At 37.5% G+C, this 64,220-nt stretch overlaps 1 long non-coding RNA gene across 3 annotated transcripts; it reads left to right on the top strand.

Moving 5' to 3' along the window:
- The first annotated feature begins 5,450 nt into the window (after positions 1 to 5,450).
- LOC140597428 (uncharacterized) lies at positions 5,451 to 54,474 on the top strand. 3 transcript variants are annotated; one of them, XR_011999247.1, is made up of 4 exons: positions 5,451 to 5,558; positions 33,128 to 33,339; positions 49,145 to 50,759; positions 51,287 to 54,474. It is a non-coding gene; the product is annotated as an uncharacterized lncRNA (long non-coding RNA). The 3 variants fall into 3 exon arrangements; XR_011999250.1 differs by having other exon boundaries at positions 50,598 to 50,759; positions 51,287 to 54,472; XR_011999249.1 differs by lacking the exon at positions 5,451 to 5,558 and adding an exon at positions 12,718 to 12,789.
- Positions 54,475 to 64,220: the final 9,746 nt, after the last annotated feature.

Raw genomic sequence — 64,220 nt, 5'->3', positions numbered from 1 at the left:
CAAATACAGCTAACATGAGTAAAGTATCCGCGGAGTGGAAAAAGTACTCCAAATGTGACTGAGCAATTAAGTTTGGTTTTCCAGTGTGGAAAAAAAAATGTACTCCCCAGGGGGCTCCATGTGTTGGCACCACCCAGCTGTTTGAAGAATTTGCTTGATGAAAGCAGAAATTGAAGGAGAACAAGGAAAAACAGGTGGTGTGTCAGGAGCACTGTTTCAGTGTGACATCTGCAGGTGGCTCTGCGGATCCGGGATCAGACCGACTCACTTCAAAAGGGTCCTCCTAGGGGTGCATCCAGAGTCTGCCAAAACTAAATGAGAGCTGAAAGTGTTAAAAGAATGCTAAAAATAGAGAAAGAGGGAAGGGAAGCATATGAAGTCATCCGAAGCCTCAGAAAAGATTTGATTCTCTTGAAATAAATGTATTATATATATTAATCTGTATGAAGATGTACATATTGTACATATTAATTAGTATGACATTAAAATTACAGAATATTATGCTTTGTTATGTTCACAGTTTTAAAAAAAGTCAAAAAAATCTTTGAGAGTTTCTATGGTCTGTTATCGTTGTCTCGTACCAAACCAGTAGGGTGTGCTCATGACTCAACATTCTGCTTGTGACAGCCCACCCTGACCCTGTGGTGTTTTCATTATAAGGTAAACAAAAATAGAATGCATTTAGCGGGGCAAAATGCCCTGTTCACACATTACTCTTGCAGTCACTTTCATGCCTCATTAAAATGACATGTTAAGATACACTTCACTTCACTTTGGTTCCTCTGCTGAAACGCTGATCAATCTCTTCTAGAATCCTCTTTTCACTTCTCCTGGGGAGTAATCCCTCAATACAGGTCCCGATGACCAAAGCTTTCTGCCTCTCTGAGCCTCTCTTTTAGGCAGCTGGCATGCTTTAGAATTGGATGCAGGAATCTTTCGGGTAAATAAACACTTTTGCAAAAAGGAGACAAACTAAATTATGTTGCTAACTCACGTCTACCCTTCATCCCACAGGATCTGGAAGGACAATGTAGAGTGTCTATTTCATTGCTTTCTTTCGACTTTTTTGGGAGACCTCACTTCTCTCGCTGCAAAGTAATAAAGCTCAGTTTGGCAAAATGGACTCAGAGCAGAACTGAGAGACAAACAGTTCTTTCCAGGATAAAAATAGACGTCAGAACATTGCATTAGCTTCCTTCTAGACTTTCTTTATAATCTGTGGAGGTAGATTGCACTCAGTGGCCCTCACTAGCTGTTCACGGGAAAACTTGGCACAAGGATCCTGACTAAATGGATAGCATGAGCTCCTCTGCCTCCCAAACCCAAGCCAGCCACTGTGTGGACTACTATTGTTGAGTTGTGGCTGGCGTGGCTGAAAATGACTAAACTCAAACATTCAAGGGATACCCAAATCTAGATTGACCATCAGTACATTTACCCTTACTGCTTGGTCAAATTTCCTTCTTCTACATTTAAGGCAAGGCATAGCTGGGAGTCCTAAGACATCCTAGGGGTCTCATCTATGTGTCTTTATTTGCAATATTAATATGACTTTTTAATACGGTAAAACCAAACCACATAAAACAGAGGTTACATCAAGTATGAGGTTTACAACTGCTAAGAACTCTATTGGTGTTTGCTTGTTTGTTTTGAGAGAGAGAGAGAGAGAGAGAGATAGAGAGAGAGAGAGCCCGAGCTAGCCGGGGGCCAGGGCAGAGGGGAAGAGAGAATCCCAAGCAGGCTCCATGCTCAGAGCAGAGCCAGAGGTGGGGTTTGGTCTCACGACCCTGAGATTTTGACACCTGGGCAGAAATCTCAAACTGGGCACTCAATCTATTGAGCCACCCAGGCACCCCATAAGACCTTTGTTTGAAAACTAATTTACTGAAGGAGGAAAGTGCAGGGATGACCTCCAGGTTTTCCACACATGCTCTTCCTTTTAAGACCTTTCCTGTAGTCAGTTGGGGACCATAGGACTGGTTGTGGCCAATGACTGTAGAGATGATGTGTGTTAGTTCTGGTCTTGGGCAGTTTAGAGCCAATGTATCTTTTCATACCTATCTCCCAATGCAGCCAACCTTGAAGGCCTCAAATTTCAGCTATTGTGGGTATTAGGTATACAGGGCCATCCAACATGTGTCAAACGTTAGGGAGTGAGAAATAAACCTCATGTGTGTGAAGCTTTATGATTTAGAATTTTTTTTTTGTATAGGAAAATAATCCTGATTCAAATATGAGGATACCAGTTATTTTTTATTTAGAAATTTAAAAATTTAATTCAATTTTTGCTTATTTATTTTGAATAATACATTCATAGAGTTTATAATTTAAAATTTCATTGGACTGGGGCACCTGTGTGGCTTAGTGGATGAGCATCTGCCTTTGACACAGGTCGTGATCCTGGGGTCCTGGGATAAAGTCCTGCATCCAGCTCCCTACAGGGAGCCTGCTTCTCCCTCTGCCTGTGTCTCTGGCTCTCCCTGTGTCTTTCATGAATAAATAAGTAAAATCTTTAAAAAAAAATAAAATTTCATTGGACTATAGAGTGAAAATCTTTCTCTTCTGAACCACGATCACTCATTTCCCCTTCCTGGGAACAACCAATAATTAGTAATTTTTCATATTTACAGAAATATTTCACTTACATATAACAAATTCATATATTAAAGTCTTTTTACATAAATGAAAGCGTACTATATGTTATTTTGCACTTCGCTTTTGATTTATAGGACATTTTATGTATTAGAGAAATTTATCTTTTGTCTAGAATATAAGTGCAAGTGCTTTTTCTCACTCTGTCATTTAACTTTTGAGAGATGCTTTCATAATTAAACAGTCATTTTGTTAAAGCAAAATTGAATTTAGATATAAAGTTTGGAAAGATGTCATTGAAATTATTTAATTTTTTTAAACAAATGTCTTCTCTAATTTTTATTATTTCATGTCTGTATATTTAAAACATTGATATACTTGAAGTAAGTTTTGAGGTATGGGTCCAACTTCAGTTTTTTCCAGATACCTTTCTGGTTGCCTCAATGTTATTAAACATTTTCCTCAATGATTTGAAGTGGGATCTTTATCATGTCTACTTTCCCAGATATTCTTGGGTCTATTTCTAGACTTGTTATTTTACCTCTTTGATCGCTCTCCCTAATTGTGTGCCAGTGTCATTTATTCTTCAGTTTCTCTTGTATGGATTCTCTATTCATTACTTCGGTAGCTTCCCCTTGTCCAGAGATGTTCATTCTCACTGATGCTTAACACAAGATGGAGGTCCTGGCCAAGTGTGGCAGGTGAAGAAAATAAGAGTAGGTCTGCAAAGGAAGGAGGCAGTAGCATAGAAAGGAAAGCCCTCTCAGAATCATTGAACTTTCTATGTACCATGGTCTGAATTAGTCATTTCTTTCTTCTTTTTTTATACGTTGGGCTGTGGATATGAGGTTATGAGTACAGGGCAGGTAGGCATATTGATGGGTGTCTACATCTTTTTACTTCTTTCCCTTCTTGGTATTCATCTTGAATAATCTGCTGAAAACTTCAGTTCTCTTCAGTTTGGAGTGGGAAGTGGCTGGTTACCCATTCTCTTCCTCCCTGGAATGACCCAATATAGTAATACAAAACAAAGCAACAAAATTTGATTGAGAAAGATTCCAGACAGACCATAGTGATTTTTTTTCTTTAACTTATCCAAAGCTTTTCTTGGAGACTGATCAGAGTAAAAATATAGGGTTTTTTTTTATTAATATGATTTACATCTTTCATTCATTCAATCTCTTTAGAAGGGCATGAAAAGGTCTTTGAGAGCAATGGATAATTCTGAATAAGGGAATGAATGAACAAAAAGTATTTCAAAATCTGGTCAAAATTTTAAAAAGGAAATTCTGGAGTACATCTTTGCTTTTTTATCATTTTCTGTTAGATTTAGAAGATTTTCGGAGAGGACAAACGTGTATGTTCTCATTCATTTGGGGAATATGAATAATAGTGAAAGGGAATATAAAGGAAGGGAAAAGAAATGTTGGGAAATATCAGGAAGGGAGACAGAACATAAAGACTCCTAACTCGGGGAAACGAACTAGGGGTGGTGGAAGGGGAGGAGGGCGGGTGTTGGAGGGGAATGGGTGACGGGCACTGAGGTGGACACTTGATGGGATGAGCACTGTGTGTTTTTCTGTATGTTGGTAAATTGAACACCAATAAAAATTAATTTAAAAAAAAGAAGATTTTTAGGAAATTGTAATGAAAAGTTTGACTATATTATTTGAAGTTTTTTAAAAATGGAGTAACTCTGAATCAGCTCTAAGTATTGATAGTAATCTTATTTTTCTTGTAAACAGGCTACTCATCTTCTGTTTTACTTTGGAATTAGTCCTTGTCTTTGTCTGTGTGTTTTAATTTCATTGAAATGCACCAGAGGATGCTACTAATGAATAAATTTTCACCCAATTTCTTCTTTCCTCAAACAATCAAAGTGAATAGTAGAATTGCCAACCCTATTTTGCTCCTGTTAAAGTGTATAATGATTACCTGCTGCCATGATAATGCTGTGTAACAAATCACCTCAAATCTCAGGAACTTAGTGTAATAATAGTTTATTTAACCCACCAATAAAGGATCAGAGATTTCATCTGGGCTTGGTGGGGCTATTTTTGATCTTGAGTGGGTTTATGTACAAGTCTGATGTAGACTGGCAACCAGTTAGGATAGCAGAAATCTCTTGACCAAGTATTTCTCACCCTCCAGCAGGCTAGCCCAGGCATAGTCCTATGGTGGTGTCAAAGAGAAAGAATGAGAGCAAATCCAGTTGGGCAAATGCTTTGGCAAGCCCTTGGGTCCCACTTTCCAAAATTTCAGTAGCCAAAACAAATCCCATGGCCACGACCTGTGTGCAGGTAGTGGGGGCTATAGAGTTTTGTGCCAAAGACCATAAATACAGAAAGGGTGAAGAACTGAGATCATTAGTGCAATCAATTGATCACAAGGGGAATAGTAATGTGTTAGAGGGAAAGAATCGAGTTGATAATTAATTATAATGAATGCCCAAATTATATAATTATAATTAATGACACAGTGGGAAGGAGGAGGAAAGAAACCTCAGGGACTGGGAATAGAGGAAGATTTCTTTTCCCTTTTGGATGGGGTGGGTGCAGGGTTAAGAAAGAAACCTATGAGAAAAGTGGACTGGGAACAAAAGGCACTTTAATGGGTGTTTCTAAAGAGTATTTATTTCAGTCACTTTCATGTCATCTAAGAGGTCAGAGAATGAAATTCCTCTTTGATCACTTTTGGCTCTTGAGCTGTGATTTGCTTGTGTCCCAGCCAGCTCTGTGACTGAACTGCATTGATCTCTACATTTTGTGTTTACTGCAGGCACTCTGGCTGGCTGGCTTTTTTTTTTTTTTTCTTTAAAGATTTTATTTATTTATTCATGTGAGACACACAGAGAGAGACGCAGAGATATAGGCAGAGGGAGAAGCTGGCTCCCTTCAGGACTCGATCCCAGGACCTGGAGATCATGACCTGAGCCAAAGGCAGAAGCTGAACCACTGAGCACCCAGGTACCCCTTCCCATTCACTTTTTCAATGCATATGTTAATTAGATCTCAAATGGCAGTGCCCTCTAGGAAATTAAGCACCTCCCTAAGAGTGCTGGTTGGTAAGCATTGTCTTGCAGCTCCAAACCCATCCCTGGATTCTATCTATTCTTTGCTCTGGGATTCCTGCGACTGGGATTCTGCTAAGCCTAGAGGTTAGAGTTTATCTTTCCTAGAGGACTCCGGGGGTAAGTTCTCCCAAGGGTGCACTAACCTGCAGTCTGGAGGAATCGAGGAGACTCCTTCCTGACTGCTCTCTCTCATAGTGGCCCTTCATCCCAGCATTTTTAAAAATAATTTTATTTATTTATTTATTCATGAAAGACCCACAGAGAGAGGCAGAGACATAGCAGAGGAGGAAATAAGCTCCCTGCGGGGAGCCTGATCTGGGACTCGATCCCAGGACCCCAGGATCACAACCTGAGCTGAAGGCAGATGCTCAACCACTGAGCCACTCCCGGGACCCTCAGCATTTGGTTTCAGTAATGGTTGCTACCAGTTTCCAGCCTTTTCTGCCCTCCAAGGATGAGTTCGATCCTGCTGGCTCAGGGGTGTCAGGGCCAGCTGACCGATGCTCCCTCCATAGAGGTTCGAGTCTCAGCTCTGCAGGATGTTATTCCTCCGAGGTCTTGAAATGCCAGGAGCAGTAGCAAACTTCTGGTCTCAGGGTTGCACTCATATCCAGCCTAAAGCGATTGAACCTCGAGGGGCCTTAGTCAAAGAGAGTCTAAGGTTATGGTCACTTGTAGTGTTGTTCTTATGTTTTCTTTTTCTGTGCAACACTCTCCCCTTCTGCACACACACACACACAACTTATTGAAAGAGGAGTTTCAAGTGTTTAACTTAAAAACCATTTCTTCAGTGCAAATTATTCTAAACACCTGATCTAATAGACTTCTAGATTCACCAAATTATCAGGTTGCTAATAAGAGAAACTCTTTGATAGAAGGTAAAGATTAGAAAGCAAGGTGACCAATCAAATTGGAATCAATTATTCCTTATTTGGAATAATAGAGCTCGCCTACTGAGACTGCACTGGAAATTTTAAGAAGACGCTTGTAAGGGAAGACACGTGTTGATGAACACGAAAGTAATTGGCTCCTTAACATTTCAAATGAGCCTTTTATTTTCTGATTCAGAAAGATTCTAAGAGTTTAATTGTAACTTTGTCAACTTTTTAGTGTAAACCCCTAGTTAACTGGGAATCTCCTCTGTCTTCTTTTTGTATGATCCTCTGACAGTATGTACTTGTAATCACAAGTATTTACAGTAATATATCCTGGTGATATATGACCCCGGTTTAAGTAGCTACTGTTGAATTTTAGTATTTAAATTAAAACAGAAATAGTGTTCCTAGTGCTTATTTTTACCCCCTTTCCCTAGTGATTAACATACACTTCTAGGGAATGAAAAAACATATGGAAATGGAATAGGCAAAATGCAGAATTGTTGGCCTTTCTAGAATGGCAGGGGATGGAAAAGGAATGTGACTTTGCTTTTCTTTTGACTTATTAATCATTATGTGCTTTCTATGTGCCTAGAGACTTTCATAGTAGACACATCTTTATAAATGAAATAGGATGCTTCATCCTGGCGATGCTATCATGCCTCCCATGAGTTCTCTGCTGTATTTTTATTAAAGACTTGCCATAGAAATTTCATTAAAAAACCAGGGATAGGATGGTACTAATTTTTGAACAACTGAAAAATATTTGAAATAAACACTATAGAATAACAATGTAAACAAAGTTTTGGGGACAAAAACCCCTTGTTTATTCTATTATTTCTATTTTCAGAAAAAAATGTTTTTTCAAAATTAGAGGTAGAGATTGAGGGAGGGGCAGGGAGAGAAATAATCTTAAGAGACTCCATGCTCAGCATGGAGCCCAAGGCAGGACTCAATCTTATAACCCTGGGATCATGACCTGAGTTGAAATAAAGAGTTGGAGGCTAAACTGGCTGAGCCACCTAGGCGCCCCTATTTTTCAAAATAAAAGATAAATTCTAAAGCACACCATTCCTTTATTCAGTGAGACTCAAAGATTAAAATGTGTTGGATTTTTAAACAATTCTATAAGGCAGAGCTCCTTCTCTATTCTTTCTGCTTGTGTTACCCACCCAACTTCCAAAAGAAGTAAAATTACATTTTTATTTATGAGAGAATTTTAAAATTGTATCATCTATCTATCTATCTATCTATCTATCTATCTATCTATCTATCTATGTTAGAACACTTAACATGAGATCTAGCCTCTTAACAAATTTTGAGGTTGACAATACGGTATTGTTAACTATAGGTACTATGTTATGCAGAAGAATAAGTGTTTATTCGTCTGTGTAACTGAAACTTTGTCCTGGTTGAAAAATAACTTCCCATGTCCCATTCTTCATCCCCTGACAGCCACCACTGTCCTCTGCATCTATGAGTTTGACAATTTTAAATATCTTATGTAAGTGGAATCATGCCGTATTTGTCCTTTTGTGACTAGCTTATTTCATTTAGCATAATGTCTTCTAGCTTCATCTGTGTCACAAATGGCAGGATTTTTTTTTGAAGGCTCAATACTATTTCATTGTATGTATGTGCCACATTTTCTTTATCCATTCATCCATGAGTAAGCATTTAGATTGTTTCCAAATCTTGGCTATATGAATAATATCCCATACTTTGTGTTTACCAGCATTCATTAGAAGAAATATTAAAGATATTTTTCTGACAGAAGGATGACTGCAGATGGAAGCCCACCTGAATCATGAGAAGAAATGAAAACAAAAGAAAGGATAAATATAAGGGAATAACCATAAGTGGATACTGTCCATTAAAAAATAAATACTAATGTCACGTGGGGCTTAATACTAGAATATATGACAAAGTAGCATAAATTTGAGAGGAAGGGTAATTGCAGTTAAAATATTATAGAGTCTGTTATAGACTCAGTGGTATCCCTTCTGAATTCATATGTTGAAGCCCTATACAGAAATGTGGCAGGATTTGGAAATAAAGCCTTTAATGAGATAATTAAAGTTGAATAAAATTATAAGGGTGGGGACCTGATCCAACAGGACAGGTGTCCTTATGAGAAGAGGAGGGACACTAGTACGTTCTTTCTTACTATGCACTCACAGAGCAAAGGCCATGAGAGGACACACAAAAGGCAACTCTTTGCAACTCAAGGAGAGAAGCATAGTCAGAAACCAACACTGCTGGCATCTTGACCCTTGACTTCTAGATCTAAAACTGTGGGAAAATACTTTTCTGTTGTTGAAGCCATCTAGTCTGTGATAGTCCATTATGGCAGCCTGAGCAGACTAATATAGCTAACATAGTTTGTGTATTGTCTGAGACTGGATAGAAGTACTAAATTAAAATAGACTTTAAAAAAATAGACTTCAATAGATTCATAATGCAAATTATAATATCCAAGCTAACAACTAAAATAAACAAACCAATACATATATACATACATAAATACACAAACACATAAATATATAAATATAATGATGTTAATGGAAGGAGAAATATTAAATAATACTAAAACTTGGTTGCTCTCATAGAGGGCAAAAAAGTGGAAAAATGGATCAAAGAATAGATGGAATGATTTGAAAGATACCGAGATGATATATTTCAACTCAAATATATCAATATTTATATTAAAAGTAAATAATTTGAATTCATCAATTAAAGACGATGCATATCAGATTGGATTAAAAGTAAGATGCATACCTTAGGCATAAGGACACAGAAAAACTAAAACTAAAGTGATAGAACAAGATATATCATGCAAACACTATCTAAAGCGGTGGTTAGGAAGCTTTTTGTAATGGCCCATATTGTAAATATTTTTAACTTTGTGAAACACGTATGGTCTCTGTTGCATATTATTCTTTTGTTGTTGTTGCTGCAGCTCTTTGCAAATATAAAACCATTTTTTTAGTCACAGGCTATACAAAACCAGGCTGTGTGCCAGATTTGACCTTCGGCTCTGCTTTGCTGGTTGTTGGTCTATAGGAAAATTAGTGTAACTACATTAATATAAAAATAATAAAAAATCCAATGATGCAACTATTGTAAAATATAAAGGGCAACATTTTATAATAATAGAAGGTTAATTTAATAGGAAGATATAGTAATATTAAGAATGCATATAACTATTAATGTTGCCTCAAAATATAAAATGGAAAACCTGACTGAGCTAAAAGAAACATAAAAAAAATCTACATCACAGGCAAATCGTCTTAATAACTGTTAGAACAAAAGACAAATAAAAGGTCAGTAGAGATCTAGGAGACAGAACCATTAACATACTTGATCTAAAAAACATTTATAAATATCGAATCCCAAAACTGTGTAATACACGTTGTATAAAAGTATGTTGAACATTGTCAATAATTGTAAAGGGTCTGAGATTTTACTTGACATTTTTTTCTTTCGGGAGTTTTTGGTTGCAATAATTGTAGAGTCACATGTAATTGGAAGAAATAACACAGAGATTCCTTTTACATTCTTCCCAATTTAATGATAATATTTTATAAAATTATAGGATAATGTTACAGCCAAGGTATTTAAATTAATACAATTCATTGATATTATTTGGATTTTCCCAGTTTTATTTGCACTCATGTGTATGTGTTTATGTATTTTGGTCTATGCTACTTTATGACAAATGTGGATACTGGGCAGTCCATCAGCCCAGGACTGCCTTCTGTTGTACTCTTTTTTGTTGTTGTTTTTTTTAAGATTATATTTATTCATTCATGAAAGACACACAGAGAGACGCAGAGATATATGCAGAGGGAGAAGCAGGCTCCCTGTGGGGAGCTGGATTCAGGACTCGATCCCAGGACCCTGGGATCACTACCTGAGCCAAAGGCAGATGCTCAACCACTGAACCATCCAGGTGCCTCCTGTTGTACTCTTATAACCACGTCCACCTTCTCTTCCCTTTGTCTCTAACCTTGACAACCACTCCTTGACAATCTCTCCTTTATTTCTAAAATTTTGTCATTTGAAAAACAATATATAAAAACAGCTTTGTATGGATGCCTGGGTAGCTCAGTAGTTGAGCGTCTGCCTTTGGCTCAAGGTGTGATCCGAGGTCTGGGGATCGAGTCTCACGTCGGGCTCCCTACGGGGAGCTTGCTTCTCCCTCTGCCTGTGTCTCTGTCTCTCTCTCTCTGTGTCTCTCATGAATAAATAAATAAAATCTTAAAAAAAATAACAGCATTGTACAGTATGCACCTTTTGGAATAGGATTTTTTTATTCAGAATACATTCCTAGAGATTCATCTGAATTGTTGTCTGTATCAATAACTTCTCTCATGATTAATTAATTAATTGATCATTGTTATAAAATTCACACAACATGAAATCTACCCTCTTAGCATTTTTTTTTTTTGCAATTTTTTAAGTGTATAGTACGATATTAACTATAGGGACATTGTTGTACAGCAGATCTCTAGAACTTTTTCATCTTGTGTAACTGGAACTTTATATGCACTGATCAGTAGCTCCCAATTTTTCCATCTCCCCAACCTCTGGCAAGCACCATTCTACTTTCTGCATCCATGCATTTGTCTGCTTTAGACACCTCATATGAGTGGAATCATGCAAAATTTATTCTTCTGTGACTGACTTAGAGTATTATGTTGTTGAGGCTCATCCATATGGTTGTTCATGACAGTATTTCCTTCTTTTTAAAGACTGAATAATATTTCATTATGTGTATATACACATTTTCATTATTTTTTTGTCCACTGATTGATATTTGTTTCTGAATCTATGGGTTTGGTGCGGCAATGAACATGGGAATGCAAGCATCTCTTTGAGATCTTGTATTCAATTCTTTTCAACAAATACCAAAAAGTAGGATTGCTGGATCATGAAGAATCAGTTTATTTGTAGTTTTTTTGAGGAACATCCATACCATTTTCCATGGGGACTTCAAAATATTACATTGCCACCAACAGTACCATCAATTGCTCTGACTCCTCATAAACATTTGTTCTTTTCTGTTGTTTCCTTTTTAATAATGGACATCCTTACAGGTGTGTGGTGACATCTCATTATGGCTTTGATTTATAATTCACTAATGGTTAGTGGTGTTGAGCATCTTATCACATGCCCCTTGGTTGTTTGTATGTTTTTGAAGAAAAGTCAATATAAATCTCTTGCTCATTTTTAAATTGTGTTGTATTTTTTGCTCTTCAGTTGTAGGTGTTCCTTATATATTTTGGAGATTAACCTCTTATCAGATACATGATTTGCAAATATTTTCTCCCATTCCACTGGTCACCTTTCCCTATGTTGTTTCCTCTGCTATACAAAAGATTCCTAGTGTAATAGAGTCCCATTTGTAAATTTTTGCTTCAGTTGCCTGTGCTTTTGGCGTCATATCAAAGAAATCATTGCCAAGACTAACATAAAGCATTTTTCCTATGTTTTCTTCTAGGAGTTTTAGAATTTCAGGCCTTACATTTTAATTCTTTAGTTTGTTTTGAATTAGTTTTCATGCATGATGTAAGGATCAAGTTTTATTCTTTTTCATATCACTATCCAGTTTTCCCAAACCATTTGTTGAAGAGATTATCCTTTCTTTATTTCGTAGTTTGATACCCTGTTGAAGATTACTTGATTATGTATGCATGCATTTATTTGGGGGCTCTCTGTTCTGTTCTATTGTTTGATAAGTCTGTTTTTATGCAAGTACCATACCGTTTTAACTAATGTAGCTATGGGGTATGTTGCAAAATCAGGAAGTACTTGATGGGGCTTCCAGCTTTGCTCGTATTTCAGAAGATTGTTTGGTTTTGAAGTTCCATGTAGTTTTTCTATTTCTGCAAAAAATGCATTAGGATTTTGATACAGATTACATTAATTTGAAGATCACTTTGAATATATGTAGACATTTTAACAATAAGTCTTCCAATCAGCAAACACAAGATAGCTTTCATTTAAGTGTGTCTTCTTTCATTTCTTTCTGCAATATTTTGTAGTTTTCAGTGTATAGATCTTTCTCTTTAATTTTAATTTTAAATATTTTATTCTTTTTGATGCTCTTGTAAATGTTATTTTTTCTTGATATTCTTTTTTAGGTTGGTTGCTCTTGGTGTACAGATAATAAAATAATAAGAGAACAGTATTTCAATACTTCACTTTCAATAGCAGACAGAAAATCCAGACAGATGATCTTTTCAGGTCTGTCAATGTTTGCTTCATATATTGATACTCTTATGTTGGGTGAATATATATTTATAAATGATACAGCTTCATGATCAACTGATACTTTTATAATTATATAATGTCTATTATATAAATTTTCTCTTGTAATATTTTGGCTCAAAATCTACTTCATCTGACATAATTACAGCCATTTATGCTCTTTTTTGGTTGTTACCATGTAGCATTTGCATGGAACATCTTTTTCCATCCTTTCACTTTCAGGCTGTGTTTCTCCCTCGATCTAAAGTGGATCTTTTGTAGACAACACATAGTTCTTTCCATCTTGTTTTAAAATGTATTCAGTCACTTTATGTCTTCTGATTGGGGTTTAATCAATTTACACTTAAAATAGTTTTTGATAGTGAAGGACTTATGTTTGCCTGAGGGAGAGGCTCCCTAATGGCACTGGCCTCTATCTGCTATACTGCAGGTCCTCTGGACCAAGGGCATGCCACTCAACTCTCCTGGGTTCTTACTTTTCCAAGCGTCCAGAGCTCAACACTTTGAGACAGGGAAGACACAAACCAGTGTACTGCACAGCTCCTGCCCACCAGAAAGTTGGAATGTTAGATCTATGTTTCTATCTTTTTTTCCTCTCCCTAGGGAGAATCTGGAAGCTGGGATTTTTTTTTTTTGTTTGTTTCCTCCCACAATGCCACACTGAGCTGGCGGGCAGGACTATGGTGAATGAATACTATGAATTTTCTTACCAGCTTTGATGTGACTGGTTTTGCACTTACCTGGGGTCTAGGAGCCTCTTAACTGGTTTCTGGATCTCCTACAAGGGAAATTGGTTCATGTAATAATTTTGAGTCAGTGTCTTCAAGGCGGGGGGGGGCGGGGCGGAGAGGAATTTCTAGGGCTTCTTGATCTGCCACCTTGCTGACTTCATCCCAATTTCACCTTATTTTTAATCTAAAATGTCAGTGTGCTATGATTTCATGGAGGCTGGCAGAAGAAATGAGGGTCCTGAATCAGAGACACGAGTTTTTATTACCCACCTTATAGTAAGCTGCACAAGCAACGACATATTTGGTGTTAGTTCTCCAAGCTGCAGTTCATACAGGATGACTTGAAGAAGGTCATGTAATATCTGTACATGCACTGAGTTGTGTTGCAGAAGAAGACAAATGAGCTTAGAAACTTTATCTCTCACACTGAATAGAAAGCAGGCCTGCTGGCTGGTCCAGAGGGACACAGTCTTCAAAGTCTGTAAGAAAACTTGCCTTTTGTTCTGGGGGAGACACTATCTCTGTCTTCCAAAGATGATTGTTATACAAACATCCTTCAAAATATAATTCAGGATAAGGGGAGTCAGGGCCTCTGCTCTAAAGATGTACAGAAACACAAGAGACCCATAGAAAATCATCTCCCAACGATATTAGCTAACTTAGACCATATGCTGTGCTATCAAGTAAATCATAACAAAATTCAAAAGTTTGAAAATATTCATAGGCTATTGTCTGGTCACAAAGGAATTAATCTAGAAATCAATAACAAGAGTAAAAATAGATAATCTTCCAAATGTTTGAAAATTAAAGTGTGCTCTTCTAAATTGTATGTAAGTCAAAGATGAATCATAACAGCAGTTAGAAAATGTTATTTTCATTTAGCTAAAAATATTAAAACTTGTGGAATACAACTAAACAAGAGCTGAGAGGAAAACCACAGCATAAATTAACTACAAAGAAATTCTAAGAAAATAATTATTTAGGCATCCCTCTCAAGGTCCAACAGAAGCCGTAGCAAATTAAAGCTAAAAATCCTAAGAGAAAAAATAAGTAATTAGGAACATAAATCAATAAAATCCTGAAATCAAACAAATAGAAACAAACAGCAAATTAAAATGTCATTATTTGAAAAGATTTATAGAATTGATGAACACTTTAGAAATACAAATTATGAAAAGGAGAGCAGAAAACAAACATCCTTTACTACTATAAAGAATATATAGATGATATTACTATAGATTCACAGATATGAAAAGATAAGCAAATGCCATTTAAGTTAAAATGGACAAATCTTGAAATACAAACTTAAAAACATTGACATAAGATGAAACATAAAATCTCAAAGCTCCTGTTTATTAAAGAAATTGAGTTCATAATTGAAGCTACTCATATAATGCAATGCTATACAAGAATGAAAGAGTGAAATGCTGTATATAACATGGATACATTTCTTTTATATTTTAAATATTTTATTTATTTGAGACGGAGAGAGCATGATTGGGGCACGGGAGGGTGAGGAGCAGAGGGAGAGGGAGAAGCAGGCTCCCTGCTGAACAGGAAGCCTGATGATCTGGCTCAATCCCAGGACCCTGGGATCATGATCTGAGCTGAATGCTTAACCCACCGAGCCCCCCCAGGTATCCCAACATGGGTAAATTTCATAATTACATAATGACAAGGAAAAAAAGATAAATGCCTAGCCATACGAAATGTATGACACCCTATAAAGTTAAAAACCTGACAAAACTAATCTATGGTGATAGAAGTAAATGTGGTGGTTACTTTTGTGTATGGAGGAAGATTAGATGGGGGGGGGCCATAAGGAAGGTTTCCGGGAGGTGGTAATGTTCTTTACCTTTATCTAGGTGGTTAATGTGTGTGATAACCTTATAAAATTTCATCACAGTACACATTTAAGATTTGTATTCTTGGGGCACCTGGGTGGTTCAGTCAGTTAAGTATCTGACTCTTGTTCTTAGCTCAGGTCATGATCCCAGGGTCATGGGAGTGAGCCCCCTGCCCCACCACCATGCGACTCTGTACTCAGCGCAAAGTCTGCTTCAGATTCTCTCTCCCTCTGCCCCTCCCCCAGCTCATGCCTTCTTTCTCTTGTTCTCTCTCTCCCCAATAAATAAATAAGTAAATAAAATCTTAAAAAAATTTGCATTCTCTCCTGTATGTATTCTTATTTCAATAAGCATTAAAGGTAAACCAACAGCCACAAGAAATTGTGAAGAGAAAATGGCCTCATTTCTTGAAGGTAATGTCTGAGATTGCCAAAACATTGTCCTGCCCTTCTCTCTTTGTACTTTTTGCAGCAACATTGCATTAGTCTTTTGGGGAAGATTAAAAAATGGATAATCGTTATTAAACTCTACGTGCAGGATTGGATTATGTGGGTAAGGAATTAAAACACAAGTTTATTTTTAGTATTTAGGCCATCTAAATTCACTAGCTTACTTCAAGGAGGGAAAAAAAATTCTGGGTTTATGAGGAGTCTCAGTGGGGAGTGTTTATATTAGATACTTAGCACTGCAGGATGCTGTGAGTTGGAAAACATAGGCAGATCCAATTAGCAGATCCTGCACTGTGGAAACTAAACCATATTAGGCTTTTGGACAGCTTTATGTGTGAATGTGAGAACATACTCATAAGAAATGCTATGGTTTTATCCCATATAACTTCATGAGGATTTTTGTATAGGCTAGGGATTTGTGGTAAAAAATAGAGATATGTTGGCTTCTCATTGGAGGAATTCACTAATAAATTCCTTGGGAATCCTTATTTAAGGGAATAATACTGGTTTTGAAGGATGAATAACAGCATATCTGCCTGTATGAGACAAGGAAAGCGAACATATTCTTTCACTCCTACTCTCTACTCTAATGATTTGAACCCTCCGCACACTTGAAGGACTTGCATTTATATGTGTGTCAGATTAACAGAAATTGTTGCGCGTGATCAGCTGCTTTCCGATGAAACTTCTAGCCATCCATCTGACTTTTCTAAATAATGCATCGTTTTGAAAAGAGTCATTCATGATGGCAGACTATAGATTACTGCAGAAGTGTACATTTTCAAAAAGAAATATAATCTATTCATAAGCCCCAGGGCTAAAATTTAACCAATGATCTCTTTTGAGATTAGTGGAATTTGGATTGGGAACTTAGTTTCTAGAAACTTAAGCTGACGTTTCTGACCCTATTGACTACATGGAATGTTTAGGAACAATGATTCTTAAATTGGTATTTGTAGGTCTCTAGAGAATCTGAGCAAATTCCAAAAAGATTACAGAAACCAAAGCTATGGAAACTTCAAGAACTCTTTGGTGGCACTCAGATCCATTAGCAAAACCTCCTACCATTACATTTGCGCTTTTTTCCCCCCTTTTGGCTAACATGTAACCAACCTTATTGCTAATGCATATTTTCAGGCCAAAAACACATCATTTTCCAAAGGTTGTCAGTCAGGAAACCAAGCGGCTTGTGTGCATGTGTGTGCGTATGTGTGCGTGTACACATATGTGTTTATATTGCTTCTAAGTAGTGCTTTGTGTTTGGTTGAGGGCAAGAGGAGAATGCAAGCAGGAAATGGATTAGAGTAATTGGAAAAGTTGCTGATATAAATTTTGAAGAACCATTTTTCCAGAATAGTCATTCTTAGTAAATACAAGTTGTGAAAATTCCAAGTGTCAGAGCTTATGCAAATAAAACCTTTATTATTTCTGGATCAAACATCATATTCGGAGGGAAGCACTTCATTGGAAAATCATTGAGTGTTGAGGTAGCCATATTTTCATTTACTCTTCTGTAATTCCACAGAAAATATTTGTATTCATATTATAAATAAACAAAATAAAAATTATGAATGAGACATTTAATTAAAAACAGTTAAAAAGTGAAGTAATTTCTAGAAGGTATTCTTTGAAAGTAAATGTTAGGATTGGACTTCCAAAATATTTGCTTTGATAAGAGAAGCTAATGTTTCTAGTGGAAACTTGTCTGCGTTTTATTTCTCAGAATCATGAACCCTTTCAGTAGAAGGTATAGTAAGAAGTGAATGATTAAACAAAATAAAAAGAAGAAGAAGAAAAATACAGTAGATACATGCATTTTATTTTTCTAAAAAGATATTTTTACCAGCATTTCTCCACACTCAGCTGGAACAGATATCCATTTTCAAAATACCATCCTCTTAGACCCTTTGTGATTTTTTTGATTTCAGAATCCAAAGGAGTAAGTCCTATTACCTAAGGAATCCTCTTTCTCCCCACAGAAAACTTATTTTAAAAACTGTCAGTAAGTCTTCCTCAGGTTTGTTATTTATTCCAGAACTGGCCCATGAACCAATTAAAAGTTTAAAGAGCTATTGAATCTGCAATATCCAAAACACCTGAGATTCAACCTGCAGAAAGTAGTTTTCTTAGGGAGGAAATAATTGGAAAAATGTTCCATATGCTACCGCCTGGTTTTTATTGGTTTAACATGTAGATTTCCATAGACTTTTTGGAACACAGTGAGGGCACATTTTTTTTTTTTTTTGAAAGCAGGAGGGTTTTGTTTGCCAGGTGAATATTTCAGAGCTCTCACAGCGCTGATAGAAAACAGCTTTAGATTTGGATGGGAGCAGTCCGTGTGAGAGGTTATGATGAAATCACAGAGAGGGGCTTTCTGTGACAGCGCTGATTTATACAGAACTTTAGAGATGATTATATAATCTGTTGTCAACAATTGATTCTGCAATTGTCAACCTAGCAATTTTTAAGGAGGAAGGATGATGACATAGGGTGAAACTTCTGATTTTGAAAAATGCATACTGCCAAATAACACTGACAAAGGAATTTTTATTTTATTGCGTGCTGTTTACAAAGGAAAAAATAATAAAATTTTAACAATTATTAAACTCTGAGGAACTCAGTAAACCAAATCTTACCTTACAGGTTCACCACAACCACCCTATTATCGCTCTTAGCACTCAACTCTGAGTCATCCTTGCTCTTTTTACTTTTTTTTTCTTCTTCATTGTTTATCCCCCTTCTAAAACTCTATAGTAGTTAATTTATAATGTTCATTGTTTATTTCCCATCTCCCCCTACTCGATGGGGTAGTGATCTTTCTTGTGTTCACTGATGTAGCTCGTGCTTAGATTGATGTTTAGTACATAGCGATGCTCAATTAATACTGTTGAAATCAAAGTGATTTTTATATTTGTGTTGAGAGAGATAAATAGTATTTATTGAGTCATTCCTATGTGCCAGGTACTATACTGAGTCCTTGCTCTAGGTCTATTCTCTCATTTAACTCTCACAGATAACCTCATGTAGACATTGAGAGACCGCGATTGCCCTCCTTTTAGAGATGAGAAGACTGAGGTTCAATGAGTTGAAGTGAGGATTGAATGGCCAGTGAGAAGCAGAATCAGAATTAGAAGTTTGTCTAATGCCAGAGTTTCTCTTTTTCACCATGAAGTACCCTCCTTTAGGTAATATTTCATTCTCTCCGGTGCTTGAATTTAAACAGATAAATGACAATTCTAACTGGTCTTAGAGGACTTCCAAATTCTAATGAGCAATTTTAGCAATTTAACAAATTTCTCAGTGGAAAATGGGCATTCCATGACAATAGATTTATACTTTTGGCTTTTGTTTGCTAGGTCTGAGTATGGAATGTTGGAAATTCTACTTGGGGAACACCCACAGAGCTGGGAGGTTGTCATCAATTGTCTTGGCTTGGCCAGGATCTACTCTTTCAAAGACCAAGATCAAGAGAAATACAGGCTGGTGACTGGTACTAGAGTCACTCCAGAGTCCTTTTCTCAGAGTTCTGCTTGTGTGGACTGACATCAAATTCTCTCCAGTAATAGGCTAAGAATGATTCTTTTTTTTTTTTTTTTTAACTTTCACAGTTATGTTGAATGGTTAGTAAAGAGAGCCAAAAATGAAAGGCTCAGATTTATATGTGATCTAGGGAAGCGCTGAGTGCTAATCTTTGGTCAGTTTATGTTATGGGTAGCATAGCTTTTAGGGCAAGCAAAATTAGAGAAAATAATTCTTAATTTCAATTTTGATTTGTCCATCAAATGCAGTTACTCCTAGACTTTATCAATCTTTACCTGGACAAGTGAGGAGCAAATTTGTTAATAACTCATTAATTTGGTCATTATCAAGGTTATAAACCAAGAAACTGAAGCAGTGAAATTAATTATAAAACAGCAAATCCAAGTAGGATTGTGAATTGCCTGGTTTTAGACCTTGATTGTAACTTAGAGATCTTTACTTTCATTTCTAATGTGTACTTAGATTTTTATTGCAGCAATCCAATTTACTTAATGGAAGACAAAATGTCTATTCCACTGTCATACTAAAAAAAAACTGACTAATGCGTGATGGCAAAACTATTGGGATGATTCAGTACCATAAACTGTGAAATCATATGTGAACGTAGCATATTCTGATCTTTTTTTTTGTTGTTGTTCTGATCTTTCTAGAAGAAAAGATATCCATACATTTGTAATGTCAATAACAACATAACAACTCTTCTTCACAGAACTATTCTCGGATATACTATGAAGTCACGATGAATGACCAATAACTCTTATATCAGACCAAAGGGGATTTTTTTTCTTTTTCTTTTTCTTTTTTTATTTACATATTTTTTTAAATGGAGTTCAATTTGCCAACATATAGCATAACACCCAGTGCTCATCCCATCAAGTGTCCCCCTCAGTGCCCGTCACCCAGTCACCCCCACTGCCCGCCCACCTCACTTTCCACCACCCCTTGTTCATTTCCCAAGGGGGATTTTTAAAAATCCTTAATAACATGGAGAGTAATTAAGACATAATTGGCTTCTGCCTATGGAAAAAATGCATAATATCTACCTTGAAGAAAGGCAATACTTAGCATTAGAATACATTTTAATTATTTTATTACATAGCATCTAGTAACTTTTAAGAGGGAAGAATATTTACAAAGACTTTATTTGCTGTAGTGTGATCTCCCAGGACGTAATACTATCAGCTGAGTCATATTTTACCTTTCGCTTCTGGTTTTTCCTTTCTGTCCTTTCTACGCATGTGTGTGTGCTCTGAAACATACAAGCCTCTGATTGATTTTTAAATCATTTAAAACTATTTTTCAATCCATTTGAATTTTTGCTTATAATTATTAATAGGTAAAGATTTTCCATAACAATATCAACCTCATCTGTGTTTAGATTGGCTTTTTTGTTTTGTTTTGTTTTCTTAGTCAAAAAGATAAAAGTTTTCTAGCTAGGGCATAGGGGATGGCCTACATTCCTTAGAATGTCCAGGGAATTTGTCACTACTCATGAATGTTAAATAACGATCAGAAGCCATTGTCTAAACTATGCAAAGCCTTTGTGACTCTCTTCTAGGATTTCTTAGACCCAAAAAGCTCTCTGGCTCAAACACATCTAAGATTGTTCCAGAAATTTTGGGACATGCTCTGAATATACAATGAGATACTTCTCAAGTACAATCTACCCCACCTTAACAGAAGCAAATGCAGACTTTTAGTATACCTGTGATCGATTTAGGGTAGTAACATGGCAAAGGCTCGGGACTCAGTCCAAACTGGGTTTACATTTTAATTCAGCTACTTACGAGCAATGTGACTGTGAGCAAGTAACCCTCCTCACCAAGCCTTAGTTTCTTTATGTGTAAGAAGGAGGATTACAGCACTTACCGTTTTGTGTTGTAAAGAGTAAATGAATGATGCCTTCATTTATTCACGCAATATTATTTATTGAGAGCCCACCTTGTGTTGGTGGATGCCCTTCCTGGCTCATGGGTGTAGTGTTGGACCCTCTCTTCTCTGAGCTTCAAGCAGAGTGCATGAAATTACCTATCAGAGAAAATAGTATATCGTAAGTGTCTAGTAAATATTACCCATGGTAAGTACCTTAGGCCTTCACACACATAGATAACTGCATGCACATCTAACAGCACAATGTTGTCATATAATTGCTTCTCTGAGAATACAAACAAATGTAAAAGATAAAGGAAAATTTAATCTCAAAAGATACAAAGGAGAGCCCTAGCAGCTCAGGATTGGTAATACGATTAACCATCAGAAACGGGGGGAAATGATGAGTGAGAACTGTGGAGTAGTTCCATGTAAGCTTTTGATATATTTGAGTTAACCCTCCTCTGTTCCCTCTCTTCCTTCCCCATCCTCCTCAGGCTCCAGAGACAAGGAAATCTATTTGTTCTGGTTCACTTCATGGCTATTCTAATAACCTGCAATTAGTTAGGAAGATAATTTTGAAATAAATCCGATGAACAGATTTACTTATAGGGCCTATTACACTCAAATCATAACCAGATGGAATTTCAAAATCTGATCAACTTGATGCATTGGCAGCGGGAGTGGAGTCAATATATCTGAATCCTGGAGCTATCACAAAAGATTTAGAGTGTCACCCTCACTAAAAAAGAGAGATGCCAAATGATATGAAACTCCAAAGAGAAATCACACAGAAAGGGTGAGATGTGGAGGTTTTGGAAGAATAGGAACGCAGATGCTCACTTTGGCTATTTTCCATGACACGATATAAAAAGAGGCCGCAAAACTGAAGTGTGATTTGGAGGGAGACTTAGGTGTTGGAAGCCACCCCCAGGAGTTCAAGGACAAAAGACCACATATGACTTCTTGATACTTGGAAGAAAAAAAATACATATTCCTAAGACACGGGAAGAAAAGAAAGAATTTCAGGGCAAGCCAATGAATGAATAGAATATCGAATAAACTTTTTTTGGCTACTATTTCCTTAGCTATGCCATTTGAATTAATATAAATGGATATGGGCAGATACACAAATGAGGGAAGAAGCAAGGAGAGTAGATCTAAAATATGATTATTCTTTGTGGTTTTACTTTCTCTTATGTTTTACTATCCTTCTCCTCACGCATGCCTGTGTGTAACTATTGTGTAGGAAAATAAAGGAATTTTGATGCTGAGACATTTGAGACTCCAATGATCACCCGTTTCAAAGTTCTTAGTGATAGAGAAGGGATGGTCAAGGAAGTGAGTTGATTTGTCTAAGGTCACCCAGCAGACAGTGGCAGAGCTGGAGTGCGGGTGTGTGGACTCTTGTGTTCTGTCTGCAAAATTTTTACTTATCATTGTTTATTCTGAGGCTCAACTTCTGGGAAACTCAACCATTAGATAATCTAGGTTTTCTTAGAGAAGCATCCATTTCATTAAGAATTTCAAGTTAATTAGCATAGAAATGCACATATTTTCATCTTTTAAATATAATGAGCTCATTGTTAATTATCTCATTTTAAATTTGGAATATACTACTCATCATGTCTTATGATTTGATTGGCCCTAGGTTTTAAGTCTGTTTTTTATAATCAGCTCTAAAAATCTAGTTTAACATCCTTGCCATATTTCTTCCCTCTTCTGTCTTCATCATTTTGTCTACTTTAGTTTTTTCCCCCTTCTTTGAATGTTTATTTCATTTATTCTTATTCTTCTGTTAATATTAAGAAGCATTTAAGGGTATACGTTTGCCCCTGGTTACAACTTTGGTTACATTGCATATGTTTAAACATGTGTCAGACACTTGTATTTATATTATTATTATATTTATTTAAATATATGATGTTTTAAAAATAAGTTAAGATTACTAAAAAATAAAAATGAAAAATAAATAAAAGTAAGCTAAAATTACTTACAAAATTTGTACCTTTATTAATTTATCCTTTTAAAAAAAAGATTTTATTTATTTATTCATGAGAGACAAAGAGAGAGAGAGAGAGGCAGAGTCACAGGCAGAGGGAGAAGCAGGCTCTCTGCAGGGAGCCGATGTGGGACTTGATCCCAGGACCCCGGGATCAGGACATGAGCTGAAGGCAGACCCTCAACCACTGAGCCACCCAGGTGCCCCTAATTTATTCTTTTTTTTTTAAATTTACTTTCTATTTTGTAACAGTACATTTTTCTGTATTTACGGTTCATTAAATCATATTTCAAAAGAGAGTAACCTACTTTGATTTATTTACTGCATTTTACCTGCAGTTTCAGTAGGTCTCATAATAAGTTTGTTCCCTCTGTTTCCTTTTTAGTATTTGTATAGTAAATCATTGAGCACCATTTTATTTTTGACACTTAAGGGTCCTTTGGTTTTGCAATGCACAGTCATTTGCACAGCAGGACATCACTATGCTGCAATGCTTTGTTTGCTTTATCTTCTTTGATCAAGTATAAAATATTGCTAGTATACTTTTTCCTAAACACTGATACCCTATGTATTTCTAATTTTCCAATCCAATCTTTCTTTTAAACTTCTTTTATCCCCAGAAAGGCAAGACATTTCTATCCCCCAAACTTCCCACATATGATCCCTGGTCTTTTATTTATCTTTGTATTTCTAAAACTTTCCAATTTTTTTTTTTCAGTGTCTAGGTTAAAACTTGGTTAGCGATGGCTCAAATCTCAAACACATGTTTCGTTTGGCACTCTTCAGTGCTTTTTTTGATAGTTGGATTCCGGGTGTATTAAAAGAAATTGCAACGTTATGTATAGATTTCTGGCTTCTCTTGAAATTTGTTGATCTGGCTCATATTGCCTGATAATGAAGAGGAGCTTCTGCTGTTTTGGGATAGCGTGGTCCACACCACACCTATTCGCGAAGGTTGGACCTCTGTTTATCGGCCTTGGTCCCCAAGCCCTGTGGTCACTTAAAATTATGATCACTAATCTAGAGATTTCCACCTGGATTATTATTAAAATATTTATTTTACATAAGGTGTTTTTAAAAAAAGTTTAAATATTTCAAATTTACACATATGCCAGTAAACCATATTTAATATTCACTATCAGCATTTTTATGACCTATTTTAAAGTTATGTTTGGTTAATCTGCAGCTGTTAAAATACTGTTTTTTTTCAAGCTACATGCATGTTAGCGTTATGTCTTCTGAGTTCTTGCTTACTTGTAAATATCTTGTGATATCTATATTGTAAATATCTGCTTTCTTGCGGCTTGCACTTATAAAAGACAACTTTAGTGAAGAATGCCATTTGGGGATAATTTTTTTATTGTCTTAAAGCTCTAGAAATTGATCTGTTATTTTTCTGCCACTCATCTTTTTAAAGAAGGACTAAACTGATTTTTATGAAATTAAGAAATATTCAGATGCTTTTGTTATTTTTTCTTTACCATCCAAACTCCATTTTTTCTGGATATACCACAACATGAGTCTATAGGATTTTTTCTGGGTTCAAAGGTTACTGAGACTTTCTGATCTTTATGTCGGTCATTTATTTAGCATAGGAAATTGTATTTCATTAAATCTTTCATTATTGCTTCTGCTTTAGACATTGTGCATTCATTCACAGTAACTTTATTAATTTCTGGTTGCATTGTCATTTTTCTGTCTTTCATAATTATGAATTTTTACTTATTGCTTACTTTCCTTGTGTTATTTTTCCTTTGGCTTATTGAGAAGTGTATCTAGCTTGCTCTACATGTTAGGGTTTTATTTATATTTTTTGTCAATTTTGTTTTTTTGTTACCTTCAATATGTACTTTATTACTACCTTTATAATCTTATTTTACTTTCTTTAATAGATTGCAGATCTTTTAAAATGTCAGATTTTTAAAATTTTTTAAAAAATATTTTATGTATTTATTTATGAGAGACAGAGAGAGAGAGAAAGAGGCAGAGACACAGGCAGAGGGAGAAGCAGGCTCACTGCGAGGAGGCCCATGTGGGAATTGATCCCGAGATCCCATGATCACAACCTGAGCCAAAGACAGACACTCTACCACTGAGCCACCCATGCACCCTAAAATGTCATATTTTTAAAAACAGCATTTTGAGGTTTTTTTGCCCCTGTTTTCCATGGGCCTCATCTTCATGTTTTTGTGTTTTTTGAGAATGCCTTATTTTCTGTTTCCCTGGTTGCTCAGCTAGTTACTCTTTAGAAAGAGGTACTTTTTTTCTTGTTCTTGCAATATTTTCCAAGACCCATATGGTTTTCTTTTTCTCACTGTTACCTGAATGAGTGGAGATCTCTCCAGAACTAGTGTTTTCCACAGACAGGCTGTATTGACTGCTCCTGTTCTTCACGTATGTCCTAGGCATTTATTCCAACACCATCATTGCGTTATTGTGCACAGTCCCCAGCCCTCTCTTCAGACTCTTAATATCTTATCTGGCTATAACCATTACATTGAAAAGCAATGGAGGGATCCCTGGGTGGCTCAGCGGTTTGGCGCCTGCCTTTGGCCCAGGGCGTCGGGCTCCCGGTGCATGGAGCCTGCTTCTCCCTCTGCTTGTGTCTCTGCGCCTCTCTCTGTGTGTGACTATCATAAATAAAAAATTTTAAAAAATCAATGGAATATATTATAATCACTATGTTTTTGGATTTATTAATGCTTTTCCTGCCCTCTACAATATTTTACTCAGGGGTTCCATTTTCCAAAATGGGATCAAGCACTCTCATCCCTACATGCCTCTCATTCCTTTAAGCTTTAATTTCTAAAAGGATGAAGAAAGTAGCGTGTGTGTGTGTGTGTGTGTGTGTGTGTTTGTGTGTGTGTGTGTACGCATGGGTTAGGTTATTGTGGTAAAAGGGTTGGATTGAGGCTGAGTGAGGATGGCACTCTAGAGTAATCAAAATGTGACATCTATTTAGTAGTGGGGCAAGTGCTGTTTCCTTGTCGATATGTATCTTGTGTAGCCTGATTCAGAGGGCAGAGTTACAAGGTAGCTAAATGTTCTTCCCACCTTCCTTGAAGTTTAATCCATCTGGTTCATGTTGTATAGAAACTATTCTGGATTGTGGATTGACTGTCCTAATTTTCATTTGGGGTTTTGCATTTTTCTAAGTCTTCATAGGCAGTGTTTTGGGAAGTTGGGAGAAGCTGCCTTCAGGGTGACCAGCCTGTATTTGTTTTTTATTTGAAACTCTTCTCAAATGACACTTTAAAACAGCTTGATGAGCTTGTTTATCATCCCATACAGGTAGAAGGGCTAAGTAGAAGCAAGTGGGGACTGTTGCCAGAAACAGACACGTGAAAGTTTTGACACTATGGCAAGATAATTATGAATAACAGTGGGAACACAAAAGTACATTGAAAAATATTTTTAGACTTCAATAAGGATTTTAAAATCAATCTGCCATTAAGAATATATTAAATTACATTAAAAATTGTTTCAAATTTGGTTATGTGATGTACATAATATTTTGGTTATAAAAAGGAAAACTTATTTAAAAAATTATTGATACTTGAAGAGACTCAATTTTATTGTCTATTCACTCGAGTAGAATAACCAGTTCCTCAATATTTTTCATTACATTAGATATTATCATGCATTTTCTGTGCATATACATGCATGTATACGTACTTGCCTTTGACTATTTGTTGTCACATTTTAGTTTTGGAGGAACTATGACTGGTAATTAAGATCTTATACATAGAGATAAAAACATAACACCACTGCCCAATAATGAAATGAGAGCACATATAATATGCTCTTTACTTAGTATTTTCCCCTATCACCTGAAGTTTTACTTTTTTTCTTTTTACGATTTCCAGACAGCCTGAAGTCTGCTCAGCCCCCCACCTCCCACCCCCCCAAACTAGTTCTTTTAAAGCTATGTGAAGATCTGGCAGTTGCTGTGGTTTCCAACCACCCACTTTTATGCCTCATTGTTTGAGGCTATCTAGCAGTGACTCTTTAAAAGTTATGATCTGCCTCATTTCAACTTGCTTTACAATAGCTGCCAGGGCTTCTTGCTTTCATCTATGTTATGCATATGGTCAAATATTTTATGGACAATCCAAGGCCAAGCACTGCCACAGCATTCTTTTACCTGGGCTCTTTGACAACTATGTGGAGAATGGATTATTAAAGAGCAACAATACTTTGGGAAGCTTCACACTGAGTTTTAGACCCATGCGACATCAAGGCCCAGGTCTCATTCAGTTGTGCAAGGGATTGTCTCAAGTCCCTTTGTGATGAAGACAATTTCCATTAAATACAATGGAAATCCATCTGTGTATGTGTGTGTACACATACATGGAGATTGAGAGACAAAAAAAAAAAAAAAGAGAGAGTGAGAAATGAATGAGAGTCTCTAGATGAATTGGGCATATTTCAACACTACCCGGGCATTTTAAAAAGATTAGTTTTTGAAATAACTAATGGACAATTTGTGATTTCATAGAATCTGCAGAGTACTGAGTTTTAGCATTCCATATTAATTCAAGTTATAAATATCATAATCTATTTATTGAAATGTTTTAACTCTATTATCTTACAATAAATTCTTACTACTTTTTATCGTGTAATGGCAGCGCATCATTTCCAGCCTTTCTCTGTAATGCTGCAGCTGTAAGCTGTAAACATAGCACCTCCATAGGTGTTCCATGCCAGATTTCATAGTCTTTTAGGAAAAAAAAAATTGGACAGGATTTTACCTAATGATCTATGCCTGCGAGCTATGATTCTTTGTCAAGAATTCATTATCTTTAATGACGGGATAGGTATCCAAATAAATAAATACAATCTAAATTATATCAGGTTCAAAGAGGCCTCGAGGATAGTTTTGTTAAGAGGTAATTCCAAGATTCTGTCTAATTTATAACAAAGTAAGTAAAGATGATCTTTCATCAGAGGTATCAAGGTTGAAGTTGAAGAATTATATTTTGAGAAGAAAAATCTATCCTCCACAGTTCCTTTCCTTTTTACTTGATTGCTTCAACAATAATATGATTCTCCATTTACTGAGGATGATTTTGTTTATAACAATGCTTCAGAATGGAACTGGAGACAAAGTCCTCAGTAAATTTGTTTGTGTGGATTACAGAGTAGATTAGAAGTACGTGTGTATCTTTGTACCTTGACCCCTGATTCACTCCTCAAATGTCTTTTAGAAAGGGATAAATGCCCATATATTTTCAAGGACCAGTACACCTGGGGAATTAGGTCATCCTGATCGCGAAATAAAAAGCAAATTAAGATAGGACATCCTCAAGGGGACCCTGGAAGGCTTCTTTAGTAAAATAATGCTTCCAACATCCTGATCACCCTACCAGCAATCCCACCAATTAGAAAATAGTTTTAGTATTAAGAATCTTTTAAGAATAAAAACACCTCTAGCGATGAATTCAATCCTCAGTGGCATGAAAAAGAATGGCCTTTCTTTTCCTTTTGTGAACCTCGCTCACTCGGAGGGTGGGCTATCAATCGGGACACCTCTTCCATGCCACAGAGTGGGGACTTGGTCTTTACCGATTCATCATAGGCCCATTCTACTGAACCTGGGGACTGTTTAGTCTGGTGAGATAATCCAAGCCGACTCAATCAAGGCCCCCTTTGAGGGGAAAGATATGCATGCTTTAAGAAAAAGGGTCCTTATCTTCCTGTGATTGTAGGTATGAAGTATATACAGTTATAGCTTTCCGGATCCATTTTTGCTCTTCATGGACAAAACCCACCTAAAAATAAATGATACATATGAAAAATAGGTGTGAGATTCCTAATGACGTCATTTGAAATCCTACATCCAGTTGTGTCTAAAGACTAGTTTATAACCACTTAGTTTTCTAAGTGAAAGCAGCCAATAAATTATCTTTTTGCTTAAACTAGTTGATCAGGGAATTCACTATTTGAAAAGAAAAGAGTTCTTACTACTATAGGTATTTAATCCCCAAAAGTTAGCTAAATGCTGGCTCAGATCCAAAGAGTTTCCATGATTGGAAAGACTGGAAGAGTTGGAGGGAGAGGTTAATTGGAGCATACATTATTGTCAGGGAGGGCGTTTCTGGAGAGGCCATTGCATTGGGAACCCTGAAGACATTAGGCTAGGATATGGAGACACTCCTTGGATTTGGGGTGCCAGGAGGAAGAGAAGACATGCAGCAACGAGGGGTGAGAGGTGTGAAAATCTAACTTTGCTATAACCAACATGTTGCTAGAAAGAGCTCCAGGGAAATTTTATGTTTTGCTATCACTGCATTTTAGATACTTTCAAGCCATAAATGAGCCTTCATAGCTTGTGCATTTAGAGTTCAATATTTCTCTGACTTGAAAATAGTAAAATCAGGAATGAAAAGAATGTCCACTGTGACGCTGTGCTCCAGAATTTTTTTTGTTGTTTTAACTTCCTCGAAACTTAAGCAATTTTGGCAAAGCAAGTGCATAAATTCTGTTGGCTTTCCCACTCAATAAAACGAAACCTTTGGTATTGCAATCAATACTGACAGATTTCTTACATCTGAAGACATATTTAGATGAGAAAGTCCTTCGGTGGAAGGTCTTGTGTCTCCACAGTTCTGAGATAACTTAATTTCAGTAATGAGATTTAGGTGTTTCTCTCATGTAAGTTGTTACCTTTATCTTATCAATATTCTGAAGCCAAACTCACATTGGTTTCTTTCCCCGTATATAAGCTGGTGAAAACCAGAAAGGTAATTTTTTTTCTTTAATTATAAGAAATTCCAAAAAGTATGTGTAGCCATTCAATATCTAGTTTTTGTTACTCTACACTACGTGTGGTGCCTCTAATTGGCTGGACAATAAGCACAGTACATCACTTCTTAGGGTGTCGATAAATGGGCAGATTGAAGCAGGGGCTGAGATTTCAAAGGGAGTATTAGCATTTGTGGGAAAACTGTGAGGGAGTGGAAGATAATTAAACCAGAGCTAATAGCAACAGACTTGAATTTCAGAGGGCCACCTGGATAGCTTGTTCTCAGTCACTTCTTCTCATGTTTCATTTTCCTCATTTGAACAAGTCAACCGTCATTAAAATTTTTCACAACATCTGAGGCAAATCATTGCATTAATTCATTTGTAAGGTGTTCAGAAACCACATATTTTGCTTTTAGCATTGAAAACATTTGGCTTCCACCATCCTTTTCTTTTCTTCTGTTTTCTTTTTCTTCCTTTTCTCCTTTTCTTTCTTTCTTCCTTTCTTTCTTCTTTTCTCTTTCTTTCTTTCTTTCTTTCTTTCTTTCTTTCTTTCTTTTTCTTTCTCTTTCTCCTTTTTTTTTTTTTTTTAAGTTGAAATAGTCTGGGAATCATTAAATGCCAAATGCTTTCATCAGGCCCATAAACAATACAAGATTCCATAGTAAATGCAGTTATTTCTTGGGAAGTTTCAACAAAACACATTTTCACTCATTCAAAGCTAGGGTGAATAAATCTTGAGGTCTTTTAAGAAAGGCGCACTTGAGACCCTAGGAGGCTGACACAGTACTGGATTTCACACAAAAAGATCACAAAAGCTATCCTGCAGACTCGGTAAATTCTGGAGGTTCTTGGAAGATTTGCCGTTGTGTGTGTCTCAGTATTGGGGCCCTTCCTCTCTAACTCACTGTGTATCTCTTGACCTAGTAACTTGGATATAATATGAAAGCAGAAAATAAGCTTTTGAGAAGCCACTTACTTTTAGTGAAACAGAGTAAGACTGAGATCAGGTTAACATCTAAGGGAAAAGCCAAATTGTTATATCATTTTTCCTCAATGTCTTATGATTTTAGTCATATTTTTTTCCTACCAAATATTATTTCTCTTCTGTATTTGTGGCTTATCCTATATTGTGATTACGTTGGACTTTACTATGCAAATTAGTGCTCTTGAAAAAATTTACCTGCTGGGATATGACTTAATTATGGGCATGATTAGATATCATAAAATCACAATAGCTATAGAATTTAGAAAGTAAATACCAGTAAACAAGTTATTGCCAGTATATATGCTGATGTGGCTCACAGCAGAGAAAGGTACCCTCAGAAATGAATTCTCCACAGTGTTCTTTTCTAGCGAGTGGAGACCAAAAGCTTTACTGAGTCTCTGCTGGTGGAGTCTCTGTTCATCTCCTTAATTCACAGAAATAATAAACTTGAGATAATAGAAACATGATGGCATGCAACACAGATGGAAGGCCAGTAGTTTTCACCACATTATAACCCAAAGACCACCTGTCTCAATAAAATATGGGGTACTTGTTAAAAATTTAGATTTCTTGTCATCATTTTGAACCATTTGATTTGATGCCTCTAGTGGTTGGTGCCAGGAATCTGTATTTAATAGGGTTTCCCCATGTGATTCTGATTGCTCTTAAGGTTTAAGAGCTACCGGTGTGTTTGGCGAATAAAGTTATCAAGTTTGGTTGGAATTACCACGTCTTTTTTTTAAAGTTTTTATTTAAATTCCAGTTAGTTAAAATACAGTGTACTATTAGTTTCAGGTGTACATTATAGTGATTCAACAGTTCCGTAAGCTTAGATTCACTTGCTTATGTACACTCACATACACTTACTCGGTGCTCATCACAAGTGCTCTCCTTCATCCCCATCACCTATTTCCCCCCACCTCTTCTAGAATTTCCACCTCTTTGAGATGAGGAAGGAGTCATTTAGAGTGCAGCTGGCCTAAAAGAGCCATGGTTCAGTCACTTGTTCAGACATGTTCTTGAATGGTATAGCTCTGGCTTTCTTCTGGGGTAGCAGGGCGAACCTATGAGGCACTAGCCCAAAAAGGACACCAGTGACTATGCCCATAGTCATTTCTCAGAAGTGCTTTAGAGCTTTTTTTCTCTCAGGGATAAATTGGTGGCAAGTATAGCACAGGCTGATCTACATAATTAGGAAGCCCCAGACAACATAGAAACAGAGTTTAAGATGATAGATGTTCAGGATTGTTCCCTAAATAGTCTACCAGAAGACACAAAAGTGCTATATCCAACTAAAGAATATATGATTGAGATTAACAGCCGGGGTTGCAGCCAAAAAGCAATCTCAGAGGTTAGCTGAGGACATAAAGAAATTCATTATTCAATGCTGTACCTCCAGACCAGACATATAAAACAAGAAGTCCTCATGGAAGTGTTAGTGCATTGAACTAATTTAATGCTTAAATTTAATTCAACTTATAACCATTTGTAGGGAATGTCTAGCCTGTTTCAGGCAAAGACTTGGTGTTAAGGAAAATATAACTGCAAGTTTATTAATTAAAAAACACATGTGAAGGAATTTTACCAAATATGTGTGGACATGTGGGAAGGGAAGGGGCATAAGAAAGATATCAAGAGAGCTTTGCGCTTGTGGCAGGAGTAGATGTTGAAAGAAAGTGTCCATAAATTGTAAGATACATTCTATTACAAGAATTTGCCAGAACTTGAAGCTATTTATTTATTTATTTATTTATTTATTTATTTATTTATAAAGATTTTTATTTATTTATTCATGAGAGACACACAGTGAGGCAGGGACACAGGCAGAGGGAGAAGGAGGCTCCCCGTGGGGAGCTGAAGGCAGACACTCAACCACTGAGCCACCCAAGCATCCCTCGAAGCTCTGCATTTTAAAAAAATCATGTTTGAAAATCCATTGCAGTTTATCTGCTTATTGCTTTACTTTATTATTATTATTTTTTAATAATATGTACATACTTTACTGGTTCTCGATTTCATTCTTGGCTATAAAATGTTTCCGTTCTGCTTTTTTAAGGTGTCAGCCTCAGGTAGGGTGCTGGCAAAGTATCTGATAATGAGTTATCGAGTCATTTATATTGAAGATTATTTCTGTCACACTCTAGGAAATAGACATTCAGTGGAATACAAATGACCATACTGTCCCAATGCCACCGGACTTGAATGGGAGAATTTACGGATGGAGCAGAAATCATATTAAAAAGTATTACTAAATGAAGATAATGTCCACCCAGGAGCTATATACGTTGCAGTATCCGTAAGAAGGTGCTTCTCTGCTAAATGGGAAATGTAACCGAACCTGCATCTCGAGTTTGTTGTAAGTTTTAAGAAAACAAATGCTCCCTCACTTTCTTCTTTCCTGTGTCTGAATTCTCTTGTTCATGACTCTGTTTTATGATTCTCAACGTGGTGATTGATATCAGGCACTAGACCAGGAATCAAGGGACCTGATAAAAATGACCTGCATGCCCTCTTCCTAGGCATCAGTGGGCCTTCCTTTTTATTGTTTAAAAGGTGTAGATTTGTGTAAGAGTAAAGTTTTATTACGGAAAAACAAAATGACCTGCATGATTGTGGTCCAGTCATTCAGGTGCTTTAGCTTTGAGTTGACTCCCCCCACAAAAGAAGGAAGATTCAAATGAATCTTTCCTACTAAGCTAAATAAGACCTTGCTGAGTAGCAGATCATCAAAATGGATAGGGGGAGCCCTTCCTTCAGGGAAACTGGAGGCTCTAAAAGAGGTAAGCATAAGAAATAAATGTAGCACGAGTGCCTCTTGAGGAATAGTGTATCTTTTGGAACTGAAATTTGGTAGAGTCAGTGCTTTCACTACATAACTCAAGGGAAATTGATTGCCTCTCATATTTCTGGAAATTTCTGGGAGATATATCAACATGGCCAGTTTTGGCTTCAGCTTTGGGGTCCGAGTTCCTATTCCTATTGAACACTTGATTTTTTTTTTTTTGAACACTTGATTTACCTTAATTTTAATCTACTGTGTCTGGGGTGGACATGGAACTCAAGCCTTTTCCTTGTAGAGACAGCAGAGCACAGAGGTTGTTCGGTAACAATCTTGAAGTCTGGCTATAATAGTTATTGCCTATGGAGATCAGCCAAGCACCTCAGACTCAGTTTTCCCATTTGTAAGATGAAGTAATGATTGTTTTAATTCATAGTGTTTTGTGAAAAGCACATGTGATCATTTAGGCAGATAATGATCATAGAGTGTGACGTCATAAATGCTCAATATATTGTTTGCTGTCGTCTTTAACAGTCACTTACACTAGCATTTGTGTGCATAGCACTTACTCTGGAAGCCAGAGTACATTAGGAGAGTTTATTACATTGCAGAAATAGAAATCCTTGTCCATTAGACAGCCTAGTTTGCTAAGAGCATATCTACTGAAAAATTTTTTTCACCACACTGCCAAAGTAAATTGTGATCCATGGCAATAAGTGCGATCTTATAAGATACAAAACCAGAGAGGAGGAAGTGATTAATTCTGTTTTGGGAAAGGAGAAGTGGAAGGATTCAGGTGATATGTGAATTGGGTTTTGATGGGCGAATGGGAGTTTCTTGGTCACCAAGTTTCAAGAAATCATTAAAAGTGGTGGTAAAGGAATGTACAAATGCTATAATTTTTCATTCCCTGAATAATTTCATAGGGTATTTATTTGGCATCTAGTACATGAAAGCAGCTGGGATTACAGGGAAAAAACAACAACCAGTATAAAGATAAACACTGAGAGGGCGCACTGTGTTCACAAGGACAGATATCAAGTTGCCTAAAAGTGCATAGCAGGACGTCCTAACCTGGCCTGACATCAGGTTTCCTTGAGGACGTCACATTTAACATGAGGCTCACATCCGGTTCCTCAGTCAATCTTGTCAGGCTGTACTTTCAAAATATCCCGAATCTTGCGATGTCTCACTACCAGCACTATCACCACCTGCTGCAGGTGTCCATCATCTCTTGCATGGATCATTGCAAGTCTCCTGACTGTCCTTGTTTGTCCCCTTCCACCCACTACCTGTTCCCAACACAGCTCCACAACTCCAATGTGGACTCAGTTTATGCCATTGCTTAGCTCAAAATCCTCTGATGACTCCTATCTCCTTGACCCCTTGCTCCAGCCATTCTGGTGTCTGTGCTACTCCTCAAACATACCCAACATCGTGTGTGTATTTCTTTCTTTCTTTCTTTCTTTCTTTCTTTCTTTCTTTCTTTCTTTCTTCTTCTTCTTCTTCTTCTTTTTCTTTCTTTCTTTCTTCTTTCTTTCTTTCTTCTCTTTCTTTCTTCTTTCTTTCTTTCTTTCTTTCTTCTTTCTTTCTTTCTTTCTTTCTTCTCTTTCTTTCTTTCCTTCTTTCTTTTTCTTTTTCTTTCTTTCTTTCTTTTTCTTTCTTTCTTTCTTTCTTTCTTTCTTTCTTTTTCTTTCTTCTTTCTTTCTTTCCTTCTCTTTTTCTTTCTTAGATTTACTTATTTATTTGAGAGGTGGGCAGAAGGACAGAGAGAGAAAGAGTCTTAAGCAGACTCCCCACTGAGCACAGAGTTGACCTGGGACTTGCTCTCACAACCCTGAGATCATGACCTGAGCCAAAATCAAGTCAGCTGCTTAACCAACAGAGCCACACAGGTGCCCCTCAGAATCTTTCTGATCATTCTGTCTGGAATAGTCTTGCCCCAGATACACATCGGATTCATTCTTCATCTTCTTCAGATGTTTTCTTAAATGTCATTGAAGAGCTATACTTTGGCCACACTCCATGAGCCACCACCACTATTTCAGAACCCCATTTCTTCTCATCCTGATTTATTGCTGCCGGTGTAGCACTGATTGCCATCTGAGATGCTTCATATTATTTGTTTATTTATTGCCTCTGTCCCCTTCCTGGAATGTGGAGCCCAGGAGCTCACTGATGTAATACCTGTGTCTCCAATAGTGCTGGGTATTTAGTCGGCCTGCCCTAAATATTTGCAGAGTGAACGGATAATACATAAGATGTACTTGGTAAGTTGGCTTTAGATAAGTGAGGATGGTTGCTTGTTCCAGGAAGAGGGACCAGCAAGTTCATTGGCTCAGAGATAGAAGAGGTAGGGTGAACTGAAAGGAATAAAAGATTTGATGTGGATGGAGTACAGAAAGCAGAGGAAAGCAGAACTAGGTGATGTTTTGTTTTCCTTTCTGGTTCTACCACAATCATCAAAGACAGGATTCATGGCTATTTCAGACTCTTTGATGAGAACAGAAGGTGCATCAGGATTATCAAATGACTGACAGCTACAAAAAAGAATATTGTGCTTGTAAAGAAATTCTGTGTTGAAGTTGCAGATTTGACAAACTTTCCTGGAATAATTTGATATTCTTATTTGATGGAGAACACCCTTAGGGACACATATTTTAGGCTGCTAAAATGGAAAATGTGGCTTTCTTCATCTTTTTTCTTCTGTCCAAATTTAGAGACTGTCCTTTCTCCATAAGACATTTTTGAAATATTTCAAAATATTATATTCTCTTTCCTTGGCTGTGAGGTTCTTTCTCTGGCTGTTTCTCTCATGCAGCCTGAGGACTTTCCACCTGGCGGATGGCTGCCTAGACTGAGTGATGAGTACATCTCATCTGATTTGGGGACCGGACCCTTGCTAGGGAATCGTGGAACTTGGGCTGGCCACTGTTATCCATAACATGAAATGGAAAGTTCACTTTTGAAAAACACACACGGTGAAAGAAAACATTCTTTTTATTTAAACATGAGAATAAAGCATGCAAGAAAAGATATTCCCTCAAATGAGAACTCTGCTGAATTAGGGGGAAAAAAAAACAAATGTATACATTTACTTACGAAAGTAGGGAGTGGTGCTAAAATGAGGTATGTTGCAGGTTTTTGAGTCCATCATATTGTTAGTTGTCAAAATTCTTCTTGACTCCTTCAGCTTAAATCATTTCTTCATGAAGAAAAAAAAATTCTTGTCTTGCAGCTACTTACAATCTTGCCAAGAAGAGCTGGAGGGAACAGAGAAATTGAACATCAAGTCCTTATCTGTGTGAGTTTGTCCCTGTGTAAGTCTGTGCTTTACCTATGTGGCTGCTGCTGCTGGTAGGAGGGAATTCTTTGGAAGAGGGTATGGTTGGCAGGGACAAGGCTAGGGTGCAAGAAACAATTCTGGCCGTATGGAGGGCTTTTGTTCACTGTGCCTTAGCTAGAGGATGCGACACACCTGATCTTCCTCTGGACAGATTTGCTATGATGAATAATCAAGAATTGTATAGGGGGCACAGCATCATGACATGCTGGATGTGTGTGGCCTGTTGGTGAATAAAGCCCGCCCTCAGTGTGAGGGCATAGTTCTGGGCAAGTTGCACAGTTTGGGGACAAACTGTTAAGACAAGTAGGGAATAACATTGTAAAGCAGAAAAACAGATTAGGTCCTGAGGTCTGGGGGTTACACGGGAGAGGTACACTTGAATTTCAACAGGATGAGTTATAGAAAGGCTAATCTTTTTGAGAAAATCAACAGTCATTGAAAGTGAATGTCATGATCGAACATCCGTTTTATTTATTTTTATTTCGCAAGCAATTCAAGGACATGTAACTAGACTGGGAGGTACAGAATAAAGAGCAAAAGCCTTATAAGCTGTTCCACTCTCCAGAAGTAATAATTTCACATCTCTCTTCTTCTGGAATAACTGTTTAAGAAATACTCTGTAAAGCTCCTGTATATAAGTACTGTATATGAAGTTAAAAAGTAAGAAAAAATAATAACATGAATAATAAAGAAGAGTGGGGGGAGAAAAGTGTCTGATTTTTACCTTTATTTTTTCTTTTTTAAAGATTTTATCCATTTACTCATGAGAGACACAGAGGCAGAGACACAGGCAGAGGGAGAAGCAGGCTCCCTGTGGGGAGTCTGCTGCGGCACTTGATCCCAGGACCCCGGGATCATGACCTGAGCCAAAGGCAGACACTCAACCACTGAGCCACCCAGGTGCTCCTTGATTTTTACCTTCCATAGCAGTAAGTCAGATAAACTTCGCAGTTTACAGACTAAGCTCGAGTGGTGAAATCTGATTATGTGGTTATTTGGAAGTCATGCCCTGAGAAACCATGCATTAAAGTGCTTGTAGATAGTTAAAGTTGCATCTAGAAATCAAGATGGTGAATGAATTGAAGAAAGGCAGAGGAATCCCGAGCCCAGAAGTTAGTTTGGGGGCCATGGCAATACTATAGGTTGCAAATGAAGAGAGCTTGGTCTGTGGTAGTGTCATGGGAATCAAAAGGCCGAGGCCAACATTTTACTAAAGTATGGGAGCTGGAAAACCAGGACATGGAGACGGTCATCCATAGAAATGATGATGCAGTTCTGATGTGAGGGAAATAGAGGGGGGAAGGGATGGGGAAAGTCTGTAAGAGACTTTCAGTCTCATTGCAAACATGTTACTAATATAAAGGAGTGATCTACAGTCCAAAGAATGCAAAGGATGGAGGAGGATGGTGAGGAGTCAAAGCCAGTGCCTTGAGCTAGAAAGAGGAAATGGAGACTAAGTGTTGACCCTTTCACTTATGTCTCAGAGAGAAGACAGTGAGAGAAGATGGGGTTTCCATGTAAAAAATCTGGGAAAACTGGTCTTTCTTGAACCATGTAAAGAAATAAAGTAGAAGATGCTTATAAACTGTAGTACACAGGGTTTCTTGAAACCATAGGATTGGAGCGGCCGGAGAGGCCACCTAAAAGCATCTGGAAATGGAAACAGGGCTGAGGGAGAGGGTGGAGCAGGGCTGGATTAATCTGGAATGAGAGCAGGGCACAGGATTGCATGTGATACCTATGAATTAAGAAGTGAAAAACTCGAAGTGCAATCCCAACATAATCCTAGTGTTTTGTTAATAATGTTTTACACATATATACAACCCTCACTTATGTCTACCATTATTCACGAATAATTCATTTAGTCATTTCCTGGCTTGAAGTTCTTAATATTTTTACCTCTAATTTTGCAATATGTTTTTTTTTCACTTAATTTCTCTCAGCTTTAGAAGGTAGAGAGAGAGACAGAGATAGAGACAGAGAAGCAGAGAGTGAGAGAGAGAAAGAGAGAGAGAGAGAGTTCACAAGCTCATGCATGCAGATATGCACCATGACTACCCTAAGAAATGATTCTGTGACTTTTTAGATAGACATGTTTTACTTGGTTTACTCAAACCAGCTTTCTTTTAAATTCCATAAATAAAGAATAAAAATACTTAGAAGATTTTCACTGAATTCAGATGTTTCCTTTCCTTAATAGGATTCAAATCTTTCCAAGTTGAAGTTTGTACCTCTGGCTCCAATTGACTTACATGAGCAAAAAGAAAAATCTTAATATTTTTTTTTATAACTGGAGAAACATATTTCTTCTATTTTTCACATAACTCACAAATAACTAGGTGGATTTTGCTTAAGCCTTCAAAAGAAATTCCATTTTAGCCTAGACACTAATGTGGAAAATTTGAGGCCAAATGATTCAACTTTTAAAGTCTTCTAACTAGGAGAAAGAGTGACAGAAAGAGAGAGAGACAGAGAGAGACAGAGAGAGACAGAGACACGGAGCAGAGAGATTGAGTTAGAGGGTAAGAGAGAAGGAAGGAGGAGGAGTGAGACAGAGAGAGCGAAAGCTAATTTATAAATTAATTGGAATACTTTTCTGGATCATTCATATATATACATATATACACATATATAAATGTTTTTATACATACATTTTTTACTCATTTTAAAATGAAAATTTTAAAATTTTACTTTCCCATTCTATGTAGTACTTATAGTACATATTTAAGCACTATTTGCTTAATGCATAGTACGTATTTGTAATTTTAGTTGAATTATTTCTGCTTATGAAAGTCATACAGGTTAATATTTTCTCTGGATTATATAATTTAAATACAACTTTCATATATTATGAAGAAAAGCAGAAGATGCTACATGGATATATATTAGTTCAGCACTAAACATTTATTAAATGTGTGTCGGGGTGGGGAGCAAAAACACAAAGGCCAGATTCACCAGACACAACCTCTGCATGTAGAACTCCCATGGACTTCAAAGGGTTTATGGCTCAAAAACCAGGCTCAGTACGGGGGAGGGAATGAATATCTGCCGCCAATTGCCAGTTGCCGAGTCCCAGCCAATTTCTACAAACTTGGAAGTTGTCCTTTTTGATTTTTTATCAGTGAAAAATGTCTGGAATGACTGGAGACACTTCTAAAGTTTTTCACTTTTTTACATTAGTATAGACTAAAATCTATTGGAAAAACTGGATTTTCGTTAAATACCTCCCAACTCTAATGTGCAGACTTAAAATGTTAATTTCTGTATTTTCTCCCGGACCAGTAATCTTTGTTTATTATTATTTGTATACATTTATTGGAATCATACTGTCCTGGGCTTGGAAAGCTTTTGTCACTTAGAGTGTAGCGTTGATTTCTGCTATAGGAAGATGCTTTGCGGGGGTTTTCGCTTAGTTCCTTCTTCCCAAGTATGATGTGCTTCCTGACTGCCTTCTGCCTTTCCCTGGTGAAATAGGAGTCACCAAATAGTCTCAATTGCTTTCCTTGCATTTTTTGGCCACTTCCTTAACCACATTAAGACAAGAAAGATGAATTTGGAGTCCATAGAGAATAATGTTTACCTTGATGGAATCCATCACCAAACCCATCACTAGAACAACCACGCATGCATTCCATTTTGTTCTTTTGAACAGAGATACCCATAAAAGGATTAAAAAAAAAACCCTAAATGGTAAACCCAAGCAATCCTAAATGGACAGCAAGAACCGACACCGTAATTGCTAAGGGGTTGACTTATCATTTACAGTCAGATCTGCTGGCTGCAATGTGCTCCAGGGAAAGCTTTCTGGGGGATTTATCAATAATACGGTTAAATGTGTCTTGCTGTCTTTTGCTGTAAAGTGCTATTGCGTGTATGCTTACAGGTGTGTGCTTGTGTGTAAGGTTCAGGACAAGTGAATGGTGGATCCGTGGTGATGGTCTTTGCAAAAGCAAATGATCTGTCGTGCTGTGAACCCCGGAACCTAGTATCCCGCAAAAGCAACGGATAGACATATGAAGCAGATATATGTCTCTTTTTCATGATGCCAAAACAATCTTGAGGAGCACATGAACTATTTATTAGTTTAGTCCACATGTTGCAAAACAGCCATCTTACCTCATTTCTGTCCCTTGTGTTTGGGATTTCTTTTTTCTAATCTGCATATAATGTGAAATATTTTTGTTTGTTTGTGGGCACAGTTTGGTAGGTTTTTGCTGCTCCTTCTTTTGTAGCCTGACAGCTGCAGCGAGTACACACATCTGCCATATTGATGTCAAGTGGTACACAGTCATTTTTTCGTAACAGCTGTTGTTGGCAGATCATTTCAACTATCTTGGGGATGAATGGAATATAAATGTTCATTGCACAAAGTATATAAAGCAGGGTTTATTGGATTTGACACTGTTTCTTATCAACATACTCTGTTTTCTTTCTAGTATTGTGATGCTAAGAATTTGGATACCATATGAACAACAAATTATTTCTCATCTAATTATCCAAGTGTTTAAGAATGCTGAAATGTTGCTGGTGTGACAAATCAGTGCCAGGAAAAAAAAAGTTTTGTTGGAAGAAGAGCTTTTGTGTATAGTGCCTACTTGAAATATATCACAATCTAAACTTAATATATATATACACATACAACTATTATATATATATATTTATTATATATAATGTAATACATTAAAATATACAAGATAATGAACTGAGTACATTGGTTAAATTTTAGTATTATGTAATAGGTTTAACATTGCTTTAATATTATCTGTCTCTCTATTAAAGATCTCTCTCTTCCTCTCTCCCACCTTCTCTCTGTCTCTCTCTGTGTTAGACCAAATGCCACTTCTCCTAAAGTACCACCATAGCATGTTAAATCTCCTGTGGTTCTGTGTGTTTCATCAAAGTTTTGTTTCTACAAAATCAATGCTTTGAACAAACTAAAAAGAATGTTGGAGGATTTCACATTAAAATGGAAATGTATTAAACACACACACACACCCACAGGGTTTGTCAGTATATGTATGTGTTCACTATGGTTAGAAACAAAGAAGGCATCTTAAGTAAAAGGAAATGATTAGTTATGGGGAAGAAAATTGCAAAGATGTAAAAATATTTGGGGGTAATTATCAAACAGGGAAAGATTGTTGGCGGTAGTTATGTGATTTGGCACTGTATGATTCTTCTTTTCGCCGTTTATCACTCTTTGGCATCAAAATCAATCAGTAATTTGTGAGCAAATCATTATTAGTAGAGATCCCTAGAACTTAGAGTATTTTGCAACCTGCACATTAGTCTCACACAAGAAAGTGAGAAACCTTGATGACTGGGTACTGCCAGTTTTAATTTGTTTTGTATCAATTCTACAAGAATAGAGTCTTGGAGCCCACATGAAAGTCATACTGTTGACTTTCGGTTGGGAACACACACATCAATAAAGACCATGCAGTTCAAAGTTACCTCTTGTTGTCTCTGTGTCGCCACTGTCCTTTTAGTGATCTCCAATTTCATGGCTTTAAACGCTGTCTATATACACTGATGACTCAGCCCAGATTTTCCTATCTCCAGCCCAGATTTTCCTTTCAACTCCAGACTCGCTGGTCCAATAGCTTAGGAGATGTCCTCACCCCCTTGGGTATCTAATCTAACTGTTCATTTCTTCATTTATCCTACCATTCCTGTGGTCTTTCTTACCCAAAAAAGAAAAAAAATAACTTTATTCTACTGGTTGCTTAGGCAAAATGATGTGAGTTACTCTTTATTTCTTTTTTAATTGCATACCTCCCATTCAGTCCACCAGCGAACATTGTTAGCTTTTCCATCAAACTGTATATTCAGCATCAACTAATTTCCCAGCTCATGCATCCTACCACTATTCTCTCTCCCCAGAATGATTTCAGTAGCTTCCCACATGAGCTTTCTCTTTTTATCCCCCTAAGGTAGAGTCTCAACGCAGCAGTCAGATGTTAGAAAAGTTTGAAAAAACTTGAGTCAGCTTGTGTCACTCCTCAGCTTTAAACCTTATAATAACTTCCTATTTCATCTTGAGTAAAAGTGATGTCCTTACTGAGAACTCCTAGTTCCTACATGACCTCATCCTTTATTCTTCTCAAAACTCATCTTTTAAAGCTTCTCTTGCCACACTGACTTCTTCCTATTCCTCAAACATGCTGGGCATATTTCTGCCTTACAGTCTTTTCATTTGCTCTCCTGCCTGGAATAGTCTTTACTCCAGTCATGAATAGATGTATGCATGACTGACTTACTCATTCCTTTGGGCTTCCACAAGGCAAGGTTTGCTCTGGCCATTCTACCTAAATTATCCTCATCTCCGCTATCACACACTATCCTCTTACCTGAATTTAATCTTTTTATGACATCTTTTTTTTTTTTTTATCACCATCTGGTATTATATAGTCTGTACTTTTTCACCAAAGTAAAAGTTCCACGAGTCTGGTTTTGTTTTGTTCTCTAATATAACTTCAGACGCTAGGAGAGTGCATGGCATGTGATAGGCACTCAATAAAGATTTTTGACTTGATTGAATATATTGATTTGGCGTCATTTGTAAAGTCTCATTGAAAACTAAATGTATTAAAAAGATTGCTAGAATTAAAAAGATTGATATTAGAATAAGAAGAAATAAATAGCTTTTTCAACTTCTCTTTTGGAGTGGAATGCAAGCGGACTTTCCCCCCCCATAAAGACAATAGTGTTCTTATTCTGATCAACCTTTCTTGTTTGCAAAGAAGAACTTTCTGTATAGAAGGAAAAGGCATCATGACTCTAAAAAAATTCCTCCATCTTCCCCTGAATACTACATATATGCATATATGAATACCAATATATAGGTACATGTAGATGTATATATATATCACATTTTAGAATAATGCAATTGAATTAAAATCTTCAGTGGAAAATTGACATAAAATGTTTTAAAATAGTGAGAAGATTCAATAAATTCCTACATGTTCATGGGTTGGTTTCTAATTAATATAAGGTAGTTTATGATTATTTTATCAAATACATTATCTTACTTTAAGATTGTAAAGAAACACCCATAGAATGAATGAGAAAGAGGAATAAACATATCAAATAATATTATAAGGGCCGAGATAACTGTATTTTAATTTTTTACCAAAATATATGGATTTTTTTTCTCATTTCTCTGCCATTGGCAATTTCTGAGAAAAATCCAGAAATGAAATAACTCTGAAGTGTGAGGTCACAGTAACCTGATTTAATGCAGAGGATGTGCAATCCAATACAAGACTTTTATTTGAAGATCCAAATTCTGTTTTCAGATCAGAAAGATTCTTTCCTTTTCAGACACCTTCACATGCACGCCATGGGATATTTTGGATTTTGTTGCAGACTGATGTAACCATTGTTGGGCAAGTTACCCATGACTTCATCCCGCATACAAATGACAGCTGGGAAATTTAGTATGCGTATGTAATGATTTGACACATATGCATAGAATTAAATGTCTCAGGCTGCTCTGATGTTCCATGTTGTTTTACTTGGTACTTGATGATAGAGAGTGGCAGAGTTAAGAGATTTTAAGAACATGTAAGAACAATCCTAGTGACTTCCAGTAGGCGAAACATAGTTTCAAGAAGTGACTGATAAATATGTGAATGAGCACTGGTCTAGGAATCTGAAAACCTGAATTCTGGGGCTCAGCTCCATTATCTCTAAGGACGTGGCCGAGTGGCCTCTGCTTTGAGCCAAATATTTCTCATTTTCAAGATGGAGAGGATAATCATGGTCTTGCTTAAATACAAGTTATTGGGAATATTAGAAAGTGTAATAACAGTTGGAAAATGCTAAGAGTTTCTACACTTTTACATGGATAAAATGAGCATCCGTTGCAGACAGTATGGGAGCAGGATCAAGATAACACCAAAATTCCAAGTTGGATTATAAAGCTAACACATAACTGATAAAATTAGGCATGTGCAAAAGGTGACATAAACATGCAATATTTCTAGTGCCAGAAACAAGAAGAGCAAGACAAGCCTGGCCAAGTTAGTGTGTTTAAAGCTGGTCAAGAGTAGTTAACTTTACAATGTTGAAAAAGAGAACATACTCTGTAGATGGTGTTTTAGGGCGGGTTTCCCAAAGCATACCCTGAGATGAGGATTCATAGGCATGTTACTTATTAGGAAAAAATCCTTGAAAATATTAAGGGAGTAGAGAAGTGAGGAGATCATGTAAAGGTGTGCTGTCGACTCATGTCCCACAAAAGATAATTTTGGCTGAATCCCACACCAGAGATCCCTTTTTTTTTTTTTTTCATTAATTTATTTGAGAGAGAGAAAGCATGAGCAGGGGGGAAGGGTGGAGAGAAAGAATCTCAAGCAGACTCTCTGCTAATCAGGGAGCCGGTCTTGGGGCTCCATCTCATGACCCTGAGATCATGACCTGAGCTGAAGTCAAGAGTTGGCGGCTTAACCAATTGAGCCACTAACGTGCCTCCCACACCAGAGATCTTGATATCTCGTTGGTTACACCTAGATCTCAGGAAAATAGAGTGAGAGTCTTGAGGAAACACACCGATATACAAGCCTGATAAACTGAATTCAGACAGTTTGCAGCATGATTGTAGAGATGAATGGACATTTTAAAATATTTGTTCACTTAGTCATCTGTATGTTCTATGGCATATGCGTAGACACTACGTGACATATTCTGAGTGAGACATTAGGGAGTCAAAGAGATTGGAATCAAAGAAATTACAATATGTTGGGAGAGACAGAATTAGAGAATTTATAATAAATAAGGATGAGTGTTATGGGATCTCCCAGGCTTTACCTGCTTCTTGGCACCTATGATTGAAGAGACAGCAAAGCAGAGAATAACCTCTAAGTGTTGTCTTGGTTTCCGATTCTGCTCCATCATTCATCACCCTGTGACCCTGGGCAAATTACCCAATCTCTGTGCGTCAGTGTTCTCATCTGGGCCACGGAGATCATAACTCTGTGTAACGGCTCATTTGTTTTTTTCGAAGGCTAAGTGAGGCAATACATTAAAAAATACATCGAAGACTGTTAGGAAGTTTATATTTATTTCTACTGGATATTCGATTCATACAAATAATCTCCGTTTTTCTGAATGCACGAAGAATCCTAAATATAATTTGACTTTTCATTTAGATCTGCACAGAGGAAGAAAAAGCATTAGTGAAAGCATACTAGTGGCTTAGTCTCTTGGCAGTTATATTTCACATTGTAAATCCAACTTCAGTTTTATAGTCCTTAAGCAAAATAACAACAAAATGTCGTTTAACATCTTTACTGCAGTGTAAGGCAGGGTGGAGTCAGGTGACTGGAGGATCTTTCTCTTGTGCTCAAGAAGTCTGCCTCCCGACTGGCCTACCCTGTTCTTCAAGTGGTACACGGTGCAATGAACATTTGAAGGTTAGAGGGAACAGAGCTCTTTCTAAAGATTTACATCCTTAAGAAAGACTGGAAGGACACCTGGGTGGCACAGTGGTTGAGTGTCTGCCTTTGGGTTGGGTGGTAACCCTGGGGTCCTGGGATGGAGCCTTGCATCTGGCACTACTTCTCCCTTTGCCTCTCACTCTGCTCATCTCTCTCTCTCTCTCTCTCTCCCTCTCTCAAATAAATAAATAAAATCTTTTTAAGAATTTAAAAAATAAAATAAAGGATAAAATGTAAAAATGAGAGGAGGGGGATGCCGAGACTAAACTATAGTGTGGAGGTATGCACATTTAGGTGATAAGACCACAAAGAAGGAGCACCTGGGTGGCTCAGTGTTTGAGTGTCTGCCTTCAGCTCAGGTCATGATCCCGGGATCTTGGGATTGAGTCTCGCATCAGGCTCCCTGCATGGAGCCTGCTTCTCCCTGGGCCTGTGTCTCTGCCTCTCTCTCTTTCTGTCTCTCATGAATAAATAAATAAAATCTGAAAGAAAGAAGAAGAAAGAAAGAAAGAAAGAAAGAAAGAAAGAAAGAAAGAAAGAAAGAAAGAAAGAAAGAAAGAAAGAAAGAAAGAAAGAAAGAAAGAAAGAAAGAAAGAGAAGGAGACTGGAAGTGCCAATTCTTGAGGCTGATGTGGTGAAGGCACAGGGCTTTATTTACCTCCTCTTTACCCCATTGGTGGTGGAGGGATTCCTGCCCCCAGATTATGGGGATTACTGGACAAATCACAAGAGCAGTTTATCAGTCACATAGGCTCACAGCTCAGGGAAGAGGCCACCGCACGTCATGTAGGCTACTCCGGGTTGCATTCAGAACAGCCCAGGGGCTGTGGAAGGCAGGCTTCAGAGTACCTACAGAATGGGTGCCCCTTGGGTCTGGTGGGAGGGTGTCATTAGGTCATTTGAATTCTTCTGCTGGTTGGCAGGGAACTGCAACCTGCTATTCAGGGACGAGCAGAGACCACACCTGGTCTCTTTGACACGGAGGGCTGTTTGGCTCAGGGATCCAGGCTGCCACAGCAGAGGAAGGCCAGTCCATGCGCTCTGGATTTCAATAGTTGTCAAGGCAACATACAATCTTGAGCCTGAATTTTAGGCCTTATACCAGGGAGGAGTGAGAGGGGAGGGAAGGCTCCTCGGCTAGTTGTGCTAAAGAGAAATTGGAGAGGAATTGTATGTTTGCTGGAGAGGTTTTGCACACATTATTGTAGGTGTGCAAAGTAAAGCCTCCTCTTCCCTCTCTCCTCCAAAACCTTCCCTAACACCTACTTCTGTAACGCAGGATTCCATACAAGGAGATCCTTAAAGGGAAATCGAAGTCATGCTGAGGGGTGTGGCAAGGTTGGCATGGGCTTAGGTTACGGGCTGCCTGTGGCGATAGTGCTCCTGAGCCACAGTCATCAGTATTTTGTGAGCTCCATTTTCTGAGTTCACATCTGCTTTCCAATTTTGTCAGCCCCCCTGAAGCTCCGACCCTGGGTTCTTAGTTATTTGCCAAATAAATGCCAATCAGCGGGTCTTCTCGGCTGATACCCCCTAGCAGGTCATGTGCTTTCTGATGTTTGAAAAGTATCTGACGTATGAACGATCTAAGTTCAGTTTGCTTCTCCTGAAATATATTTGCTACCTTTCCTCTCTGGTAATTTTCTGCTGGTTCACATTTTTTTCCCTTTTTCTTTCTTTCTTTCTTCTTTCTTTCTCTTTCTTCCTTCCTTCTTCTTTCTTTCTTTCTTTCTTTCTTTCTTTCTTTCTTTCTTCTTTCTTTCTTTCTTTTTTTGTAACTTCTTCATAGATTATACAGCAGGAAACAAATCTTTTAGAGAATAAATTACTTGACTTTTCCATTAAGTATTTTCACAGAACTTACTTGGAGTATAATTTTATCCTGAAGCAGTTTTTTATCTTTTAAATATCTATCTTTGACCTTGTGTTGGAAAATTCCCTTAAGAGAATATTATTAATATTTCTAGGAACTGTGTCTGTGATTGCATCGAAGAAAAAAAAAAGAGGGAAAATGAAAGGCAGACCATAACTGATTCTTACACTCTTTAAAAATATTCAGAAATAGGTGAGAGAAAGTGCACAGATCTAAGATCTGACAGATGTTTTTATGCACATTCATATAATTATTTTAAAGATTTTCTTGAAAAGCCTATGGGTCATTTCTTGGTTGTGGATAGGGTCTTCAGACATAGTGAGGAGTAGATGGAGGAGTAGAAAGAGATAGAAAAAGGAAGTAGAAGTAGTATTTTGGAAGCATGTTAAAGGAAGTTTGAGGTATAGCCTCAGAATTATGCGGTTTCCAGGTTGTTTCTTTTTATTCCTTTTACCTTTCATTCCAAATTGCCCAAGAGACTTTTTCAAGGTTTTTTGTTTGTTTGTTTGTTTTTGTTTTTTTGACTCATCAGCATTTTTTTTCTCTTCTCAGAAACTCAGTAAGTGGTAGGCTCTGCGGTGGATAGACAACCCACAGTATAATTTAAAAACCTGTTAGTCTTAACCTTGACCTACTTTGACCTTCCAATTCTTTTCTGAGGATGTGGTGAGCATCTACTGTCTTGAGATCTCAACCCCTCTTTCCATCTCTTTGTTGCCATAGTGCCCCATTTCATCTTGGATGATGGCCTCTCACCATTTTTACCCAAGGTGATGTACTCTCCCTTATATTTATGCCATTATTTACATTTGCATAACCCCATGAATCTCTGTTTTACTTGTACCACTCTGGTTTATAAATTATATCCTAGAGGTAAATGAACTCTCTTTTTGTCCCATTTGTGCATTTTAACATTAAGTGACTGTGAGAAGGAGTTAAAGCAGATGCTCAGAGATCCTCTCACCCCCTTTTATGGATGGTGGGAATGTTCCTGGCAGAAAGAAAAGAAAGTAAGTGACCCAATCTCATCTCCTTGTCAACTTGACCTTTGGCTAATGTTCTTTGTTATGAAAAAAAGCCCTTAACTTTGAACATGCCTTTAGCAGGATGCCTCTAGCTAAGGATTTCCTGGAAAAATAGAACCAAGGATCCAAAAGACATGGATTCCTGGATAATGCAGGCAATACCACTCCTTGGAGTTGTTTCATATTTAAATGTTCCAGCTGTATGAGGTACCCCATAAAACTCACTTAGAGGATTAATTTATTCTGAGCCAGAATCTGGGGAGCTGCCATGGATGTCTCAGATGGCTGTTTTGACTGAGCCTTGTGCTTGTTGCATCCTTATAATCGTTTAGTAAAATTGGATACCAGATAAAATCTCTGATTTCTCTGACTCTGATTTGACAAGCAAGCTCTGTAAGTTACTTCAGTCACCTAAATTTGTCAAGTGAGGTTTGACTGTATCACTAAAGATACCAGCTGAACATGACCTACGAGAGATTTAAGTCAGGGTCTTTTTAGAGTCTTGTATAAGTGCTAGAACATGTATAATTCGTGTCTCGTAAAAGCCTGGATGATTGATATGTATGGTTTCCTTATCTATTTTTTAAATACCAAATGTTATAGATCAGTTTGTTAAAATGGGACTCTTATGGCCTCATTGTGGAATGATGGTTGAAGATTACTAACAGAATCATCACGGTGCAAGGTCATATTCTCATCCCCGAGAGGTCTATGTCCAGTATTGATTTACATGGGCTCTAAAAATCTAGGTCCCTTGTGTCAATCAGGAGAGCTCTGAAGGGTCATCTCAGCTTTAGAATTCAGTGTTAGGCTGACTGAGGCCTTTGTTGAGACTGTAGGGCAACCATCACCTCCCTCTGTCCACTCTTCCTTCCTTCTCTTGCCTTTCTCAGGTGTTGACTCTTAGGACACTCACTGATAAACTTTCTGCATGCTAACCTCTGACCTCCACCTCAGAGTGGGTCTCCAGGAAGCCAGGCTATTATAGTAACCTTCATGGTTTTTGCATTATGCTCAAGAAGTTCACAAATAAGCAAGAAGTATGTACTGTTATTTGACTCTTTGATGTGTCAGATAAAAATTTGGGATGGCTAATTTTTAAGGATGAGATTTATTTTAATTTTTTAAAGATTGATTTATTTATTTTGGAGAGAGAGAGAGCGAGCACATGCAGGAGGAGGAGCAGAGGCAGAGGGAGACAAGCAGACTCCCAACTGAGCATGGAGCCTGATGCAGACCTTGATCCTAGGAACCTGAGATCATGACCTGATCTGAAACCAAGGATTGAGCACTTAACCAACTGCACTACCCAGGTACCTCACATTTATTTTCTTAAGTGTGTTCAAATACAATTCCTTTAGGTTCATGGAAGAAATACATCTTATTGCATTAGCCTAAATTATTTATGTGGAAGTATTTCAGAGAAAATTTAATAGTGGGTCATGTGAAATAAAATCATTTTTACTTTCACTGCCTGAGATACTAATACATAAATCTAATGAAAACACTTAATTGCTTATAGTTTATTAGTTCATCAGCAATGAATTTGTGCTAATTTAAATTTCTGAAATACAGTTTTTCATTTTGGAGGATACATTTTCTTGTGGTGATAATGCTTCGCTATCTTCTCAGAAGGATACAAAACTAAAATACATCCTCTCTTGCTTTCAAAATAAAATAATGTATTTCTCTCTATATCTTGTAGATTTATTTATTTATTTATTTATTTATTTATTGTTAAATATATTTCTAGTATTCTAAACTATTGATTTAAGTTCTCATTAAGATGACAGAAAATTTCAAACTGATTGCCTTTTTAATAAATGTTTGCCATTTTCAGGACATTTCCTGAGGGTCTGCAAATGGAAGGCTGAGTAATTTTTCTCTTGCATTGTCCAGGCTTGTGGCAGAAAGGTGAAGGGATGGTGGGAAAGAAGAAGGAAAATAAACACCCAACTAATCCTGAAAACAAAAGGCATTTAATAATTCTTCCATTTGTGTCCAGAGTTTACAATATAGAAAAACAAAGTTTTTAAAAAATAAGTTCTGGGATCCCTGGATGGCTCAGCAGTTTAGTGCCTGCCTTTGGTCCAAGGGCATGATCCTGGAGTCTCGGTGTCGAGTCCCACATCGGGCTCCCTCCATGGAGCCTGCTTGTCCCTTTGCCTGTGTCTCTGCCTCTCTCTCTCTTTCTCTCTCTGTGTCTCTCATGAATAAATAAATAAAATCTTAAAAAACAAATAAGTTCTGATGCTTATGAAAGGAAACATTTAATTTTATAACCAATTACATTAATTATGTCTTCTCTGTAGCAGGTAAGAATCACAGAATTAAAGTAAAATGTAGGTTCTTTGAATAAAACAACAGCTACCCCTCCCACAAAAAAAAAAAAAAAAAAAAAAAAAGAGTAGCTAAGAGTTTCCCTAGTAAATGCAGAAAGTATAGTCTTCACGTTGGGTTTTATTGATCTCTGGAACAGTAGCTCCCCCTGAACTGAGGGCCATACCAGAATTAAGGAAAGATCTTTCCATCCCAGAGACCAGACATTTGGAAGGCAGCCATTGTGAGTATAAAACGTGAAGCTGGCCAAGTACTTTATTTCTTATTGGATTCTTGACTCTTTCTGACTCTCATCATTTAGTGAGTCATGACTGACAGTGTGTACGCACATCTGCAGTCATTGATCCTTAGAGAAATGTCTCCAGGGATCTCCACGGCTTTCTTTTGACCATATCAAACAGGAACTTTCTTTCAGTCCCAGAAATTGCAGAAGCCAGGGCAGAGAACCCCAGACAGTAGGGCTCTGATTTCACCCTGCACATGTAAGAGTGCAGATTGGTTCCAGGTCAGGGTCAAATAAAGAAAAGTCTGAAATGGGTGCCTCTGATCACTCCAGAATTGCCCTGGAATGCACACTTTGTGATCTTGAAAGCTTCATGGGAATCAGGGGTGGAATTATACAAAGGACACAGGACTTGAAATCCTCAGACATGGTTTCAGCCGAGCCTCAACCCCTCCTAGCTGGGATATTGGGCAAGTTATTTAAATTCTCCAAACTGTTTCTCTTTTGGCAGATGAGAGGCAGTAATATAAATCTGTGTAGTCAGATTAGTGGACATTTCAAGGACAGCTGGATTTTTATGTGAAATCATCCAATTTTAAATGCTCTATTAAATTTTATTTTTTTAATTGTATAGATTAAAAACAAATTGGATGAGTTCTTCTTTAGGACAGGCCCAGCGAAGTCCATCTTTTTCCCTCTGGCCCTCCCTGCTCAGCTTCTCGAAATAAATTGTCTGCTTCCAATCCTTCTTTTTTCTCTGTACTCATCCTCACACCATACACTCCAATTCTGACTTCTACTCTATCACCCCATGAAAAGAATGTCTGTAAGAACCCTCAGGATCCATGTCACTAAACACAATGAACATTTTTCAGTGTATCTTACTTGACCTCTAAGTAGCATTTGAAAATCTCAAACATCTCTTCCTCTTTGAAATCCTCTTTCCTTGTTGTCATGGACACATAATTCTGCAATTCTGCTTTCTCTTATCTCCCTGGGTGACCTCTTTCAGTTTCTTTCAGAAAGGTGTCTTCCTTCGTCCTCTGACTTTAGATATGATGTTTTTAAGACTTCCTCCTAGCTATTTCCTTTTTGTCACTCTGTAGATATTCTCTCCATTCTCTTCACAGATTTAAATCACATCCGTGCTCATGGCTTCATGTATAGTTTGCACAACTAATGAGTCCCAAATGTGTACCTCCAGTCAATCTTCCTGTGGGCTACTGAAGTCAATTGCTTTCTAAGTATCTCATTTTTCACTCAAACTCAATATACCTAAAATTCATTATTTTTTTCACCTAAAAGCTGGTTGTCCTTTAAGATTTCATGTCTCAGTGCTGTTATTAACATTTATCCACTTGTGCAAGCTAGAAATAGGGGAAAAACTACCATTGTAATTTCCTCCCTCTTTCCCTGGAATTTCTAATCCATGTGCTTACACATCCTTTAAAGCATCCACTTCTCTCCACTACAATATTGTCATTTTGGTTAAAGCAACAAAATCGACTCTTGAAACCACCTCTACTCTTTTCCTTTTCTATGCATTCAATAGATACTGGTTCATTAATAAAAAAAAATCTGATTATGTTTCTTTGCTGTTGAGTTTAACCAGTTCTTTATATATCTTGGATACTAGCTCTTTATCTGATATGTCATTTGCAATCCAATCATGAAATGGGCAAAAGACATGAACAGAAATTTCGCCAAAGAAGACATACACATGGCGAACAAGCACATGAGGAAATGCTCCACATCACTTGCCGTCAGGGAAATACAAATCAAAATCACAATGAGATGCCACCTCACACCACTGAGAATGGGGAACATTGACAAGACAGGAAACCACAAATATTGGAGAGGATGTGGAGAAAGGGGAACCCTCCTGCACTGTTGGTGAGAATGTGAACTGGTGCAGCCACTCTGGAAAACTGTGTGGAGGTTCCTCAAAGAGTTAAAAATAGACCTGCCCTATGACCCAGCAATAGCACTGCTGGGGATTTACCCCAAAGATACAGATGCAGTGAAACGCAGGACACCTGCACCCTGATGTTTAGATCAGCAATGTCCACAATAGCCTAACTGGGGAAGGAGCCTTGGTGTCCATCGACAGATGATGGATAAAGAAGATGTGGTCTATGTATACAGTGGAATATATTACTCAGTCATCAGAAAGAATGAATACCCACCATTTGCTTTGACGTGGATGGAACTGGAGGGTAGTATGCTGAGTGAAGTAAGTCAATCGGAGAAGGACAATCATCATATGGTTTCATGCATACGGGGAATATAAGAAATAGTGAAAGGGATTATAGAGGAAAGGAGGGAAAATGAGTGGGAAAAATTAGAGAGAGAGACAAACCGTGAGAGACTCCTAACTCTGGGAAATGAACAAGGGGTAGTGGAAGGGGAGGTGGGCGGGGTGATGGGGTGAATGGGTGATGGGCACTGAGGGGGGCACTTGACAGGATGAGCACTGGGTATTATACTATATGTTAATAAATCGAATTCCAATAAAAATATACAAAAAATCTGATTATGTCTCTTTCCTTCTCAAAACTATTCATGGATAGCTAGCTTTTGAGGGAGATTTAATTAAATTTATTTATTTATTTATTTATTTATTTATTTATTTATTTATTCATTTTTACGATTTTGTGGCCATAATATCTATTTACTAACTATGTGATCTGGGCTTCCTTCCTCTGACTAGTTTATCACGGACTGCTTTTCATTTAATAATTTACCCTCTAGCCATCTTTCAGTTCCTAGAATTCACCAGAGTCCTTTCTGTCTCAGATTTTCTTTATTTATTTTTAATTTTTATTTGTTCATGAGAGACACACAGAAAGAAGCAGAGACATAGGCAGAGGAACAAGTAGGCTTCTTGCGGGGAGCCCAACACAGGGTTCGATCCCAGGACCCCAGGATCATGACCTGAGCCAAAGGCAGATGCTCAACCCCTGAGCCACCCAGGTGCCCACTCAGATTTTCAACCTGGACCACACCTTCTTTTCCTGACACCTCTAAATTTTCATTCCCTTGCACTCATAAAGCATTACTGCCACTATAGACTTAGCTGACCCTCCAGACTACTTTAGAGTCTCCTTTAGCATGCGCTCCTATAGCATTTTCTATTTGCACATCGTGATGCTTACTAAACTCTATAATCATATTTATGCCATTGTTAAGTCACTAAGGTCTCCCTACTAGTCTGTAAGCTCCACAGGAATGGCAAAAGATTTTTTGTTCATAATTGTATTCCAAATGCCTAGCATAGTTCCTGGTATTTAGGAAAAATAATAAATACTAATTGAGTGACCGAATGAAAGAGTTTGAATGTTTTACTTTCATAGTTTAATATTTTACATATCTTTAGAGATAATAAAAGATGTTTTGTGATACATGATAATAACATGGTCCCTCTTCTATGTGGGTGTTAGGATGTGGCATCATCAAATCGATTTTGCTCTCTACAAGAGTCATAGTACCTGGGTAGATGTTTCTCTGAACTCTGTCTTCAAAAAATAAAAAAAATAAATAAAAAATTAGCTCTGTTTTCTGAGAAGTTAGAAAATATTTCTTTCTTCTTTATCAAGTCATTGATCTTGAAGAAAGTGTTTGCGTAATTTTAGAGTCTGGAATAAATGTCATTGCTTAGGGAAAGGATCATGGGGCTATTTGCTTCCAGCATCTGTTTCAAATAAGCTCGTTTCAAATCTCAGCTTCAGTCTGATTGGCTCCTTTTTCCATCTTCTCTACCCCCTCATTTTCTTCTTTTCCCCACATGCTTTTCACTCTGTCTTCTTCAGTTGCTATTTTGATGAAAAACTTTCATTTACACACAAACCATTTTTGCATAGAAACTTCCAGGCTCTTGAAACCCCCATATTATTTAGCAACTCTCTCAGATCACTTTCTAACAAATCCAGCATAGGTTCTTGATCTGTTACTTAGAAGACCCCTCTAACGTTCTTCGCTTCCTTTTTTTTATGCTACATTCTATTGTAACCCCAACTGCCTTATTGTTATGGCCATTGCCTTTGGGTTTATAGAAGGACTTCTGAAAGCATCTTCAGACTCATGGATGTAAGCCTTAGCTGGAATCTGAAAGCAGAAAAAGCCTGGGCATGGCTCTCTCTAATGCCCTTTTGGTTTTTCCTAGAGTGTCTGTGGCCGATGTTCCAGTCATTTCTCAACATCCCCAGCCACTCCATCCCTGCCACTTCATCTTCTTCTTCAAAAAGAAAATTCGACATCCTTGACACCCATACTGTCCTATTTTTTTTTTAACTCCCTGACCCTTCTCAGTCCCCTTCAGATGAGTCTCTTCTTCCACATGTGATAATATGGAGTTGCTAATGATTCATTGTCAGTCGTCTTCTTGTCTTACTTTCACACAATGTCTTAGTAATTTTATGTATACCCTTATATGTGATTACCATTTATACAGAGTGGCCGTTGTGTGGCGGTGAGGAGCTGGAGCTCAGGGAATAGACAGCTTCTTTTCTTAGCTAAATGCTCATGAGCAAGTCACCTTACATCTTTGAAACTTCGTTATTTTATTTACCTTCCCAGGAACTAAGCAGCTTAGGTCTGTACCTCCTCATGGTAGAAGCCAGGAATATAGCTTTTCTAATATTCATATATTTTTTATAACTGAGGGTACAAGATATACCCCAGAGTTTGCCAATCTGACTACTGATTTGGGCCTATGATTTGGAAGCTAGTGACAGAAAGAAGCAGGAGCATCTGGTTCTGGTGCAGTTGGGAGCATCCAGGTTCCAGATGTTGTGGCAGAGGTTCTAGCAATAGCATCCATAGTTTGACTTGGATAAGAGCTTGGGCGTTTGTGATATGTGTGCCCCATGGCAATAGGGTTGTCTCAAGAGAAGCAGTGTTGCCAGTGACTTTTGAGCCTTGAGTCTTATGGTTTGCTGTATAGATTTCAAGCATTCCTGGAACAGTGATAAGCTAACTAACAGCCCTAAATAGGTTTATTTCCCTAAAATAGCTAATTTTCTTGTGGTTTTGCAAGAAGCTGAGATTTCTTTCTTGTCTAATGAGACTATTTCTGCCTTGCTTGATGAATCTAGAATGATTTTGCCTAAAGCAATAAACTTGAAAGGGGAGAGGCAATTCTCCCAATAACATCATTTTCCCTAAAAGCACCCTAGCATCTCCAGATCTATAACTAGAATCAGTGTCCTTGGGTGAGGGTAGAGGTAGTTGTAAAATAAAACCTAAAAGGATAAGGTTTACAGTTAAGGATGGCACAATTTTGCTACTTTATATAAGAAGAACTGGGAGTCGACGTGCAAGAATAGATTCTGTGGGTAGTAGATCAAGAAAAGCGGTGGATAATCTTATACTAGATTGAATTCCCTGATATAGGTTCACACACCAGTAGCTGGGAGTGGTCCTGATTGCTTACATTGTTCATTGATTGGAATCTGGACTTGGTTACTAAAGCCAAAATAAATTGACATGCCCAAAACACCTGTATAATCTAGACTAAAGGTCAGCAAATTATAGCCCGGGGGGGGGGGGGTGAAATCTAGTCCATGGCCTGTTTTTGTGTTTTATTTTTATTTTTTAATGGCTGGCAAGTTAGATTGGTTTTTATATTTTTAAATAGTATCAATTTAAATTAGTATACAAGTACCCACATTATGCTCTTGATTGTGTCGACTCGTCTAAAATATTTACCATCTTGCCCTTTAAGGGAAAGGTTGCTGGTCCTTCATCTAGGCTCTAAAGGAAGGAATTCCAAATTCATGGAGATAGGAATAGTGGACTGGCTTTGTCCTATATTACCAATTACTTTCTGCTAAATTTGTCTCGCAAAAGGACCTTTTTTTCACCTGCTGTTAGTGTGGCTCGTATACAGTGGGGACAGGGTGTACCATGGGATTGTTAGGACCAGTGTAAAAAATTAATTAAAGATTAGAACCAAAAGATAGGACCTCTGAACTCAGATCTCTTAGGAATAGGGGTTTGGGTTATCTCATTAGGTAGAGAACCCTCACCTACTGAGTACCTGGTTGAGGGCAAAGGGAATATGGTCTAGATAAAGGGGGAGCAGTGCTTTATCTAATGAAGTTTCCTGACCATTTCGAATATCTTTTTTTTCTGTCATGTCTCATGTATACATTTGAATATTCTAATAAAAATATCCCCTCTTGTTCTTTTCCTCTTTTATGTATACATTACATTACATTCTGGCCAAAATATTGAGCACCAAGAGAGGATCATGATAGCCCTAGGAGAATAATGATGTCATTTGGAGATCCTAGATTTGGCAATACTTGCTGTATTGATGAAACTTTGGGACATCTCCCTTTGGGGAGTAGGAGGAAATTTTTATTTGTGGAGTGATGGTTGACTTATATTAGGAGGAATATATCTGTTCCTATTGTTTTTGTATGTTTAAGTAATAGAGGTGTATAGATGAAGAAGTAGACTCTAATGACATTTAGAAGTTATCTTTGGCTGCTTAGCACCTTTGAACACTGTATTTTAGGGCATTTATTTCTTTTTTTTTTAAGATTTTATTTATTTATTCATGACAGACACACACACACAGAGGCAGAGACACAGGCAGAGGGAGAAGCCGGCTCCATGCAGGGAGCCCGACATGGGACTCGATCCCGGGTCTCCAGGATCATGCCCTGGGCTAAAGGCAGGGCTAAACCACTGAGCCACCTGGGCTGCCCTTTAGGGCATTTCTTAATTTATAAACCAATTTTTCCACAAAGTCAACACCACAGATCCACTCTCCCAGTACTCTGCTCTATTACTGGAGGTGGGCATATTTCCTGACTGTGCGAATCATGGCGACCTACTGAAGACTCTACTTTGGAAGGGAACAATGCAAATAAAAAGGTGGCATATGAAATTTATCATGATGAGGTGGGCGACAGTTATCATGGAGTCTCCAAAAGTTGGAGGGATGCTACCAAGAGCACCAAGTGCTCAGCATCCAAAGCGAGAGATGCAATTTTGTGTGGCTGGAGCCTGTATTGGAGGCAGTGGTGCATCCAGGAGAAAGTTGCTGCAGGGTAATTTGGACTTTGCTTTTGGCTCCACAGTCTAATCATCTGGTTCTTCTGGAGCGTCTATGAACTGTTTAATTCTTTATTTAATGAGATTTTTCTTTGGTAAACTAGATTGAATCAGCTATGCACTTTTTACATTTTCACTTTTAAGAGCCCTAATAATACTCTTCTATAACATTTCTACCATCAGTTAGCTTTAGCAATGTGACCCACCAGACCAAAAACTTGTGTCTTAAGAGAGTAATAATTTCTTAGCTCAGTCCTCTCAGAGTCAGAAATTTTTTTCTAATTTTACCTGGACTCATTTATGGGGGTGGGGTTACTTGGCTGATCACCTGCGGCCTTGCTGGTTTCTGAGGGCCTTAGTCACATGATCAGTGGTTGGCAGCGCTGTGGGCAAGTGATGGGTGTGGTGCAGGCATGTGCTTATAGTAGGCCTTTTGGTTCGTTCCCCTGTAAAAAGTGTAAGTGCTTTTCAAACTTCTGTCTGTGTCATCTTTGATGAGGTCTGGTGGCCAAAACAAGTCACACGGCTAAATCCGGATGCAATGAGTGAAGAATGAGAATCTACCTCTTGCCAAGTCCCATTGCAGTTGGGTGCACAGACAATGATGGAAGAAGTTGCAGCCTGTTCTGTAATCTCCCTTCCCAGCCTATAACATTTTTGGTTTATTTCATTTGACTCCCAGAATTTTGAATAAACTCCCTTTGACGCTTCTATGCCTTTGAGCCTGCTATTTTCACTTCTTTTTTTTTTTTTTTAATTAACTTTGATTGGTGTTCAATTTACCAACATACAGAAAAACACCCAGTGCTCATCCCGTCAAGTGTCCACCTTAGTGCCCATCACCCATTCCCCTCCAACACCCGCCCTCCTCCCCTTCCACCACCCCTAGGTCGTTTCCCCGAGTTAGGAGTCTTTATGTTCTGTCTCCCTTCCTGATATTTCCCAGCATTTCTTTTCCCTTCCTTTATATTCCCTTTCACTATTATTCATATTCCCCAAATGAATGAGAACATACACTGTTTGTCCTTCTCCAATTGACTTATTTCACTCAGCATAATACCCTCCAGTTCCATCCACGTTGAAGCAAATGGTGGGTATTTGTTGTTTCTAATTGCTGAGTAATATTCCATTGTATACATAAACCACATCTTCTTTATCCATTCATCTTTCGATGGACACCGAGGCTCCTTCCACAGTTTGGCTATTGTGGCCATTGCTGATAGAAACATCGGGGTGCAGGTGTCCCGACGTTTCATTGCATTGGTTGTAGGGCAGGTCTATTTTTAACTCTTTGAGGAACCTCCACACAGTTTTCCAGAGTGGCTGCACCAGTTCACATTCCCACCAACAGTGTAAGAGGGTTCCCTTTTCTCCGCATCATCTCCAACATTTGTTGTTTCCTGCCTTGTTAATTTTCCCCATTCTCACTGGTGTGAGTATTTTCACTTCTAAATTACTATCTCTCCTTAGTCTTTCCGGGTAAATCTCCATGTAATCTTGTTTTCATAATTCAAGACTTGACTTCTTCAGGCTGAATGAATTGGTTTTCATTTCAATTCCCCCAAAATGTTGTGGATCTGTCACTTATAGTGCTTATTACATGACACTCCATCGTTAAAGATCCAATTTGGCAACAATTACCCAGAAGATGGAGATTATCTAGGGCCTACCACACTGTTTAGCAAATGGTAGCTCCTCGTTGCTAAACAGCTACTAAGTAAGGTTCATGTCTCTACTGTGGAATTTCTCTTTCCTCTGGGACTTATTGGCAATGACCTGTGTCCTGGCAAAAATCTCTCTGCAGAGCTGAAGGATTTTTGGATTTCCGCGAAGTCCTTCTGTACAGAGGCTATTATAGTTTTGTGAGGCCCAGACCTTTAGAACTGCTCAGTGTTAATCCAGCCACCCATGAGCTAGAGATTTTGACTAGAATATTTCTGAAAATGTTCTAACCACCATAATCCCTGCCTTTCCTTTATTCAACAAATCAAAAGAGAATAAAAAGGGGAATCCCACTGGCACACACCAGTCTGGATTATTTGGGTAGTCACGGCTTAAATGTAATCTGTTTGTTTGCCTAGATGGATTTCAATGTTTCATATTTTCCCTTTCCTTTTAGAAAAGTGGGAAATAAATCATCCGTTTCATCCAATTCATTTCATCTAATAAGCAGAACAGCATGCTCATGAGCTGTACATTTATTCTTTATCCTTTCACTGAACTTGTTGAAGTTGGTGAAATACAACTATTTCCAAAGAATTAGACTAAAAATAAGATTGCACATATTCTGGTATTTCTGTTATCCCCAACAAAGATGCAAAGTCGCTTAGAGCTCAGAGGCTATTTTGGGACTTTCTCATTATCCTAGCAGAGCCAACTATTTTCACCTTTTCCCTTTCCCCTTCCCCCAACTTTTGCCCCAATCTGTGCCAGATCAGATAGTCATGGCCAGGGAAGATCTCCTTTCCTCACCCTCTTAGTGGTAGGAGAATGGAAAATGCTCTGCTGGTCAGGTTTGAGCTGCTGGCAGCTGCCGTGTTGGCAACAATTAGGGGAGATTTTGAACTAAATGTCTGGCTGCAGAAAGTTTTTGAATTTGGGGGCTGATGTTATCAGAAATATTCATTTGGTCAGATGCAGAAACATATTGTTCAATCAAGAAGGAATGCGAGCAGGTTGTCCTTCACAGTGCATTTCGGTGTGCTCTGTTTTTGTGGTGAAGGCTACAGCAGTTGCTCTGTAACTCGAGAAGGGGATGTCTGGGGACAGAGACCTCTGCCACATTCAGCAGAGTCTGTTTCAACCCTGTAGGCAGATTGTGAAGAGATCTCTCAAATGAATGAAACCCTGGTTAAGTTTCTTGGTTTCTTCTCCACAGTTTGAATTGCTATACCGATCTCAAGCTAAATCTCTCTCCTAGTGAAGAGATTTCAAATAGTTAGCTCAGGGCTCATATTCACATACGCACACACACACACACACACACACACACACACACAACCTTAATATAGGGATTTATTGAGTTGACACAGGCAAAGCACTCTTATTTATTGAAAAAATATTATTTCTGATGAACTATTTTTGACGCAAATTAACCAATCTCTTTATGTCTGTTCTGTTATTTATCATTTTAATCGTTGATAAATACATAATGCAGAACCCACCAATTTAAAACAAATTGTCTTTAAATTTTTGAATATAAAGATTATAATAGGTGAGCTGGATATAAATATCATTGAAAATACTGAAACATCTTAATTTTAGGGTCTCTGTTAAGGAAAGAAACATTGCTAACCTTATTTATGGGTGAGACATTTTGTCTAGATGAAGACGTCTTTCAACATGAGATATGATTGGCAGGGGTCACCGACAAGTGACTATAGTGTGCGGGAATATCTAGGTAAGGGGGATGTTTATTTCTTGATCTTCTGAACACTGACTGCTTATCCACGTTCTTTATTACATCAGGTCATATCACCGGGATATTGCTACTTTACGATTTCTATGAGCAAGTTATTCTGTTGAACAGCATCAGTCTTCATGTGTTGAGAAACGGTTTCCTTTTTGGGGTGGGATATAGAGTAGATAATAGTTTCAAACATTTTGGGGGCCATTTAACTATGGCTTAATAATTGAATGAACCTACTTTAAAAATGTGCAGGACATTTTTTTCCCACTTATATTAACTCTATCACTCTTTCTGATCATTTTTCTAATAAAATGGGATTTGATAGTTTTATTTGGTTTATTAATTAAGCAACCTTAATCGGTCAGCCCTTTATACGACTGTATGCTTCATATCCCCAAACAGGAAGATGAAAGTCATCTGACAATTTTTCTTGAAGTAAGTAACTTTTATATACATAAAAATGTTTTTAGATTCATTATTGCTGGGCCTTCATACCAATGGATAAGTAGGACATCATGGACAGATGTGAGGATCCATTTCATTTGTGACTACATTTTCTGGTTCCTACATAATCAGAGTTAAAGCATAGAAAAATTAAACCAACAGTTTTTTCCATTCTCTCTACTTCTGCTATAGTAGTATGTCATGAGACTAAAAACATAAGCTAATGGTTACTCAACATATTTAGAGGTATCAAATGTCTGGAGAGTTTCCAGAAGCTGAAAATCTGAAATAGAAAGCTCCATGTGTCTTCTTATATAGTACAGTCTTGAAAAAGAAAGTGTATGAGTGAGCGTAAATAACTTTAGGAATGCTTGATTGAGGTTAATTGTGACTGCATTATACAACTCGACATGCCCACATTTAAATTTATCTCTCCCCATTTTCAAACTAACTTTTCCTTATAGTAAATTCCTCACTGCGGTCAATGGACTGCAAATTTCCCCAGCTTAAAAATCTTAGATTCGACCTGATTCTGTGAATTCTATTCATTGTATTCATCATAATGCTAATTTCTATTAATTCTTCTTTGGCAATATATTCTAGCTCCTCGTTTCTCTTCCTATTGCCACTTACTTATTCAGAATTTTTATCAAGTCATGCATTCATTAGCATCTCTCTATTGATTCATTTTGCTATCTTCCTTGCTAGGCTCTTATGGTCATTTTGTTTTGACCCTTCCTCCCATTTAATCTTCCTAAAACAGAAGATCTTTTACTAGACTACTGGAATGTTGAAATATCTTTTGACTTTTATTTTCTCCTCTCCTTTATCTGATAAATCCAGTTAGGTGTTATGCTCCATCAATTTTACTTTATTCATGAACACCTTCTATCAAGTCATCATGTTTCTATTTCACACCACACAGCACTGTCAGATTAGTCTTTTCAATCACAGTTATGATAATATGATTTTCCAGCTAACAAACATGGAGTGCATCCCGTTATCTGATGCATAAAGGGCGTTTGCAAAGGAGAGAGAGCCCAGAGCTTTTTAAGTGTCTTCACTACTGCCCTTATAGATTGCGTACTCTTTATTTTTGCCAATGCTTTCCCACCTCAACCCTTCTGCTGAGCTGTGTCTTCCACCTGGAATTAACTTTCTTCTAGCTCCAGGTCTTTTCTTTTTTCTTCTAATGTCTATAAAACATTACTTTTCATAAAGTGTCTCTCTATCATCTTTAAAAATTTCTTTTTTTTCCCCAAATTAACTATTGGGACTACATACAAATAAAAAACT

The sequence above is a fragment of the Vulpes vulpes genome, unplaced genomic scaffold, assembly GCF_048418805.1.
Source record: "Vulpes vulpes isolate BD-2025 unplaced genomic scaffold, VulVul3 u000000739, whole genome shotgun sequence".
Classification (NCBI taxonomy): domain Eukaryota; kingdom Metazoa; phylum Chordata; class Mammalia; order Carnivora; family Canidae; genus Vulpes; species Vulpes vulpes.
The sequence above is the reverse complement of the archived record's forward strand: the minus strand, read 5'-3'. Positions and strand labels throughout refer to the sequence as shown.